The sequence below is a fragment of the Ursus arctos genome, chromosome X (genome assembly GCF_023065955.2).
Source record: "Ursus arctos isolate Adak ecotype North America chromosome X, UrsArc2.0, whole genome shotgun sequence".
Taxonomy (NCBI): domain Eukaryota; kingdom Metazoa; phylum Chordata; class Mammalia; order Carnivora; family Ursidae; genus Ursus; species Ursus arctos.
In genome coordinates this window covers 118,793,653-118,861,293 of record NC_079873.1, presented here as the reverse complement: position 1 = coordinate 118,861,293, position 67,641 = coordinate 118,793,653, and the positions used below count along the sequence as shown (strand labels likewise).

Genomic DNA, 67,641 nt, shown 5'->3' with positions numbered 1-67,641 from the left:
GGGTGTGGTTATATGAAATGTTAACGCTGGGGAAGGGTGTACACGCCTTGCTCCACTTACGGTGGGGTTATGCCCTGATAAACCCATTGTAAATTGAAAATACTGTAGATAAAAAATGCATTTACTACACCTAACCTATCAAATAGCTCCGCCTAGCCTACCTTACGCATGCTCAGAACACTCGCGTGAGCCTACGGTTGGGCAAAGTCATCTAACGCAAAGCCTATTTTATAATACAGTGTTGGATATCTCACGTAATGTATTCAATACTGTACCGAAAGTGAAAAACCAGAATGGTCGTATGGGTGCGGAATGGTCGTCAGGGTATGGGGTTGTTTACCCTCGGATCACGTGGCCGACTGGGAGCTCCAGCTTGCTGCCGCTGGCCAGCATCACGAGGGAGGACTGTACCGTATGCTACTAGCCTGGAAAAAGATCCAAGTCCAAAAATCCAAGTACACTTTCTACCGAATGCGTACTGCTTTCGCACCATCATAAAGTCAAAAAATTGTAAGTTGAACCACTGTAAGTCGGGAACCATCTGTACTGAGAAGGTGGAGAGAGAAAACCAGAGTCGGGAGGCAGGACAGTCAGGATGGTGTCCCAGAAGCCAAAGGAATAGAGTCAAAAGAACACAGTGACAAATAACATCAAATGCAATAGGGAGGACGGTTTTAGGCCAAAAATAGCGTCCATTGGATTTGGCAAGAGAACAGTCAACGGTGTTGTCCAAGCCAAGCTATTCTGGCACAACTGTGGGTACAGAAGACAGATCGCAGTGAGTGGGGAGGGTAACAGCAAGTGAGCAAGTCTGAACAACTCAAGAAGCTGGGGCTGTGACTGAAAAAGATTTTTTTTTTCTAAAAGATTGTACTTATTTGAGAGAGACAGCAGGGGGAGGAGAAGAGGGGGAAAGAATCTCAGCAGACTCTGTGCTGAGCGCGAAGCCTGATGCAGGGCTTGATCCCACGACCCTGAGATCATGACCTGAGCCAAAACCAAAAGAGTCTGATGCTTAACCCACTGAGCCACCCAGCACCCCCTGAAAGAGAATTTTTTTTTATTAAACAGTTTATTTTTAAAAATCCCAGGGAAGCAGAAAGCAACTTCTATAAGCCATGTGGGATTTAGAAAGTTCTAGAAATCGGTCTATATAAAAGATGATTTGCAGTAATACTAGAAGGCTGTAACAGATGTAAGACAAGGACAGTAGGCAGCTAGTAGAAAATTAAGCCCTGCAAATAATAGTTTAACGGCCATTAAGAAGGCCCTGATACAGACATGGAACATTAGCATTGAGATTTAATGAGGGAAACTGATTGGTGGCTGACAATGTTGAGATGAATAGATACAGAATTTTAAAAGAATTCAATAAGAATACATGGTCCTATAATAGTACCTGGCCTTACTTGTTAGAAACTCATTTCCTGGGGCGCCTGGGTGGCACAGTGGTTAAGCGTCTGCCTTTGGCTCAGGGCGTGATCTCAGTGTTCTGGGATCGAGCCCCACATCAGGCTCTTCCGCTATGAGCCTGCTTCTTCCTCTCCCACTCCCCCTGCTTGTGTTCCCTCTCTCGCTGGCTGTCTCTGTCTCTGTCGAATAAATAAATAAAATCTTTAAAAAAAAAAAAGAAACTCATTTCTTTGTTCCAACTAGTGACTTCATGACAGCAGTTAACTTGCTATAGACATTCCTGTCCTAAAATGTTTTACAAACTCAGATTTTTCTGAGAACCTCATGGAAATTTTTCTGAGAACATGAGGTATGACATCAAGAGAGGACTTTCTACATGCTCATTCATTCATTCACTCAATTATTCATTTACTTATTTATTTGTAGGATAAGAGAAACTTGAGTCTGTATAGGCCGAAGGGGGAAGATTCGAAGGAAGGACAAAAGCTGTGGGAGAATAAAAGTAGCTATTGGACAGAGGCGCTGGCTTGCAGGGCACAGGTGAATCTGCGGGTCAGAGGAGGGGCTCCTCACCTCTGGGCCTGGAGGAGAGAGAAGACACAATGTCGATGTGGGTGGACGGACTAACGTGCTTCATCCCTTGTTGCCCTCATTCTCTTCATGAGTTAATGGGTCGAGTCTACCCTTCTAGAGTAAGGACCATGAGGTTGAAGGGGGACAGATGTTCAGAACATTACTGAGAGGATCGCTTCTCGGCCTTTTGGCTAAGATCAAGTGTAGAACATTACTGAGAGGAAGAAGAGGGGGTGCTGACCAAGGACTTGTGAAGGATTGTGGAGGGGTGTTTAGGGCCCAGTAGAGACCTGAGCCCATGAATCCATGGAGGAACCGATCTCCACGGTTGTGGGATTTTTCTCCGGCGGCACTCTGCAGCCTAGTAGGGGGAGATAGGACGCCGTGGGGCTGAGCCACGGTGTGGCTTTGCCATCTTGGCAAAGAATAATTAAGAAGGGTACGAAGGACTTCCAGCAGTTGGCAAGAGAGTGGTTTAGGTGGGATCCAAACTGGAGAGGGAAGTAACAGAAGCCAGGGGCAGCGTGGTACCCAGGGAGCTGGAGGTCGCCCGTGAGTCTGAAGCACGATTCCGCTAGGCAGGGTGGCCAGGGACAGGTGGAGAGGAAGAAAACTGTGGTCAGAGATTGGACCACAGCAGTGAAGAGCTGCTGTCAACAGTATTGGAAGGCAACCCTAGCCAGGCCCTCTAGCACTGCAGGGGGACTCTACGTTCCGGTTTGCCCGGGACTGTCATCCCGGCAACCTGTCCAATTTAGCATTTGTCCCAGACTTCTCATTTTCCCACCAGGTGGAAGTATGAATCACTGAATCGACCTGAGTCAGGATGGGTCTGGGGGAGCACCACTTTCTAATTCCAGCTTCTGCCTTGGTCTCGTCTGCTAGCTTGCGTGGTGCATGTAGAGAAGCAAATTCTCCCGTTAACACAGAGTTAAACCTAGATGGCAACCACTGATAACCCTTCCCCCTTTTTCTAATCTTTTCCAAATGCAATGTAACCCTCTCAAGGACAGCGTGCTGGGTGTTCACAGGTAACAAAGCAAAAGCGCTCAGACGTTAGAGTTCCAGACAACCGACTCATTCTTGTCCCGGGCGGGGATGAGAGGAAGGATTCACCATTGTGCCCCTTGCTGGACACTTGGGTGTCCTGGTAGGGTACGCCGGCCAGTTGTGCCCATGCCAAAGCCAACGAGATAGCAGGAAGCTGCCCGGCCACGAGTGTGCAGGCCAGTGGATGTAGTAAATTACATCTTTACACGTACGTAAAATATATTTAGGGAATAGAGGCTGAGGGGTCCTGCCGTAGAACACCGTAAGTCATCTGAAGGCTCTTGGTACGATGGTCATATCATTCATTATATGGTGCAAAACTACGACCCGTTACTTTTTTAAAAAATTTGCAATCCACCCTTTGAGCATGGGAGTTCAAAAAATAAAGTGAAAAACTAATGAAAAATTAAACACCATATTTGTTACTCTAGAAAATTGATCCTGACTGTGTAACACAAACAGAACACCTGTCAACACTTGTCATCTGCGCACACGCGACACTAACACCACTGACCACATGAAAACCGGAAAACCCAAATCTGCAGAGACGGCGTCAGCACCCCCCTCAAAGGTAGTTGTTTTGAGAAGACTGTGCCCAAAGAAGATGATTTAAGGATTTTTTTTTTTAAAGAAATTGGCTCACGATTGTGGAGGCTTGACGAGTCCAGAATCTGATGGGAGAGGCCGGCAGGCTGGACGCTCAGGGAGGAGTTGTCCAAAGGCAGTCTGCGGGCAGAATTCCTTCTGGCTCAGGGGAGGTCAGCCTTTGCGCTATTCAGGCCTTCAGGTGATTGGATGAGGCCCACCCACATTGTGGAAGGTAATCTGCTTTAGTCAAAGTCCACTGATTTAAATGTTAATCTCATCCAAAAAAAAAAAAAAAAAAAACACCTTCACAGAAACATCCAGAATGATGTTTGTCCAAATTATCTGGGCACTGTGGCCCAGCCAAGGTGACACAGAAAATTAACCATCACATTAGTTAATTCCAATACTAGTTCAGTTTTCATCCAGTTCGTGGAGTCTCAAAGCAAAGTTTATAGACATTTATTCTGATGAAGATGGAAATAATCCAAGATTATTGGGAAAGCTACTCTAAATTCAATTTAAAAATTCAACATTTAGGATAAGTACTTTTGTGGTGATTTTTTTTTTTCACAGAAATACAAGTTTTGGTGGAGCATAGCACCATGATAAAAACCAGGTTCTTACTAAATGAAGAAACATGCGGAGCAGAAATATAGTCAAACTTGGTTGTGGTACATAAATAATTCCTCATTATGTCCAAGCAAGTAGACTACAAAATTGTTTCTGGAAAGGCAGGAGCGAGGAAGGGAATCTTGGGTTACACCCATGCTTTCCTTATCTCTTCCTGCATGCAAATATTCTAGTAAAAAAACAGTGGCATACCTAGCATATTTGACACCCAGAGCAGATAATTTTTTTATTTAAAGATTGCATTTACTCATTTGACAGAGATAGAGCACAAGCAAGGGAAACAGCAGAGGGAGAGGGAGAAGCAGGCTCCCCGCCGAGCAGGGAGCCCGATGCGGGGGTGGCGGGGGGGGGGGGGTGGGGGGAGTGGGGTGTGATCCCAGGACCCTGGGTTCATGACCTGAGCTGAAGGCAGACACTTAACTAGCTGAGGCATCCAGGCACCCCAGAGTAGATAATTCTTAATAAAAAAAAATGACAAAGTTGGGGTGCTTGGGTGGCTCAGTCGGTTAAGTGTCCTAGTCTTGATTCCGGCTCAGGTCATGATTTCAGGGTTGTGAGTTCAAGCCCCAAGTCGGGCTCTGTGCCAGGCGTGGAGCCTGCTTGAGATTCTCTCTCCCTCTCCCTCTGCCCCCCGCCCCTACTGGCATGTGTGCCTGCAGCCTTTCTCTCCCTCTCAAAAAAAAAATGGCAATTATTTTGTCTATATGAACATTTTATTTTCTGTAATAATGAGTAATAATTATTTTCTTGATTTCTTTTTTGGATTTAAGATGATTATAGCTTTAATTTTCCAATTTTTTTAAAGTAGGCTACACACCCAGTGTGAGGCTTGAACTTGCGACCCTGAGATCAAGAGTCACAGGCTTTACTGATTGAGCCAGCCAGATGCCCAACTGTTATAATTTTAAAATAACACATTTCAATTTTAAATATATTGTCCAAATTCAGGAAAGTATTGCATATGTGAACCAGATTTCCACTTGCCAAATACAAGTATTACATCTTGCAAGTTGCTGTTTTAAATTATAAACACAAACAAAAGGTCCAAGTTGTCATAGAATGACAGGATTAAAATAATAGTACTGTTTGTCTTACAATCACCAGGCTATCACTGTTTATTTCAAACCTCTGTGAGAATACAAGAGTATGTGCTACCACAGGGGTGGGAGAAAGATACCGCAAGTCACAGACAAACCCGGAAGGGCTCTGGAAGTATTGGATACCTAATTTAGAAACAAACACGGAGGGTGGGGGGCGCCTGGTGGCTCAGCTGGCCCGGCTCTTGATCTTGGCTCAGGTCTTGATCTCAGTGTCTTGAGTTCAAGCCACACGTTGGGCTCCGGCCGGGCTGGGCGTGGAGCTTACTTAACGATAAAAAAACAAAGAAACAAATGTAGCTGAGTCCACATGTGCTGGGGGCCCAATGTATACACTGGAAGTGCTCTGAATTAACTCCTGGTGGAACACAATGTTTGCTAAAAGGAGAAGTAATAAAAACGTGCTGATAATGAACCTCAACGTCTATATCCAAGAGAAATACATACATGTGTTTATGGACAAAATATGTATAAAATGTTCATAGCAGCACTATTTGCAATAAACCAAACCTAGAAACTGCCCAAATGTCCATCAACAGGAGATTGGGTAAGAGGTCTTAGATGCTAGAAGGATAAATAGAGTGAAGAATTGTTTAAGACAAAAATATGGAACACACTGCATTGATATTAACATTTTTTGAAGCAAGGACTATACTAGGCACTCTTGCATTGTTTTGTTTAATCCTCGCCATGCCCTATGATGGAGATATTATCTTCATTTGACATATAAGGAAACGGAGGCACACGGAGGTCAAGAATCCTGCTCAAGGTATAACCCTGGTTAGTGGTGAACTCGGGATTTAAACTTAGATCTTTGTCAATCCAAAGCCCGCATGTACCTTTTCCATTATAGTCTTATCGCTCCCCGATAGATAGGGGCAGAGAAACTCGGACACTATGGCGTTCACACACTCATACACGCTAAAATTGTAACTGCTACTATTTCTTGAGCACCTACCACAAGGCAAGTAGTATGCTAGGTGCTTTACATAAATGATTTTTACAATTCTCGTAATAACCCTTCACGGCAAGAATTATTCTCATTTTTTTGATGAAGGCTCAGAGGAGGTCAATAACTTGCCCAGTTTCATAATCTCTTACCATCGCATATCCCTCAGTGGCCCTAATAGAGAACACCTACAATGTGGGGGCACTGTGGTGGGGGCGGGAGCTGTAGGAACGTCAAGAATGGCACAACCGTTTATTGGCTTACCTGACCTTATGTGAGACTAGGGGAAGATCCCCCGCCCAGTTCCATGCAGGGAGTGGTGGAGGCAAAAATAAAGATCGGTAATAGCAAGTTCCCATTTACTGATTAGATACTGTGCCACCTCTATACGTATGCACACACAGACGCCACGTCTAATCCTCCCAACGATCCTGTTAATATCCTCCCTTTACTGAGACGAAAAGAGAGGCACAGTGAGTCTGATTCGCACAAGGTCACACAGCAGTTAGGTGTCCGCCGCCGGATTTGTACCCTGACCTGCTGACTCTAGGGCTCTAGGTCTCAACTCGCACACCCAGTTAAAGTGTTTTGGTAGAACTGGGCCACCAGTCGGGAAAACGGAATCCGCAATGCGGTCCAAGGTCTCAGGAAGGGGAGGCCGGGCGAGATAAGCGCGCGGTGACTGCAAAGGGAAGAGCCGGCGCCCAGTTTAGGGCCACCAGGAAGAAGCGAGGCGGCGGCAGGTTTGGGAAATCGGGGGCCCTCCGGCCGGGAGACGCAGGGAAAGCGGGACACAGGCTGCGCCGGAGAAGTCACGCTTCTTCCGGAGGAAAATTCCCACCTCTGGAGCGTGGCAACCCGCAGGCGCCGGCCCAGGCGTCCGGGCGGAGCCGGGCGGGACCGGGGCGGGGCCGGGGCGGGGCCTGTTCTGCCTCTGCTCCCGGGGCGGCCTAGAGTGCTACAGCGAGCACATCGCTCGGCTTTCCCGCGTGTGGCCACCTCCTGCGGAACCTCCGCCTCCCGAGCTGCGCCGCCGGCTTCCTCCTCTCCAGGCTGCCGTCAGCCCGCGCGCCCGCCGGCTCCGTCATGGCGACCCGCAGCTCCAGCGTGGTGGTGAGCAGCTTGGCCCGCCGGGCCGTGGCCGTGGTGGCGGCGGCGGGCGGCCCGCGAAGCGCGCGACCCGCAGTGCGGCCGCCGGCCGGGGTGGCTCGGGGAAGCCCGGAGGGGCGGGGGGCGGCCGCCGCGTCCCGGCTCGGGCTGTACGTCAGGCGGGGCGGCGTGGGGGACGGCTGGCGAGGTGCGGGCTGGGTGCCCCTGGACGGCCCTGGCAAGGAGGGCCGCGTGAGGGAGGAGAGGGTGGAAATGGCGTTTTGGTTGACTTGTGCCGCTGGGGAGCGTGCTGCGGGGAATGGGCCGCGCGGGCCAGTTCGGGAATGATCTGGCGCGCCGCGGGTCGGTGGCGGGGGGGCTGGAGGGCTTTCTCCGGAGAGGCCCTTCTCTAAACTGGGGGTATGCTGCCCGGGTCGTCAGGGTTCCGGTGTGGAGGGCCCAGGCACGGGAACGACCACATGGGAGGGCACGCGGGGACTGGCATTTGTACCTAGTTCCGCAAATACCATAATGACTGTGCGAATGCGCATTGCCTGATGGACTCCTCACTGCAGCCTTGGTAGCGGTAACCATGCCTGCAATTTTACACACGAGGAAAATAGTGAGACGATATTAGGTAATTTTCCCACGGCCCAGAGGTAGCCAGGCCTCGAATTCAGATATGCTTCCACCTGGATCCTATGCTCTTTGATCCTGCAGGGACAAAAAAAATGCGAATCTGGTCCTTACCTTCAAGGACATTCATACCATCATCAGCCTCCCGTATCCTGTCTCCAACCTCATTGGTGCTTTTTGTTTCTCGAACAAGCTAAGCTGCATTCCCCTCCCACCTTTCGGATCACGCTTGCTAAAATGGCCAACGCCCCTCCCAAACAGTTACATGCCTTAGTCTGCTGCATCATCGTCGTCGTCGTCATCGTATTTTCACAGTTACCGATTACCTGTTGATTGTCTCTCCCACTAAACGATAAACTTTATAAGGTGAGGCATCACCACCCTAACCCCAGCACATAAGACAGTGCCTGGCATGGAAGGAATTATCAGTAATGGTTTGTTGAATTAATTAATAATTAGCCACTTGAGCCCTAAAAAAGGAAGGATTCTGTTGATGTGAGGCACTATGGCTTAAGGTAAAGACCAATGTTCTTAATGGAGTCTGGCCTGGAATCCTGCTTGGTTGGGATGTTTACCAGCTGTGTGGCCTTGGGTAACTTACTTCACCTTTCTGGGCTTAAGTGTCCTTAATGTATTCTTGAGGTGCTATTGAAAAGATTGTAAGACTGTCCACAGTCTAACTGACTGAACAACCTTTCTGTGGTCCTTGACTGGGAATAGTAATAGCTATCATTGTGTTTACCTATATAGTCCTATTTAGTCCTCAAAACAACCCTGTAACAATAGCATGATTATTTTTTAAAAGATTTATTTATTTGAAAGAGAGAGAGAGAAAGAGAATCCTCAGGCAGACTCCTGCTGAGCACGGAGCCTGATGTGGGACTCCATCCGAGTACCCCGAGGTCAATTAGCATGATTATTACCATTTTACAGAGGAGGAATCTTTGAAGCCTCTGAGAGGTTACCTCTCACCATACCCATATGACACAGTTACTAAGAGGAACTCAAACTCAAACCTAGGTCTCTCTCCAGAGCCCGCTCTTAAAGCGGTACACTAATAGTAGGTACTCAAAAAATGGTGGGGGCTGTTGTTTTTATTCAGTTGCTGAGGAAGTTAGAGACTTTCAGCTTTGGGGTATGATGCCCCGCCCCAGCATGCAGTGAATTATTATTGCTAGAACTGGCTGTTAGTTTTGTTTGAACATTAAGATCTTCATTGTGTTTGCAATGTTTGCAAATTCCTGTTCCTTTTTTTATTTCCTTCCCAGAAATTGTCTGCATGTTAGTAATAACAAACACTCACATAGTGCTTACGATGTGCTGATTTCTTTTCTAAGAAAAGGACAAAAGGAGCAACCAGATCAGCAAAGAAGAGGGGTTTTGGAGTTTTCCTTTAGTTTTCTTGTAGTTCATGAGGTAGTAACTGGGCCTTGTCATGTGAGGAGAGGCTAAAGATGCACTCGTGTAGCCTTCTTTCTTTCTGTAGTTTTTTTTTTTTTAAGATTTTATTTATTTGACAGAGAGACAGCCAGCGAGAGAGGGAACACAAGCAGGGGGAGTGGGAGAGGAAGAAGCAGGCTCCCAGCGGAGGAGCCTGACGTGGGGCTCGATCCCAGAATGCCGGGATCACGCCCTGAGCCGAAGGCAGACGCTTAACGACCGAGCCACCCAGGCGCCCCTCTTTGTGTAGTTTTATCCTGTGTGGATTCAGTAAGATTCACATGCTGTGAGAGTGTCAACCACCTTTGTTAATATCAATAGTGAGATTCCATTGTTACTGTGCCACCAAATTACTAACATTTAGAATAATTTGCTACTGATAAGAATTCATACACACTTTAAATTGCTATGGACCTACTCTCTCTAACAGTGTGCTTCTGATAATTGATAGGTGTATATATTTGTGCACACTGCACACTAATGAAAGATCATAGTGTAGGGTAAATTCATGTACTTGCACATGTAGTAGTTTTGGGCCAACTTACCTGGGAGTAGCTACTAATTTACCCCTGGGTTGAATAGTCAAGAAAGCTGATTTTAGGGGTGCCTGGGTGGCTAAGTCAGTTGAGCGTCCAACTCTTGATTTCTGCTCAGGTCATGATCTCAGGGTCCTGGGATCAAGCCCGGCATCGGGCTCCCCACTCAGTGGGGGAGTCTGCGAATTGATTCTCTCTCCCCTTCTTTCCTCCCCTAAAATAAATTTAAAAATCTTAAAAAAAGAATCCTGATTTTAATTCTTATAATCCTTACATTCTTATAAACCTTTTAATTCTTTAACCCCAGAAGGGAGGGCAAGCAATTTATATATGTAATTTATCTGTAAGACTATATAAAGTTGGAAGATGAACATACTTACTGCTAGCTTAAATTATTTTCACATTAAGGATTATGTGCATCAATGACTCATAATTTTAGTTTTGTGATACCCTGGGTTATCACAAATTATCCCAAGGGGGTGGCACAGTCTCTGCTTTGGTGTTTTTTAAGAATTTTAATATTTTTTTCAAGTTTTTTAAGAGTTTTAAAGTGTCTGAATATAAAAGGTAGAAATATGCTACCCAGCAATTTCTGCCCATTTTAGAAGCTTGGAATTGTTGTTGATTGCTAGGAATAAAATAAAATGTATTTTATCTATTATTGTGCATCTTCTAATTCACATTTTAAGCTCATTTTAAGACTCACTTCCATTTGGTCTTGTCTGGACCCCTGAACATTGCTGTATTTTGACCACAAAGAGACTTAAGCAGTCATAGTCACAGATGATGAATTGATGTTGCTAGTGTTACCTTAGGTTGAGTTAATTTCCTTGCCTGCTGTAATTTTAGATAACACATTTTTGTAATTAGAAATTTTATGTGTAAGCCACAAAAATTTCCCTGTAAAAATCATTATCACAGATGAGGCACACATAATTATTAAGAATTTGTGATGCCAGTTTTACTGGGAAGTAAAGTTGTTTTGGTAATCTGTGATAGCAAAAGTATTGACTATGATTCTAGACAAATGGTAGATGCTAATGTTACATTTTCCAGTAACCTTACATAGTATTGAAAGTACCCGTGTAGAGTTTACCATTAACAAGTATATTACAGATAGGCTAGAATTTGAGAGCTGTGTTCTAAAGCTGAGGAGATGCAGTCAGATTTCTGAACTGTCTGAGTACATGGTAAGTGACTCAGAGCTGTGAGTGACCTGTTCTTTGATTTCCAGTTCAGCCAGTAATGGCCGTAGTGGGAACGGTGGATCCGGAGACAAACCATTTTCATCTGTTTACCGCTTCCTGCGCTCACTTCTGGCGGCACATATACCAGCACTGGTTACCACGACTTGCCCCTCCAAAGCGCTCCCCAAATATTTTTGGGTTGGGCTCTCCCCAGAGCCATCTAGAACCATCTTTGTGATCTTCCTTAGCCATTTTATGTCAGCTTCTTGTTATGGACTGAATAATAGCCACTCCTGCCCAAATTCATATGTTGAAACCCTAACTGCCAGTGTGTGGTATTTGGTGATGGGCCATTTGGGAGGTAATTAGGAGTAGATGAGGTCATGAGGTTGGGTCCCTGGTCTTTTAAGAAAAGACACCAAAGAGCACCCTCCCCACCCTCCACTGTGCACGTAGCTAGGCGAAAGCAGCTGCCTACAAGCCAAGAGGAGAGGCTGCAGAATGAAACCTGCTTTGCCGGCATCTTGATCTTGGACTTCCCAGCCTCCCAGCCTCCAGAACTGTAAGAAATAAATTACTGCTGTTGAAGGCCCCCAGGCAGTGGTGTTCCGGTGTGGCAGCTTCAGCAGACGAATACAGTTGTTTCAGAAGGTGTCGGTGATAACCGGGTGCTTAGACATGGAACACCACGTCACCAACAATAATAAAACAGACGTGGTTTACATTCCTACAGAAATGTTACACATTCGTAATCGGCTGTTGCCTAGTTGATGTAGAGGCTGTGCTAATTCAGTACCGGACATGTGCCAGTGGACTTGACTCAATTGGCAACAGAGTATAATGACTAAGCTCCATACTGCTTTAGGGGGAGTCATTGGTGCTGGCTTCTGGGTTTGCCTGTAGTGCGTATGTAACTGCTTTTGATAACCACAGGTTTGCGGGCTTGTCAAATTCGATTCAGGTACAAATGACAAGCTCTATTGTGCTGTAGAGTGTGTGTGTGTGTGTGTGTGTGTGTACGCGCGTGCATGTATGTATGTCTTTTCCACTAGATGATCAGCTCTTTGAGGGCCCTAAATTTAAAACCATCTTTCTATCACCCTACAAAATTGATTGCACGGTGCCTTAATCAATGTGGATGTTAAATGCATTTTTATGTAATTTAATATACTGCGATCCCTTCCTATCAAAGCAGCCACTGGATTGTAAAGTAATCCGTATCAGGTGAGGGTAATAGCAGATATTAACCAGTGTCAGATGGGGTACCTAAGGGCTAATAAGGTGAAAGGCCACCAGGTATATTTCTGTCTTGTGGAGGTTGAGGTTATTGGACCTGTTTAATGGGCAGCTTTGGTGTTGGGTTGATTAAAACCGAGTTCCTGGTCATTGAGTTGTATCTTATTTCTTACCAGTGATCCAGGTGCAGGCGAGGCTTCTGAGAATTTGAGTGCTCTTCTAAACTCCCACAGTACTTCACCTGTTTCTTTTTCATAGAACCTTACCACCGTCTTACGGTTATTCGTGTACATGTCATGTCTTCTATACTGTAAGCTCTTCGGGGGTAGCTGTGTCAGCTTTATCTAATCCTCTGGTACGTACAACACAGTAGGCTCTCACTAAGTATTTGAGTATTAGTAACAAGAATACAGGTTCTGGATAAGGTCATCACCATTTGAAAATTAGTATTCTAATATTTGGTCATTATACATGGGATTTAAAAGACTTGGACTTTTCATTAAATGTAAAATTGGGAAAAGTGATGTTGGTGCCTTGTCATCATTTAAATAAATTGCTCTGTATTTAACTGTATATTTGAAATATCTATAAGTAGACATAATAGCATAACAAACCCTCATATATCCATTGCCCAGTTCTGACAACAGACTGCCTGTGGCCAGTCATCTATTTCTTTAATTATGACCCCCATAAATATACCCCATTTATTTATAGTGAATTATAACAAACTTGTGAATTCATGCCTAAAGTACCTCACAGTGCAAGGTGTGTGTGTGTGTGTGTGTGTGTGTGTAAAGCGATTGAAGTTAAGTGAAGATACAGAAAAAACTCTCAGGAGAGGGGTCCCGAGAGGGTTGCCTACAAGCGCCTTTAGGGTTGGTCTTTTATAGAAAGCTAACTGGGGAACTTAAATCCTTTTAACATCTCTTTTGCTAACACCTTCTGTGGCTTACTTCCTTTTTAGGGGCTGGTTGGTCTTTGTTGGTCACAGGTGATTATCATAAAGACACCCGCCTCACACGACCCACCCCGCAGGCCTAGGGCAGGGTAGTCAGATTTGTCCCCTTATCTCTGGTTTTCCCACACCTCCACATTTTTGGGATGTCTGTGAGCCTGATCACTTAGCCCGCCATCTATCTCTCCCTGCCTAGCCCCCCCCCCCACCTGCCCCTTACTCATTACTCCCCCTGGATTAGTAATGCTAACCGCCGTTAGGGAATGGCACGATGACTGCTCTGGCTGCTTCCTGCTGAAACGGGGCAGTGGGCTGTATGGCAGTTGGACTCTATCCAGGGGTTGGTCCAGGGGCTTGTAGTATGGCTCCAGGGGGTCATGATGGACAGCAAACGGTACATGCATCAGCAGCTGGAAAAGGATGAACATGAAAGGGGATCCCTCCTACACTGTTGGTGGGAGTGCAAGCTGGTGCAGCCACTCTGGAAAACAGTATGGAGGTTCCTCACAAAGTTGAAAATAGAGCTACCCTACGACCCAGCAATTGCACTACTGGATATTTACCCCAAAGATACAAATGTAGTGATCCGAAGGGGCATCTGCACCCCAGTGTTCATAGCAGCAATGTCCGCAATAGCCAAACTATGGAAAGAGCCCAGATGTCCATCAACAGATGAATGGGTAAAGAAGATGTGGTACACACACACACACACACACACAGTGGAATATTATGCAGCCATCAAAAATGAAATCTTGAATTCTGCATCAACGTGGATGGGACTGGAGGGTATTATGCTAAGTGAAATAAGTCAGTGAGAAAAACAGCTATCATATGATCTCGCTGATATGTGGAATTTGAGAAACAAGGCAGAGGATCCTAGAGGAAGAGAGGAAAAAATGAAACAAGATGAAACCAGAGAGGGAGACAAACCATAAGAGACTCTTTTTTTTTTTAAAGATTTTATTTATTTATTTGACAGAGAGACAGCCAGGGAGGGAGGGAACACAAGCAGGGCGAGTGGGAGAGGAAGAAGCAGGCTCTCAGTGGAGGAGCCTGACATGGGGCTCGATCCCAGAACGCCGGGATCACGCCCTGAGCCAAAGGCAGACGCTTAACGACTGCGCCACCCAGGTGCCCCAAACCATAGGAGACTCTTAATCTCAGGAAGCAAACCGAGGGTTGCTGGAGGGGAGGGGGGTGGGGAATGGGGTGGCTGGGTGATGGACATTGGGGAGGGTATGTGTTGTGACTGCTGTGCATTGTGTAAGACTGATGACTCACAGACCTGTACCCCTGAAACAAATAATACATTATATGTTAATAATAAAAAAAAGAACTACAAAGGAAAGTTTCAATAAAGGTTCATTTGACAACCAAAAAAAAAGTATTAGGCCCCAAATTATGATCACATCCCTTAGATAAGATCTCCCATTACCAATTATGTCAAATAGATCAGTGGATATCTTGATCTTAATTGATCACAAATGTCCCCTATTAATTGAGACACCTTCAAGCAATGCAAGTTTTAAGAATTTTTCTTTTTGCCTTTTGGGAAGAGTTACATTAACCTGTTTTTTTATGCTTGAAAGAACAAATCAACCCTTTTTAAAAATGTTATTTAAACTTTTTAAATTTTAATTCCAGTATAGGGGCGCCTGGGTGGCTTAGTAGGTTAAGTGTCTGCCTTCAGCTCGGGTCATGTTCCCGGAGTCCTGGGACTGAGCCTGACATCCGGCTCCCTGGTTAGTGGGGAGCCTGCTTCTCCCTCTGCCCCTCCCCCCACTCATGCTCTCTCACTGGCGTGCTCTCTCTCAAATAAATAAAAATCTTAAAAAAAATTAATTCCAGTATAGTTAACATAGTGTTATAATTAGTTTCAGGTGTACAATATAGTGATTCAGCAATTCTGTACATGGGCCAGTGCTCATCACCGTAAGTGTACTCTCAGTCCCCATCACCTGTTTCACCCGTGCTCCCTCCCCCCTCCCTCCCCTCTGGTAACCAGTTTGTTCTCTATAGCAAACAGTCTGTTTCTTGGTTTGTCTCTCTTTTTTCCTTTGTTTTCTTAAATTCCACATATGAGTGAAATCATATGACATTTGTCTTTCTCTGACTTATTTCACTTAGTATATACTCTCTGGATCCATCCATGTTGTTGCACATGGCAAGATTTCATTCTTTTATTTTTTTTTAATTATGTTACGTTAGTCACCCTACAGGACATCCTTAGTTTTTGATGTACTGTTCCATGATTCATTACTTGCATATAACACCCAGTGCTCCATGCAATACGTGCCCTCCTTAATACCCATCACCGACCTATCCCAATCCCCCGCCCCCCTTCCCCTCTGAAGCCCTCAGTTTGTTTCCCAGAGTCCACAGTCTCTCATGGTTCATTCCCCCTTCTGTTTACCCCCCTTCATTCTTCCCTTCCTTCTCCTACCGATCTTCCTATTTCTTATGTTCCGTAAATGAGTGAAACAGATTTCATTCTTTTTTATGGCTGAATAATATTCCATTGTGTATATATACACATCTTCTTCATCCGTTCATCTGCTGCTTCCATAATTTGGCTATAAGTAATCCTGCTGTAAACATAGGGGTGCATGTATCCCTTTGAATTAGTGTTTTATATTTTTTGGATAAGTACCCAGGGGTATGATAATTAGATAATAGAGTAGTTCTATTTTTAACTTTTTGAGGACCCTCTGTACTGTTTTCCACAGTGGCTGCAGCAGTTTGCATTCCCACCAACAGTGCAAGAGGGATCCTTTTTTTCTACAACCTTGCCAATACTTGTTGTTTCTTGTATTGTTGATTTTAGCCATTCTGACAGGTGTGAGGTGGTATCTCGTTGTAATTTTGACTTGCATTTCCCTGATGATCAGCGATGGTGAGCATCTTTTCATGTGTCTTTTGGCCATTTCTATGTCTTCTTTGGAGAGATGTCTGTTCGTGTCTTCTGCCCATTTTTAAATTGGATTATTTGGTTTTTGGGTGTTGAGTTTGATAAGTTCTTTATATATTTTGGATACTGTCCTTTATTGGATATGTCATTTGCAAATATCTTCTCCTGTTGGGTAGGTTTTCTTTTAGTTTTGCTGATTGTTTCCTTTGCTGAGCAGAAGCTTTTTATTTTGATGTAGTCCCAATAGTTTATTTTTGCTTTTCCTTCCCTTGCCTCAGGACACATAACTAGAAAAATGTTGCTATGGCCGATGTTAATTATTGCCTGTGCTCTCTTCTAGGATTTTTATGGTTTCAGGTCTCACATTTAGGTCTTTAATCCATTTTGACTTTATTTTTGTGAATGGTGTAGGAAAGTGGTCCAGTTTCATTCTTTTGCATGTTGCTGTCTAGTTTTCCCAGCACCATTTGTTGAAGACGCTGTCTTTTTCCCATTGGATATCCTTTCCTGCTTTGTTGAAGATTAATTGACCTATAGTTGTGGGTTTGTTTCTGGGCTTTCTATCCCGTTCCGTTGATTTGTCTATTTTTGTGCCAGTACCATACTGTTTTGATTACTACAGCTTCATAGCATAATTTGAAATCTGGACTTGTGATACCTCCAGCGTTTTTTTTTTTTTTTTTTTCTTTTTTGAGGGGAGGGAGGGACAGAGGGAGAGAGAGATCTTAAGTAGGCTCCACACTCAGCATGGAGCCCCATGTGGGGCTCAGTCTCACAACCCTGAGATCATGACCTGAGCCAAAATCAAGAGACAGATGCTTAACTGACTGAGCCACCCAGGCGCCCCTGTTTTTCTTTTTCAAAATTATTTTGGCTCTTCGGGGTCTTCAGTGGTTCCATACAGATTTTAGGATTATTTGTTCTGGTTCTGTGAAAAATGCTGTTTGTATTTCGGTAGGGATTGCATTAAATCTGTAGGTTGCATTGGACATTTTAACAATATGTGTTCTTACAGTCCATGAGCATGGACTGTCTTTCCGTTTGTTTGTATTGTCTTCAGTTTCTTTTGTCAGTGTTTTATGGTTTTCCGAGTACAGACCTTTTCACCTCCTTGGCTAAGGTTATTCCTAGGTATTTTATTATTTTTGGTGCACTTTTAAATGGGATTGCTTTTTTGATTTCTCTTTCTGTTGCTTCATTATTAGTGTATAAAAATGCAGCGGATTTCTGTACATTGATTTTGTATCCTGCAACCTTACTAAAGGTAAGGTCAGTTCTAGTTGTTTTTTGGTGGAGTCTTTATTGTGTCATCTGCAGATAATGAAAGTTTTACTTCTTCCTTACCAATTTGGATCCTTTTATTCCTTTTTCTTGTCTGGTTGCTGTGGCTAAGACTCCAGTGGCAAGAGTGGACATCCTTGTCTTGTTCATGATCTTAAGGGGGAAAGTTCTCAGTTTTTCACCGTTGAGTGTGATGTTAGCTGTGGGTTTTTCATATGTGGCCTTTATTATGTTGATGTATGTTCCCTCTAAACCTATTTTGTTGAGGAATTTTATCATGAATGGATGTTGTACTTCGTCAAATGCTTTTTTTGCATCTGTTGAAATTATCATATGGTTTTTATCCTTTCTCTTGCTGATGTGATCTATTACATTGATTTGCAAATATTGAACCACTGTTGCATCCCAGGAATAATCTTGCCTGATCGTGGTGAATGATTTCTTTAATGTATTGTTGGATTTGGTTTGCTAATATTTTGTTGGGGCTTTTTGCATATATGTTCATTAGAGATACTGGCCCGTAGTTCTCTTTTTATGTAGTCTCTTTGTCTGGTTTTGGTATCAGGGTGATGCCGGCCTCATAGAATGAATGTGGGTTTTCCTTCCTCGTCTATTTTTTGGAATAGTTTGAGAAAAATAGGTATTAACTCTTCTTTTTTTTTATTTTTTAAAGATTTTATTTATTTATTCAACAGAGATAGAGACAGGCAGCGAGAGAGGGAACACAAGCAGGGGGAGTGGGAGAGGAAGAAGCAGGCTCATAGCGGAGGAGCCTGATGTGAGGCTCGATCCCAGAACGCCGGGATCATGCCCTGAGCCGAAGGCAGACGCTCAACCGCTGTGCCACCCAGGCGCCCCGGTATTAACTCTTCTTTAAATGTTTGGTAGAATTCACCTGTGAAGGCATTCGGGCCTAGACTTTGTTGGGAGTTTTTTGGTTACTGATTCAATTTCATTGCTGATCATCGGTCTGTTCAAATTTTCTATTACTTCCTGATGAGTTTTTGGAGGTTATAGGTATCTAGAAATTTATCCATTTCTTCTAGGTTGTCCAGTTTTTTGGCACAGAATGTTTCATAATACTCTCTTATAATCACAAGTCACCCTCCTCCCCCCTTTTTTTAAAGTAGGCTTCATGCTGGGTGGAGCTTGAACTCATGACCCTGAGATCAAGAGGGGCTTGAACTCACAACCTGAGCTGAGGTCAAGAGTTGGATACTTAGGGGCGCCTGAGTGGCTCAGTTGGTTAAGCGTCTGCCTTTGGCTCGGGTCATGATCTCAGGGTCCTGGGATTGAGCCCCACGTCGGGCTCCCTGCTCAGCAGGGAGTCTGCTTCTCCCTCTCCCTCTGCCTGCTGCTCCCCCTGCTTGTGCTCTCTCTCTCTCTTTCTCTCTGTGAATTAAATAAATAAAATCTTAACAAATAAGTAAATAGTTTAAAAAAAAGAGTTGACACTTAACCTTCTGAGTCACCCAGGCGCCCCACAAGTCAGCCCTTTGACATTAAATGTGATACATAAATCTAATAGTATTGATTGAAAATAAAAACTTTTGAATTAGAGATTAATTTGGTGTTTTAACAGAGGTGGAATTCCTGTGTTGGTGTCCGTCCCAGCTGTTCTGTGTATAGCAGACTGCACATCTGGGCAGAAGTCACATTGGCTTTGACCGAGACAATCCAGACTCTTGAAGTTCTTAGGCTGCCTGCAAAGCCCGTAACCAGGCTCTGAGCCACTTGCGCAGAAGCTGTAGTCTTTCCAAGTGTTACAGAATTTCGAAGAGTCCTGGGTGGGTCCTGGTTTATGCTTGTGCAGAAGCAGTGAGTAACTGGGAGGAAGTGGTGAGTAAGCTTCAGGAAAGCCATTTTGGTGCTCTGGGTGTTTTTAGTGCTGAAACACAGCGAAATGGTACATTTTCATTCTTGTCAGGTAATAGCAGATATATTCTGATGAGCCAGACTTGAAGGTTTATCCTCTTATCCTACAGGATCTAGCAAGGTCTGTCTTTTCCCAAAACTGGAACTAAATTTCAGTTTATAAAATTTATAAAAGAAATACTTGCTTGTTATAGAGTATTCTTGAAAAACTCCTGTGGGTGACACCAATGTCCCATTTCCATTCTTTTTGTAGTGACCGTGTTCTGAAACGTGCATGATGTGAATGTTTAGCAGACAGGTTAGCACTTCCTCTTCAAGGACCTGGCATAATCTTTTTTATTCCCCCCAAAATAGAATTTTTCTTGCGGTGTATGGAAGTAATGCATGTGGTTTAAAAACAAGTCAATAATGACTTCCACCCGCCCTCAGACCGGCTGCCGAGTGAGTGCCTTTGCCCTGCCCTGCCGCAGGGCCGTGCCCCTCCCTGGATCGCTGCCAGCTTCCCGGCGGCCCCTGCACAGGCGGAAGTGGGCCGAAGGTACTAGAAGCCGGACAAGACAATACCTATAATTCCACCTGCGCCTGGAGAGCTCAAAAGAGCTTTTGGGACTGAAAAAGTGACAGCGTGAAGCTCACATTTTTCAGAATATAATTATGAATTCTGTGAATAATATTGTAAATCTTAAATATGTACTTTTAAAATTCATTGAAAGCCAAGCCACCTATCCTTAAGCACCTAACACAGTGCTGACTAGAAGGTGCTCAGTAGATACTAGCTGATGCATCGAGACCTAATTATGGTTTGACCAATATTTCTTGAAAACTGCCAAAACACTCCTATCATCAGCTTCTTGAATGTGATTTGGAAGATAGGTTAGTCTTGAATATCATGTGAGGTAGAGTATTAAAATTCTGGTTTATTTCTTTGAATGGATTTTAAATATAATGGCAAGTGGGAATTATAAATCAACTATGATTTAGAAAAAAGGTGAAATTGACAGTGAACAAAAAGGCCAAGTCAGTATTAAAGCGCATGCGGTGCATGGGGCACCTGGCTGGCTCATTCGGTGAAGCGCCTGGCTTCAGCTCAGGTCATGATCCCAGGACCCTGGGATGGAGCCCGCATCAGGCTCCCTGCTCAACAGGGAGCCTGCTTCTCCCTCTGCCCCTCCCCCTGCTGGTACTCTCTCACTCTCTCTTTCTCAAATAAATAAAATCTTTAAAAAAAAAAGTGTGCAGTGCAGCAAGTATCCCCTTATAGTTGACCACTCTTTGGTATATTCTCCTCCATACCCACCCTTCCTTCCTCCTTTCACTCCTTCCTTTCCTCCTCCTTTTCCTTCCTTTTCCCTTCCCCTCCTCACTTCTTTAATTCTGTTGAATTACGCTTTTTGTTTGTAGATTTTAATACATCTATAAAAATTTCCCCATACTTTTATAACACACGTAATACCACAAATAATTTCTTTTTCTTTCTTTTTTCTTTTTTCTTTTTTGGAGACAGAGTGTGTGAGTGGGGGAGGGGCACAGAGAAATGGAGAGGGAATCTTTTTTTTTTTTTTTTAAAGATTTTGTTCATTTATTTGAGAGAGAGCGAGTGCGCGCAAGCGGCGGGGGGGGGGCAGCAAGCAGAGGGAGAGGGAGAAGCAGGCTCTCCACTGAGCACGGAGCCCCATGTGGGGCTCGATCCTAGGACCCCCGGGATCTTGACCTGAGCCGAAGGCAGACGCTTAACCAACTGAGCCACCCAGGAGCCCCCACAAATAATTTCTAAGAAAGACTACTGAATTTTTTAAAGAGCAATATATACTCAATGAAGAAAATTTGGAATATACAATATAAAGAAAGAAAATCATTGTAACTCTTCTCAAGCTAATACTATGATTTTATTATATTTTTTCTGTATGCTTAGGTATATAAAGGATTTATAAAACTAATCACAATACATCTTACCACCACGGGTGCCACATCATCAGTATTACTAAATATTTTGTACGCTGGGTACTTGATGTACAAAGACAACCAATACAGGGTTCAATTCGAATAACCTTGGAGTAGCTGCTATGAAGGCACGAGTTTGGGTTTTTAAGAAGTCGCGTAGCTTTTTGGGTGATTCCCCCCTACTGTGAGGTGCTTTGGGGTGGGGACGGCGGCTTTTGTTCAGGGTGACGTTTTAGCTTGTTAGACTACAGTGTGTTAACTTTTTTTTTCTACAGTGTATTAAAATCTTTTTTTACTAAAATTTCAAACACATTCAGAAGTGGAGAGAATAATATAATGAACCCCCATATGCTCATCACCCACGTTTAAAATGTTATCAGGATTTTGCCACATTTGTCTTAATTCTTCAAAGTGTTTTGTTTTGTCTTTGCTGAACTAAAGGACATTTCCTATGTCATTTTATGTCTACAGTCTTAACTATTCATCTCTAAGGCATACAGTTGATTTCTTACATAACTCTAATTCATAATCATACCTACAAAGTTACAGAAAGTTCTCGATGTGTCATACCTAACTTTCTCTCATAAGCTAAGGTTTTTTAACATCTAAAGTCAATCCTGTAATGCCGTCCCTGAAATAGTCATATTTCTTTTTCAGATTAGTGATGATGAACCAGGTTATGACCTAGATTTATTCTGTATACCTCATCATTATGCTGAGGATTTGGAAAAGGTGTTTATTCCTCACGGACTGATTATGGACAGGTTAGTAAGATCTTCAATCTTTTGTTTTTGTTTTTTTCTTATATTAATTTCAAGTGTCAGCAGCTGTTTTAAGTAGCTGATATCTAAACATAAACTAGGCCAGCTTGTGAAATAATAGATGTTTTCTATTTTAGAGCCCTCTTTACAAACAAGGTGCTGGGAGAGCTTACTAATTACCCAGCATAAGTCATGGTATACTGGGAATCTGTAGGGAGTAGAATAAAGTAAACATTGGAGGGAGACTGGAGGAATGAACTCTAGTCAGTCTTTGATTACTCAACCCTGAACAGGGTAATGGGCTGGGGCTAAATCACATGAAGGGAAGGTTATATTTTCATTAGTATGCGCATCTAGCCTGAAAATTTCCCCTTAACTGAATCGCGGTGAAATACCTAACTTGGTATTTAAATGCTTGCCTTGTGTGTCTGGCTGTTTTGTTTTTGATTTTCAGGTTATAGTACCAGTACATGTGTGTATTCTAAGGATTGAGGCTGTAAATGAGAAGAGTAGGGTTCTCTCCTCTCACCCTCCTGTGTACAGTCCTTCCCTACACACTGATTATGCACATACATTGTATGCAAATGTCCGTACAGTTTACTCTGGACTCTCCCCAGAACGTAACTACTAATAGACTACTGTTGACCAGAAGGCTCACCGATAACATAAACAGTCGATTAACACATACTTTGTATGTTATGTGTATTCTATACTGTGTTCTTACAATGCAGTAAGCTAGAGAAAAGAATGTTTTTCAGGGGCGCCTGGGTGGCACAGCGGTTAAGCGTCTGCCTTCGGCTCAGGGCGTGATCCCGGCGTTATGGGATCGAGCCCCACATCAGGCTCCTCCGCTATGAGCCTGCTTCTTCCTCTCCCACTCCCCCTGCTGTGTTCCCTCTCTCGCTGGCTGTCTCTATCTCTGTTGAATAAATAAATAAAATCTTTTTTTAAAAAAAAAGAATGTTTTTCAAAAAATCATAAGGAAGAGAAAATACATTTATAGTACTGTATTTTTTAAAAATCCCTTTATAAGGGGACTTGTGCAGTTCAAACCTGTGTTGTTCAAGTAGCTACTGTATTTTATTTTAACACATAGGTATGTAGTATCGTATAGGTCTGAAATTTATTGGACATTTTTTCATATTCGTTTATTTAGAGCTATCTCATGTATTTTGAAGCTTGCATAACATTCCATTTTCTGACTGTACCATAATTGATTTAAGCAGTCCTTTATTGATGGGCATGCAAGATACCTCCATTATTTTGCTTTTACAGACCGTACTAGAAGGAAACATCGCCTCATACATGTTTGGGCATTTGCTTCAACTTGATTCGTGGGGAAATTCTGGGTTAAGGGGAAGGTATTTATTGAATGTTTTGATACTGCCCGATTATCCCAAAAAGTTACTGTAATTTTTACTCCCAGTGGCATAAGAGAGTGTTCTTTTTTTTTTAACAATCTCTTACAATATTGTATATGATCAGGAAAATTTCATTTAATCAGAATTTGTCAATACAATAGGTAGAAATGAGATTTTTTACTTTGCATTTTTAAACATTTATGTTAGGTGTTACAGGGTACATGTTTTTTTGAAGATTTTTAAGTTTTTATTTTCACTTTCTGAAGCAAGGATATAATTCTTGGGGGGCAAAGGATATGTTTTGTAGAAGGTTAATGCCTCAGGGGGGACGTTTGTTATAAAGTTAAATATATTTCTATTGTATTGTATTAAATTCCTGATTGTGTGTCTGTAGGACCGAGCGGCTTGCGCGAGATGTGATGAAGGAGATGGGAGGCCATCACATCGTAGCGCTCTGTGTGCTCAAAGGAGGCTATAAGTTCTTTGCTGACCTGCTGGATTATATCAAAGCACTGAACAGAAACAGTGACGGGTCCATTCCCATGACCGTAGATTTCATCAGACTGAAGAGCTACTGCGTAAGTGTATCTACTCCTGAAAACCAGTATCTCACTGTACGGCAACTAAAATTTAAAACTTAAAAAAATGTATCTATATATGTTTAAAAACACCCATGGCAACTGTAGGTTTTCCTGTATGTTTTTGAAGCTCTGCAAACTATACTTATTTCATGTTCATTTCAGTTGGTTACAGTGTGATTTTCTAGTATCTTCTCTCCTACTTTATATCCAAGTGACTATTACCTTTTTCAGACTAGGCACCTTGGAGGCTGTACACGTATTTGGAAGGATTTTTGGTTTGTTTTTGTTTCTTGGATTTTTTTAAACCCCTTTTAGGAGTTGCCGTTGGGACATGGGGGATATTTTTTGACTATATTTAGCGTTGGCAGATACCCTCCATGGAGCTAGATTGGTTTGGCGGGGAGTGGTAAGACGTTTGCAGCCGAGTCTGATAAAGAGGGTGGGTCCGCAGTTGTTTCGCAGAAAGCCCACTTCTGATTCGGTTACTGTGCCCGTGTCACACCGTCTCAGATGCTTCACAATACTGACACAATAAGCAATATTGACACTGGAATGAGCCAGAATCAGGGGTCATCTGTACACATGGATTTCATCATCTGTAGTTTCCTTTGGTCATGTGAATGTTTGCTTTTTGTGAGTTCACGCTGTTGTTTGTGTCTGGTCGCATGTTACCATTGTAGTTCCTGGGAGTTACTATTTTCCTTAAAAGTGGGGCTTCTCATCAGGCAAATTCAAATCGAAACCACATTGAGATACCACCTTACGCCAGTTAGAATGGCAAAAATTGACAAGGCAGGAAACAAATGTTGGAGAGGATGTGGAGAAAGGGGATCCCTCTTACACTGTTGGTGGGAATGCAGGTTGGTACAGCCATTCTGGAAAACAGTGTGGAGGTCCCTTAAAAAGTTAAAAATTGAGCTACCCTGTGATCCAGCCATTGCACTACTGGGTATTTGCCCCAAAGATACAGACGTAGTGAAGAGAAGGGCCATATGCACCCCAATGTTCATAGCAGCATCGTCCACAATAGCTAAATCGTGGAAGGAGCCGAAATGCCCTTCAGCAGATGACTGGATTAAGAAGATGTGGTCCATATATAGAATGGAATATTACTCAGCCATTAAAAAGAACGATTACCCAACATTTGCTGCAACATGGACGGGACTGGAGGAAATTATGCTAAGTGAAATAAGTCAAGCAGAGAAAGACAATTATCATATGGTTTCACTCATTTATGGAACATAAGAAATAGCAGTCAGATCGGTAGGAGAAGAAAGGGAAGTAGAAAGGGGGGGTTAAACAGAAGGGAGAATGAACCATGAGAGACTGTGGACTCTGGGAAACAAACTGAGGGCTTCAGAGGGGAGAGGGCGGGGGATTGGGATAGGCCCGTGATGGGTAGTAAGGAGGGCACGTATTGCATGGTGCACTGGGTGTTATATGCAAGTAATGAATCATGGAACATTGCATCAAAAACTGGGGATGTACTGTATGGTGACTAATATAACAAAATAAAAAAACTATTATAAAAAAAGTGGGGCTTCTCTTAGCTTCTTCAAAGATCAGAATAAATGTCTGCTCTTTGCTGTTTCATGAATCTGCATCGTGCATCCCTGTAGAATCTGGCCTTATGTTTATATTTTCATTGAGAATAAGACCACTTATCTTACATTAACTTTCAGCCTCATTCTCCCAGTTAATCATCTATTTGACCCAAGTTTTTGACCTTTTCGGCATTTTCATCAGTCCTACGGGTGATTGGAGAACCATTTAAGACATTTTCCTAGCCCTTGAAAAGCCTTTGTGCTCATATACCATGGCATTGCTTCATACTCACAAGCTCCTTGTAACTTGTCAGAGTCTTACATGAATTAGGGAATTGTTTAAATACAGAGATTGGATTTTCACTCACCAGAAGTGAGTGAGTGAGCGAGTTAGCTGGTCTACACTAAGATTTAATTCTGGTCAGTATCACTGCTAGCAGTATAGCTACCCAGCCTTTCATGTCTTGGCTTAGAGTCAAAACATGTACTTACCGTCCATGGTATGGTTTCTTTTTTTGATCTTCTGAAGTGCCCCCCTCCACACACATATGCATAAAAAACAGTCTTGTTACTTTATGTCTTAGATTTCATTTCTTTTGGGATTTCCATACAATGTTCTTCCTTTGAAAGGAAAACTTGTAAAAAAAAATGAGGGGAGTTTAACTTTAATATTTTCTTCTTCAAAGTATTTTATAGTTATAAGAACAATTTGAAGCCATAGAAACAGTTTGACCCTTTAATGCCATTTTCTACTTCTAGCTTTTTTCCTGTCAGTTTTAGATCTTAGAGGATTATTAAGCTGAACTCCTCAAGTGATAAAAAGAGTGAAATCTTAAACGTAAGCAAAGCAAGTTTTTAGGTTAGTTTTTACATAGAGAAAAATATTATCTGTTCTGTTTTACGTGAAATTCTGTGGATTTACTACTAAACGATAGAAATTAATTCGTATGCTTACTGTTGATTTGAAGTAACATTTCTGCCCTATTTAATAATTCATCAGCTTGTCATGGAAGATATTCCCATGTACATATAAAAAACCAGACAGCTTAATTTGATAGAATCATAAGATGGAAATTTAAAATTGTTGCCGCATCAGTAACATTGATGTTAGTGTAGTTTCACATGCTGATTTTCCCCACTTTGAAATAGTGAATTAAACATTAACTGATCTGTACTAATCCTCAAGAAATGCTCCATGAACTATTAAATGTTTCTGGAATATATAAAGAGCCCTAACAATATCAATATGCCCCATCTAGTTTTCCTTCAAAATAAAAATTGCATTTTTTGATTAAAGAATACATGTTTATTATGAAAAGCATACAGCCACAGGGAGTAAAGAAATGAAGGAATGAAGTCACCCTAAATTCCACTACCACTTTTATTTCTAATATCTTAAAGAATTTTCTAAGCATACACACACACATATCGTAGTTTACATACTCTTTTTTTTTTTTTAAAGATTTTATTTATTTATTTATTTGACAGAGAGAGAGAGAGAAGGAACAGGGCAGAGTGGCTGAGGGAGAGGGAAAAGCAGGCTCTCCGCTGAGCAGGGAACCCGATGAGGGGCTCGATCCCAGGACCCTGAGATCATGACCTGAGCCGAAGGCAGACGCTTAACCAGCTGAGCCACCCAGGTGCCCCTCATAGTTTACATACTCTTAATCAGAGTAGCTGATTTTATTTGCTTCGTGCCTTGATGGGAAAGTGCTGGGGATTCCAACCACCATGTTTCGTTCCATCTAAGATATCACTGATGTTAAGACTTACCCTTGTTTTTTGTACTGCTAAGAAAGAAGACACTGTCGGTTATATTGTAAGTTGCTGTCAGCTGCAATATGTTGATTTCAGGGGTATTAAAATGTGAGTGCGTCTTAGAATAATGAAATGTAGTACTTTATATTCAAAGACCTTTTCTGTCTCTAAGGCTCTGTGATACTCAGAAAAATGAAATAATCGATAAATATGCAAATTATTTTCTTCTGAGTTCAGTTTTGTAGTAAATTTTTTCTTACTAATTTTTTAATTATAAAAAGATGAAGCCTCAGGAGGAAAAGTTATCAGACCAGTAAATGTTTTGTGGCAATATTTTTATGTGGGCCTTAAGCAAAGGGAAAATGAGCCTGCTTTACTGTGTGTCCAGACAGAGTGGCTTACATTAAAATGGAGTTGTTCTTAGGGTTTGAAATCTTGCAGAAAACTTTTGTTTTGAGTTCTGGATTATTATCTCCACATACATTTGAGAACAGGGAGGCACAGGGGGATGAAGTGACTTGCCTAAGATCGTACAGGTCTTCGATTTGAACCCACGCCTTTAACTGCAGAACTGGGTCTTATTTGGGAAAACTTTTAACTGACTTGAATCCTTTAATATGGGCTTCCTTTTATTTCTTCATTTTCTACTAGTCAGAAGTGGTTTTTTGTTTTTGTTTGTTTGTTTTTGAGAGGAAGGGTTGGGGTGGGGCAGAGTAGAGAGAGAGAGAGAATCTCAAGCAGGCTCCATGCCCAGCATGGAGCCCAAGGCAGGGCTCGATCTCACAACGGGAGATGGTGACCTGAGCCGAAACCAAGAGTCAGAGGCTTAACGAACTCTACCATCCAGGTGACCCTCCTAGTCAGAAGTTCTGTATGCAAACGACTCATCTTGCCAGTTGTGGGATGTTTTTTTTCCCCTCAGTTGCAGTCGGGGTCCATAAAGCTGTAACTGAGTCTTATGTTGCAAGCTGCTTGGTTAGTAGCTTGATTAAGCTGTTGAATATATCAGAGATGTCAATTGCCTAATAGTAATTTGTAAGAAGGTGGCTATTTGAGTGAACTTGTTAAAGAAAAATGCAGAAAATACTGGAGTGGTTTATTCAAGTGTCTTTTATAAGAAAAGGTTGGTAGCTTTCAGTCTGACCTCCTTTGTATGGATTTAGTCATTGCTTTAAGGTATGCTTTTTCCTCCAGAACGTTTGAAGTTAAATGTAAATGTGCCGCTTTGATATTGACACTAGATAGTCTAAAGCTTATCTTCTGTAAAGCTAATCTCTGTCCTTCTCTCTCTCCTATAGGGAGAGAGAGAGAGCAAGTAGAATGATTTATGTCTCTTTCCTGCTCAATGAATTAAGACCATAGACAGGTGTGGGGGAAATATTTGTTAGGTTTAAATCGGAGGGAACAGGGCTATGTACCATCTCTGGTATAAGGAAACTTTAACAGAACTGGTGTCAAAAGTATACTTTGTAGCCATTTCGTGCGGCCACATCGTTTTCACTTTGATGTAGGCTGAGGAATTATATAAACACCCTGTTTCTTAGAACCTAAAGGTAGTATTCAGGTTTGGTCTTGTGAACCACAAGTTTTGTATTAAAAAATTAAGGAAACTGATTAATTCACTCAGCAAACACATACTGATTATGTGTTGTACACCAGGCCATGCAAAGTGGTTCTGTTGAACGTGTTAATTTTTCAGATCCCAGTCCCAAACCAGTCCTGGAGCGAAGAGCATAAAGATCGGATGCAATAACTTCTGAAGCGGACCTCTAGATATTAAATATCAGCACTGATTCATTTTTTCTAGTATTACGTTGTGCTAGGTGGTGTCTTTGATTTGAACAGCACTGACCAATAGAACGTTCTGTGGTGATAGAAATGTTCTATGTCTGTGCAACAAAGGGCCTGAATTTTTTATTTTATTCCATTTTAAGAACAGTCAACCCTTGAACAATCCAGGGGTTAGGGGCACCAACCCCCTGCACAGTTGACAATTCTTGTATAACTCCTGACTCCCCCCAAACTTAACTGTTAATAGTCTACTGTTGACCAGAAGCCTGAGACTATAAGCAGTGAACACGTATTTTATATGTTTTATGTATTATATACTGTATTTTTACAAGAAAGTAAGCTTGAGAAAAGAAAATATTATTAAGGAAACCACAAGGAAGAGAAAATACATTGACCGTGCTGTTCTGTATTTATCCAAAAAAAAAAAAAATCCATGTATAAGTGGGCCTGCGCAGTTCAGACCCGTGACGTTGAAGGGTCACCTGTAATTGGCACATGCGCTTAATGGCTGCTGTAGTGGATGGTGCTTGGGAGAGATGATCTAAGGGCCCTGCCTCATTAGCATCATTTAAAAATTTTTTATTTTTATTTTTTTTATTGTTACGTTTAATTAGCCAATGTATAGTACATCATTAGTTTTTGATGTAGTGTTCACCAATTCGTTAGTTGCGAATAACACCCAGTGCTCATCAGCACACGTGCCCTGCTTAATACCCATCACCTGGTTACCCCATCCCCCCACCCCCTCCCTTCTGTAACCCTCAGTTTGGTTCCCAGAGTCCACAGTCTCTCATGGTTTGTCTCCCTCTCTGATTCCCCCCCCTTCATTCTTCCCTTCGTTCTTCTACCAATCTCCCTGCTATTCCTTATGTTCCATATATAAGTGAAACCATATGGTAATTGTCTTTCTCTGCTTGACTTATTTCACTCAGCATAATCCCCTCCAGTTCCATCCATGTTGATGCAAATGGTAGGTATTCATCCTTTCTGGCTGAGTAATATTCCATTGTATATATGGACCACATCTTCTTTATCCATTCATCTGTTGAAGGGCATCTCGGCTCCTTCCACAGTTTGGCTATTGTGGACAATGCTGCTGTGAACATTGGGGTGCATGTGCCCCTTCTTTTCACTACATCTGTATCTTTTGGGTATTAAGATACAGATGTACTTTTATTTTTTAAGCTCTAGGCCCAACGCGGGGCTTGAACTCACAACCCCAAGATCAAGAGTCACACATTCTCCCCACCGAGCCAACCAGGCACCCCTCACTATTACCATCATTTTTTTAACTGGTGATAATAGGTTTTTTTTTTTTTTAAGCAACATGTTCTTTTCAAAAAACTCATAAAATACAAGTAAATAAATTACTCCCTGGGTGTCTATCCTTCCAGACTTCATTTTTTCTGCATCCATTTTTAGAAAATGGGGTATCTGCCATTTTTCATCTGAGGTGCAGTCTACCTCTAAAAGCATATGATTGTAATATTCTCACTGCTGTTGATATTTGATCAGGGTACAGGAAAACAGCAACAGGACAGAGGACAGTCGCGATTAGGATGTGCAGAGAAAGCATGCTTGAGTGTGGCGGCCAGGGGCCTAGCTGGAGGGAGAAGGAATGACTTTCCCAGTAACTCCATTCTGGGGCTCTGAAAGAAGGGCCTCAAGTTCACTGCAACAAGCAAGCTGCGAGGGGCTAAGCCCAGACTTCCTACTCAGTATGACTCCTAGTCTTGCCCTCTTGCGAGCTCAGCTTTGGGGCTTGGACTGCACATCCCTTTCACACAGGACGAGGTCTGTCTGTCCCAAGCCCCCTCATGGTGTGTTTGCCCTGCAGCTTTCCTTCCCCTTTTCCAACACCACGCTGCAGTTCTCCTTGCTGCCTGGAGGGTCACAGAACCCCTCGGGATATACAGATAGGAATAAACAAAGTTCCTTCCTATTTCTCTTCTCATCTTTTCACCCACACTCAAGAAAGGTAATTGAGGGCACCTGGGTGGCTCAGTCAGTTGGCGTCTGACTTTGGCTCGGGTCATGATCTCGGGGTCCTGGGATGGAGCCCCGCGTTGTCTTGCTCTCCACCTGGCGGGAAGTCAGCTTCTCCCTCTCCTTATGCGCCTCCCCCCGCTTGTGCTCGCTCTGTCTCTCTCTCGGATAAATATAAATAAAATCTTTAAAAAATAAAAAAGAAAGGTATTGTACATATGGAACTAATATAACATTGTATGTTAATTTACTTGACTTAAAAAACCCAGAAATCATCACTGCCCATCTTAATACTTAAAAAGGTAGACAAAATGGAAACACAGATGCTAAGAGTAGAGTTGTAGACCCAGAGAGCTTCTTTGGGAATTTTATGTAGTTGACGATGGCATTCTGAGTTAAGGACAGATTGGGCTCTCTGGCTGGCTGGGAAGAATGAGGGAGATGGATGGTAGAGAAGAGAGAAGAACAATGGGGGGCGGGAACTCTGCCCTCTCCTGTGCCAGCCCCATCCTCTCCTTCAAGATGAGGCATACAAGAGTCACTCAGTAATGTAACGAAGCAGGAATACAGTGGGAAGCTTGTTCCACCCGGGAAAGGAGGGAGGGAAGGAAGTGCCTCTGGTGGGGTCATTGATCCATGGATGCCGTTTCTATGCGTTTGGGGCGCTTATAACCTGGATGCTAGCACAGTGCACTGTAGCAGTTTTCTCGAATGAGTCTTCTTTGTTAGCCTCCATTGCAAAGGTGGCTGTTCACGTGGAAGAAAAGCCTCAGAAGAGGGGCGCCTGGGTGGCTCAGTCAGTGAAGCGTCTGCCTTCGGCTCAGGTCATGATCTTGGGGTTCTGGGATCAAGCCCCACGTCGGGCTCCCTGCTCAGTGGGGAGCCTGCTTCTCCCTCCGCCTGCCGCTCCACCTACTTGTGCTCTCTCTCTCTCTCTGACAAATAAATAAAATCTTTTTAAAAAAATAAAAGCCTCAAAAAGAGATTCAGCTAAAAACCTCGGAGGAAAACAGGAATATGGAGATTTGGATGTTAGAAGAGCAACAGTGTCCTGTATGCTTGGAGTTCTCTTTTTTCTTCCCTGTCACCATAGTCTTTGGATCAAGGGTTTTTTTTCCCATGACTCCATACTTTTTAGTGCTGTCCTCTGTTAAAAAAAAAAAAAAAAAAAAAAAAAAGTCAATTGGAATTGGACTGTAATACCAAACTTCAACAGAAGGTGTCACTATCTACTTTGATACACAGTGTAAATGATTCCCTATGACTCACTCTGCTGGAAAGCTTCAGGTCTTGTGCAGCGGTTTTTGTGTGTGTGTTTTTGTTGTTGTTGTTGTTGTTGTTTTGTTTTGCTATTATTAATCACTTCTCTGTGTTTGAAACTGGGTTTTAAGTTAGTTGAAATGAAGGGTGTCTGTAATTTCCTTAAGATGAGAAGTCATATGCTAGATTTTTTTCATATCAGAAGACATACTTAGATCTGTTTAGTTTGCAGCACTGAGTAGTTTCGGCCCAATTGTGTTTTTCAAAAATGACACTCCACAAAAAATGAACATGTATATAGAAGCATATGTTGAGAATGGAAGTATATGTAAGTAAAAAGCCTTGTTATCCCCATTCTCACCGCTCATAGGTAATTGATGTTATAAATTTGTCTAAAATGCTGAACAAAAGTGGTTTCATAGGCAACGCCTCGCTCTACTACTTGGTGTTTTTAATTCCCATTGCTCATGTCCATGTGTATAGATTTTCAGATTCTTTTTAGTAGCTGCACGGTCTGACCTTGTGCAGTGCGGATGAACTTAATTTAAATAGGTCCCTGTTCATAGACTCGTTGGTTGTCTCCATTTTTTCTTTATTTTTTTTTAAAGATTTTATTTATTTATTTGACAGAGAGCTAGAGAGAGAGGGAGCGCGTGCACGTATAAGCAGGGGGAGCGGCAGGCAGGGGGAGAAGCAGGCTTCCCACTGAGCAACAAGCCATGCAAGGCTCCATGTGGGGCTTGATCCCAGGACTCTGGGATCACAACCTGAGCCGAAAGCAGACGTTTCACTGACTGAGCCACCCAGGCGCCCCTCCAGTTCTTCTTTTTTATAAATAGTTGGTACAGTGAACCTCCTTGTATGTACCTTCACATATTTGTGAGTGTTTTTATAGCATTGATTCCTGGAAGTGGGATTGCAGGGGTGAGTGGCACACATGCTCACAATTTTAATAGGTATTGCTGTACCATTTTCAAAAGAGGTTGTACCAGTTTATTCTCTCACCGAGAGTGCTTGTTTCCCCTCACTTTTGTCAACGTATGTCATCAGGCTTAAGTTTTGCCGGTGTGAATGGGTGAATGGTAGAATCACATGGTTTTAGTGTTTGTTTCTTAGATACCATTTCATGTGTTCTGGCCTTCTCTTCTGTGAATTGCCTATTTGTGTTTGTTCTTCATTTTCCTATTGGCTTCTTAGTCTTTGAACCCAACATATAATAGGAATATTTGTTACAATTCTTTTCTTTTGGTTTGGGTTCATGATATGCCGAGGTTTTTACCCTTTCTAAGAATGTGAAAATATTTCTTCTACATTTTCTTCCAGTCTGCTTATGGCTTTATTTTTTACATTTAGATTTTAATCCATCTGGAATTTATTTTTGTATATGCTGTGAGGTAGGGATCGTACTTTATTTTTTCCCCAAAATGAGTAACTACTTCGTTGAATAATTGATCTTTTCCTTACTGACTTAAAATACCATCTTTCTCGTATACTAAATCCTCATATATTTCTAAGTGTGTTTCTGGGCTCTATTCTGTTCCTTGGTCTCTGTCTGTTCCTGGGCTGGCACAACATTGTTGTAATTGTTGTAGCATTGGTATGGTATGCTCTCTGGTAGGGCAAGTCTCAGCTCTTTTGTTCACCTGCTCTTTGGCTCCAGTACAGCCAAGTAATGATCATTATCACCACCAGCTACAATAGATATGGAGGATTTCCCTTTGAAACTCCTGTAAGGGTTTCTGCTGGATTCTGTGATAACAGAAAACTGGGAGCCTAAGAGGTAGGCCTCAAAAGACTGCTCATCAGACCTGGTTTTCCAGACTGTGCCGAAGATGACATGGGCCTGGGCTAGACTTTTGAGGACAGTAGTTTTGGGGTTGAGTATGCTACAGACCAGAGCCTACAACTTGCTTGATTCATGGGAATGGTCCAGGGCCAGAACCGGGCATCTGTCATGCTAATAACTTCCTTCATGGTGAAATTACCGTGACCGAAGATGGGTAGCCGCTAGGATACTGCCCACTCGAAAATGTGTGTGCCCTACTTTTAGGACTTAAGTTTTAACTAATCTCTAGTTGGAAGTTACCTAGTTCATTTCTTGAAATATAATTCTTATAATTTGTATCATTTAGCATATCATAATGTGGCGACATTAGATAGCTAACTTCTTAAATCTTCTAGTTCCCATTCGATAATTTGAAATGTGCGTGTGTACACAAAAGAATAGACATAGGTATTTATATCTTTTTTTTTTTAAACTAGAATGACCAGTCAACAGGGGACATCAAAGTCATTGGTGGAGATGATCTCTCAACTTTGACTGGAAAGGTATGTGTCTTGAAGGGGAACAAGAGAGTTCTTTTGACTTCATGCCAAGAGTCAATTAGTAACACTGTGCTTTATCACTAAGAGGCAGTTTACACAGTTATTTATGCACTTAAACAAGGGCTGTTTAACCCTCGGAAGCAATCTAAGTTAGCTGTCTTTCCCTAGGTCACATAGCAAAGAGGCAGCAGAAGCCAACGTTAAACTTAAAGTCCATATTGCAAAATACTCTTGTCTTTCTCTGTGCTGATCTAATTTGGAGTTCTTCAAAAGTATATCTATTTTTTGGGGGAAAAGACAGTCTTCTTTTTAAAAATAGACTCACACAGCAGGACATGTAGGGTAGTATCACGTAGTAGCTATAAAGTGTGGGTTCTAGAGATGGGCGCTTTTTATTTTTCCCTTATGTAAATTCTACACCCAACATGGGGCTCAAACTCATGACCCCAAGATCAAGAATTGCATGCTCCACTGACTGAGCCGGCCAGGCACCCCAAGATGGGCAGCGTTGATTCAAAGCCTGGCTCAGTACTTCGTCTGTGTGACCTTGGGCAGATTGTTTCATCTCTTTCTCTCCTCTGTGTAAGGTGGGGACAGAGTTCAGAGCATTAAGTGAGATAATGCATGTAGACCTCTTACAACGGTTTTTCTGGTAGTTCGAATACTCCGTAAATTCCAACATACTACTATTTTAAGAGTTCTCAAAAAGAGTTTTCTGAATACATCAAGATTGTTCCAGTATAGACAGTTGGCAGAAATGATAGAGATATTAAGATATTTGAATATTATTCTTGTGATACATTGAAATGATTTTCGAGTCAACGATCGGTGCTAGATGGATTTTTTTTTCAGTTGCCAGTTAGTTTTTTATTTATAAACACTGCCAGATATAAAGGCATAATCTTATAAAAGTTTCACAGTAATCCCACGAGGTAGCTACTATTAGCCCTATTTTATGGATGAGGAAACTAAGACTCCGCAAACTTAAAGGACTTGTCCAGTCACGCTGCCAGTAAGTGGTAGAGCTTGAATTTAAATGCGGATCTTTCTGGCCTCAAGGCTCTTTTCCTCCTCTGGCTTTTAAATGTTTACAGCTTGACTGAGGACCTAGTAGGAAACTTCAGCATACAACACTTGGGTCAAAACCTCTTACCCATATCAGGGTCCTGCCAAACTAATCTTGTCCTCCTCAGCATCTTTTGAAAACTTCAAAAGAGAAATTATAATCTGTTGACTCTTTCCCCTTCCTGCCCATCCTGTATACCACGGCCAGGCCTGTTTTTCCCTTTCAGCGTGCTTTGCCCATATTTAGAAGTCATTTGAAGCCCTTACTCCTATAATCAGTTTTTAGTGCTGGAAGGGGCCTGGCCTGCACAGCCTCCTGGGATTCCATTTGACCTTGCCTTTCCCACCTAATGGCTATATCCTCCTACATACATGGCTTTGTGATCTTAAAAGGTCTCTTTCTAAAATAATTTTCTTTTCTTGATAGTCACAGTAGAGCACATTTATTGTGGCAAAAAAATCAAGACATCGAAGTTGGGTGAAGTTATTTCTTGGTGGTGAGATTGTGGGTTATTCAGACTTTCTACTTCAGTCTGTTTTGGGGGGACACTGCATGCAGATACATATGTATATAAATATTTCCCCCCTTTTTTCCATTTAGTGGTGGAGAATATGGGCTTTGGACCCTGAAAATACCTCTACCACTTGGCTAGTTTTATGACTTTAGGCAAATCGTTTGACCTCTGAGCCTCATTCTTTTCCTTTATGAAGTAAGAACGTAGCTGTTTGACATAAAATAAGCTCTCAATAACGGTAGAAATTCTCATTCTTACTTTTAAAATAGTATTGAGATCATAGTCTAGATTCTGCAGTTTCATCTTGGATAAATATTTCATCTCTCTGGATTGTGATTGATTTGTACAAACCGTCTGATATTACTAGAAGTCTGTGATTATGACATAATCACGATTGTGGGACTACTTAGCGTTAGAGTCAAGACTAGAATCCAGTTTCTCTGTCTCATAATTCAGTGCTCTTTTCAGACTGTAACTCCGTCCCATGGTGCACATTGCTGCAGCAGTGAGCCACAGGTAGGGTGGGAGAGTGTTATCCTTCCGACGTGCTAGCTAGGGTAAAGAAAATGTTGAGAAAGAATCATATAGTAAGTAGGTGGTGAAACGACTATTGGTCCATTAATTGATTATATTCAATTTTACTAAAGATTGAGATTGCAGTGTCTTGGAAAGAGACCGAGTAGTTGTCGGAGGAGGGAAGGGTAAATGATAATACAAACTGTGGTAGTAATATCATGTATATTACAATATACACGCAAAATTATACCTCACGCAGGATGAGGTTTAGAAAAGGTCCAATATTTCTTTCTTGCAACCCTGTGGATCTTGTGTGCCCTACCTTGGTAACCACTGACTTGGGAGAATATATAGAACATTAAAATTCGCATGCAATAGGTATGTGACCAAGAAGTGAGAACTAGAAATACACGATAGAGCATGAATCTTTCCTGTGACGGTGATCATAAGCAGTATACTGAATGCTGCCTTGTTCCTACAGCTTGAGAGCAGATAGGACTCTTCTCTGCCTCGGAGGTAGTTGGTAGATGGTTCCTCCTGTAAGGGCTCTTCCAGCTATACCATTCTGAGAGGCAGAAATTGGGGTGAGGGTTTGTGGTGGAAGGAAGCATTGGTACCTTTCTTCAGTTGAGTCCAAGAATATGAACACATCCAGAAAATACAGATCGGTTTCAGCCTAATGAGGGAGTGGGTTTTGAATTGGGTTCCGTATGATAAATCAAAGGCATGATTTTGGAGTTCTGGTACAAATTATAGTTCTTGACTATTGGAGTTGGAAGATATATACTAGTTCATGTCCCTTACTTTACACATAGTAAACTGAGGCCCAGAGAAATTTCATGATTTGCCCAAGATTAGACTTCTGTTTAAAGTAACGAGACTTTTAAAAAAATGAACATACAGGTCAAATTTTATTTTTAAAAATTTCACTGCAGTGAAAATTTCACATTAAAGAGTTCCAAATCCCAGCAGATGGCCCATTGTTTAAATCAGGGTTTGAGATAGGAAAGTATCTTAAAAACAAGAACTTGGATGGGTTTGTTACGATGTGATTTGAGTTATAATTGGGAACACTGTGTGATTCACTGTACTGATTTTCATTTCTTTTTCTTCTAGAATGTTTTGATTGTTGAGGTAAGTTCTACATACTTTCAATATAGTGTTTATGATTTTCTAACTCAGTGTGCACAATCCTAAAGGTAATGGGATTTCCAGGGGAAGAAATTCCTCGTCATCAATTTTAACAGTGCGCTTGTGTTACAAGGCAGTAAGGTTGGTTTTTTGTAAAAAATACTTCGTAATATGTTTTTATTGGATAATGGGAAAATGTTGGTATATTTCTTCCCCTCTCTTCTGGGCTTCAAGGTTTTTCCTTTGTTTTAAAGTTGATACACATCATTCCTATGCGTGTTTTTTTATGGTTCTATTGCATGTGTGTATCCATATGCAAAACATTTTGCGATTCTCTCTTATATCTTGTTATTTTCACTCATAATAAGTTCTGAGGTTATGCATGTTGAGACGTACAGTCAGTTGGCCTAAAATGCGAAATTGCAGTGTATGAATCCACCAATTTATTGCCCTATGAATAGGGGAGTCCCCCAGTTGTCGTGCTATAACAGGGCTGCTAGGAGCACCCCTTTGCGGTACTTGGCGTGCACTCGTGTAAGTTCCCTCTGGATGCAGACAGTGACTGGATCGTAGAGTTGATACATTTTCAGTTTTACTGTTATTGCCCAGTGACTCAACAGACTGGTTATATGCTTTATACCCTCACCAGTAGAATGAGTTTTCACTCTTTTATGTAAAATGTTCAAGGCTTAAGAGCACCAGGAACCCCCAATTCATTTTTGTTGTTATTAATAGAAACTTCAGCTTATGGATCAAAAACTAACCAGATGACACTGTTTTCAAAGGATTCGTGTACATGAATATCCCTGGGCACTGGTTGCTTGGTTTTTTTGTTTTGTTTGGTTTTTTTAAGTGGGCTTCACGCCCATCATGAGTCGGTCGCAGGACTCAAAACTCTCAACCCTGAGATCAAGACCTGAGCTGAGATCAAGAGTTGGACGCTTAACTGACTGAGCCACCCAGGTGGCCCTGGTTGCTTGTTTTTAAATGTAGATTGATCACTTCCACTTCAGATTGATTTTGTCTGGGGTAATGCCACCTAACAAATGACTACAAATTGAGCAGCTGAAAACAACACGTGTTCAGTGTCTCCGCTTTCATGGGTCAGGAGCCTGAGTACAGGGTAGCTGGGTCCTCTGCTCAGTCTCATCAGGCTGAAGCAAGGCTGGGGCTCCTGTCTCTCCCAGGGCTCCTCTTCCAAGTTCACGTAGGTTGTTAGCAGAATTTAGTTCTTGTGGTTGCGGGCCTGAGGCCCCGCTTTCTTGCTGGCTGCTGGCCAAGGGTCACTCACAGCTCCTAGAGGCCAACCTCATGTCCTTGCACGTAGCCCTCTCACGTGGCAGCTGACTTCTTCAAAACCAGCCGGAGGTCCTCTCTCCAGTGTGCTACAACCACCTGAGAGAACATAACTAATCACAGGAATGACCGTCCCAGAGTTTTCCTGGGTTGTGCCCACGCTAGGGGTGGGGGGTTACTTGGGTGTGTACACTAGGGGACAGGGGTCTTGGGGCCCTCCGAATTCAAGCCACCGCAGCCCGGAACTCGGCGTTTTTCACAAGTCTCCAGCCCTGATGTTCCCGATGACTCAGACCCCGCTTCGTGAAGCACCGCTTTATACCGTCCACGGGGCATTTTCACTGAAGAACATCGGGTTACGGTTCAAGAAGTATTTTCCCAATTAGAGATGGATTTGTTTTGAATAATGTCCTACTTTTGACTAAATAGCTAAGATTCACTTTCATATTAAGTCATTTGATGTAGTAAAACCGTATTACTTTGGATACTTTCAAGATGGCGTAAAGAAAGCGGTGTTTCTCAGAGTGTGGTCTGTTGACCACCTGCATCCCAGAGCTGGCTACTCGGAAAAACACAGCATTATTCTGTTTACACGTGGGGCTTTGGTATTTCATGTTCATATGACTCAGTTTTATTTGCTATTTAAATGTCTTGTCTTTTTTTTAAAGGATATAATTGACACTGGCAAAACAATGCAGACCTTGCTTTCCTTGGTCAAGGAGCATAATCCAAAGATGGTCAAGGTCGCAAGGTACGTAGATAACATTTTGACAGGATATTTTCTTCTTTTGAAACAGGATTAAGTAATTAATTGCTTCTTTGTAAGGGTAAACGTTCTCAACTTGTTTTGTCTTCAAAAAGTAATGTGATCTCAAAGAAGACTCAGTAAATATCCTTTGTAAATAATTGTGTCATGTGTCAACGAAGCCCTTCATTGCAGTCATCTTTTCCTTAATATTATTAACATTTGGCTTCTCAGCATGCTAATGATGATATCGACTTGCCCTGGGTAGCATGGTAGAAGATTTGGGACTTTCCTTGAAGAACTTAGACCAAGGATCCCACATCGGGTTTAGGAGGTGGTAGGAAGGGGGGCGGTGCTTCTGAGGATCCGGAGCTCCTGAAATTGAGTGATGTCACGGCGGCCTGTGCCAGCCTCACCCCCGGGCCCTACCTGTGCTGTTTGGCTTTTGCTTTATTAGTTCTACCTTTGTTTCTAGTTTAATTATATTTAATTATAATTACAGCTTACTCCCTAACAACTCCAAGGGAGCACTGCTACTCCTGCTTTACAGATAGGGATACCAAGCCCTGGGGACTTGTCCAGAGGCACAGTGCCTGGCACACTAGAGGGGTGAGATTTGAACCCAGGCAACCCGGCTCACAGTTCTTGCTTTATTTACCACCCTAAATTTTCTATAAGGTAACACCTGGGGTGGTTTTGGGGTGGTTTTGGTTTTTTTTTTAAACTTTTGCAATTGTATCTTTTATTTTTAAATCTTTTACCACTCTATAATTTTGGTGTAGGGGTCAGATAGTAATCTAATTTTTTTTCTGAAATGATTAACTGGTTTCGACAAACCCTTTTAAAGAACCCGAGTATCCCATATGGAGCGTCTTGAATCAGAGTAAGCCTTCTAACGAATCATCTCTCAGCGGTTTGTCCTTTGGGGCTTCTCTGATTGCTGGTGCCCGTGTGGCTCAGTCCCTTTCCGTGGATTTGGGACGGGTGTGACGAGAGGGTATCTATCCGCGATGCATTCTAGGGCACTAAGTAACTTCCTGTAAGCCAGTCCGTGCACTTGCTTATTTCTGTCCTGTGGCATGGGATGTTCTGGAGCCTTGGAATATTCTTTTGTCCCTCTTTCCTGGAGTATGCTGTGGAGTTGAGATAGACTGCCTCATGAAAGAGGGATTTCGTGTTGCTGCAGGTGTGGAGGGCTCAAAGAGTACGTACGTCTTTCATTTCTTGGTGACAGAGTTGGCCTAAGTTGGTGTTTCTTAACCTTCTTTTTCTTTTTTTTTTTATAAGGTAACCTTATTTTTTTAAGAGATTTTATTTATTTATTTGACAGAGAGAGAGAGAGACAGCCAGCAAGAGAGGGAACACAAACAGGGGGAGTGGGAGAGGAAGAAGCAGGCTTCCCGCTGAGCAAGGAGCCTGATGCAGGGCTCGATCCCAGGACCCTGGGATCACGCCCTGAGCCGAAGGCAGACGCTTAACGACTGAGCCACCCAGGCGCCCCTTAACCTTCTTTGTCTTAATTCCTCCCTCACCATAGGATTTTAGTATCACAGATATATATAGCTAAGCATTTTAACTTAAAGACTGTTAACTGATAGGAATGGCAGATAGCAAGCAGCTTGTCAGTTTTGTGAGAAATGAAACGTGTAGCTGCCGTACGACTCTAGCACTTGCATTTATCCCAGAGAAATGAAAACTTGGGTCCTCATAGAAATTCACCTGTGAAAGGTTATGGCCCCAAACCGGAAACAACCAAAATGCCCCCCCAGTGGGTGAATGGCTAAACAAACTGTGGAGTACCCTTCCATGGAACCCTCCTCAGCTCTGCGAGGGAACATGTTGTGGGTCCACACGACAGCCTAGGCGAGCCTCGAGGGAATGGTGCCGATAAAAGCCAATGTCGAGGGGCGTGGAGGGGGGGCTTAGTTGGTTAAGTGTCCGACTCCTGATGTCAGCTCAGGTCTTGATTGCGGGGTCATGGGTTCAAGCCCCAGGCTGGGCTCCTCGCTGGGTGTGGAGCCTACTTAAAAAAAAAAAAGCCAATCTCAAAAGGTTACCTACTATATGATTCCATTTATGCAACCTTCTTGAAGTGACAAAATGATAGAAATGGAGAGTAGATGAGTGATTGCCAGGGGTGAGGGAGGCGATGGCGGTGTGTGACTATAAATAGGCAGCAAGAGGGAGCCTTGTGTGATGGAAAGTTCTGTGTGTCGAGTGTGGTGGTGGTTAAACAAATCCACACATGTGATAAAATTGCTTAGAAGTACACACACACACACACGAATATGTGTGTGTAAGACTGGTGGAATCAGGATAAGGTCAGTTCCCCAAAGTCCATGTCTCAGTTGTGGTGATGTACTGGTGAGCTGTTTGTATTGGAGGAAACTGGGCAGAGGACACATGGGACCTCCCTGTGCATTTTCCTGACTTCCTGGGAGTTTATAATTATTTCAAAATGAAAAATTTGAGTAAGCTGTGAACATTGGACTTTATAACTATATCTGCTTACTAACTTTTAATATAGGCACAGCTCAGTTTGCTGTCCTTTGCTTTATTGCACTTTGCAGATACTGTGCTTTTTACAGATCGAAGGCTCGTGGCATCCCAGCATCGAGCAAGTCTGTAGGCGCCAGTTTTCCAACAGCATTTGCCCACTTCATGTCCCTGTCACACTTTTTTAAAAGATTATTTGTTTACTTATTTGAGAGAGTGAGAGAGAGCACAAGCAGGGGGAACAGCAGGCAGAGGGAGAAGCAGGCTCCCCGCTGAGCAAGGAGCCCCATGTGGGGCTCCATCCCAGGACCCTGGGATCATGGCCCAAGCCGAAGGCAGACGCCTAACTGACTGAGCCACCCAGGTGCCCCTCTCTGTCACATTTTGATAATTCTTAGAATATTTCAAACTTTCTCATTATTATTATATTTGCTGTGGTGATCTGTGAGCAGTGATTATGACTCCTGAAAGCTCAGATGATGGTTAGCCTTTTTTTAGCAATGAAATGTTAAGATATGTACGTTTTTTAGACGTGATGCTATTGCACTTACTAGACTGCAGTGTAGCATAAATGTAATTTTTGTGCACTAGGAGACCAGAACATTCACTTGACTCCCTTTACTGTGATATTTGCTTTATTGCAGTGGTCTGAAACCATACCCGCAAGATCTCTGAAGTATGCCTGTATAGTTTATTTACTTACACAAACTGTTTTTAAAAAAGAAAGAAAGAAAGAAAGACCTGTGTGTACCATCCCCAGCAGTTCTGATGTAATCGGTCAGGGGTGTGGCCCGGGTATCTGAGTTTTATTTTGTTAAAGTTCCCAGGTGAGTCTCATGTGTAGCTGAGGTTGAAAATCACTTTATGTCCTTCCCAGCTTTTTTTTTTTTAAGATTTTATTTATTTCTTTATTTGACAGAGAGAGAGAGACAGCCAGCGAGAGAGGGAACACAGGCAGGGGGAGTGGGAGAGGAAGAAGCAGGCTCCCAGCAGAGGAGCCTGATGCGGGGCTCGATCCCACAACTCCAGGATCACGCCCTGAGCCGAAGGCAGACGCTTAATGACTGAGCCACCCAGGCGCCCCCAGCTTTTTTTTTTTTAAGATTTTATTTAATTATTTGAGAGAGAGACCAGAGTGAGGAGTGAGCACGAGTGGGGGGAGGGAGAAGCAGGCTCCCTACTGAGCAGTTAGCCCAGTGATGTTCCAGGGGGCTCGATCCCAGGACCCCAGGATCACGACCTGAGCCGAAGACAGAGACTTAACCGACTGAGCCACCCAGGCGCCCCTGTCCTTTCCAGCTTTTTAAATATATTTAAGTGGGTATAAAATCATACATTTTATTGGGACTGCCCTTAACATATGTAAAGGCTATCAAAACACTGTCAGTAGCTTTTCTTAATAGCTGAAAGATTTCAGCAGGTAGTACACACTTGGGTTACGAAAGTAGCTTATGTTAGAAGTGGCTTATCCCAACTGCGGTTTTTGCTCTCAAAAATAAGTACTAAGTCCTCGAGCATGCTAGTTAGTTTTTAGCCTCACGATCTTCGTAAGCCACGTCGGAAGAGTCCCGAAGGGTGATGCTCACACCTCCCGCACCCCTTTGCAGCTTCAGGATCGGATTTCCAGGCATTCTGAAACTGCTCGCTGGTGCTCCCCATCCATTCATCCTTCTGATTCGCTGCCGTTTGGTGGCTGCAGCTCTTAGAACTGTCAGTCGTGTTCGGGGTGGGCATCAGGCGAGGGCCTCGTCTGCGGCGGGGACCTCCCTGCTGCCTCGCCCGGTCCCTGTGAGCTAGCTCCCCGTTTCATAGTCTTTCTACGTAGAAAGTGTTCTGGGTGCGGGGGAGACCATGTCTCAGAGCATGAATGTTCTCTTTTGTAATGCCCTGTCATGACTCCGTGCGTCACATGTTACGTGTTGTAATTAACAGCTTGCTGGTGAAGAGGACCCCTCGAAGCGTTGGCTATAAACCAGACTGTAAGTGAATTACTTTCTGTCAATCATGTAACCATCTTTAACCCGAACGAGTTTTATATTGAAATGGTTGAGAGTTACTTTAGAGGGTATTTGGGTTTTTTTTTTTTTTTACGATTTTAGTATTTGTAGAGAAGGCACATTCATAAGCATTTGATTTGAAAATGCTGTTTTCTGTATCTAAATGATGACTTACGATTCTTTTTAGTTGTTGGATTTGAAATTCCAGACAAGTTTGTTGTAGGATATGCCCTTGACTATAATGAATACTTCAGGGATTTGAATGTAAGTAATGCCTCTTTTTCTCACTCTCATTTTTCAGACCCCATATAAAAATTTACAAAAGAGAAGAATTGTTTTCTCTTTCCAGCACCTCATAATTTGAACAGACTGATGGTTCCCATTAGTCACATAAAGCTGTAGTCAAGTACAGCCGTCCTTAGAGCTGGGACTTGGCCAGGCTGGGGCGACACTTCTTGCTGGCTGCAACAGTTGAACAGCCTTAATAGACAATAACTGTCCCATTATGATTACAGATGATAGATGTGGTCATAAGTAAGAAATAAATGAACTGGCTTAAGTCTTTTCACTCGCTCTCCTTCAGACACCCCCTTCTGCTCTGTGGGCAGGAGGCCCGAGCGTGTGTTTTCGCACAGGGGTGAGGAAGATGAGGAAGACCCCGCCAACCTCTGTCTGTCCGGTGAAACCCCCACAGCACCGTTTGCCCGAGCCGTGCGAAATGCTCTTCTTGCCTTTCATTTCGGGATACGCTTTTCTAATGTGAATTTCTGGATTTTTATTTTGTAGCATGTTTGTGTCATTAGTGAAACTGGAAAAGCCAAATACAAAGCCTAAGACGAGAGTCGAAGTTGAGTTTGGAAGCATCTGGAGTCCCATTGAAATCATCGGTAGAATGTTCTAGTTCTGTGGCCAGCTGCTTAGTAGAGCTTTATTGCATGTATCCTCAGAATTTTATCCATTTTGTATTTTAGAACTGTCCGTTGCCGCGTTCCTGAAGTCTTATTTGCAATATGAGCCTGTACGCTATCCGTTCTCTTGGCGTGGAGTGTTGTTTGACTCGCAAATGAGAAAAATCTCTTAAACCACACCACTATTGAGTGAAAATACTGAAATTGTATCTGTAAGAAACATTTAAAGAGAAGATATATTAGTTTTTTAATTGGTATTTTAATTTTTATATATTCAGGAAAGAACAGAGGTGATCGAATATTGTTAATTATATACCACTGTGTGTTTAGAAGAGTAAGGAGCAGTCAGTTTTCGTATCAGTGACAGCATCGACAGGATTGTTTTGTTGGCTAAACCATACGTCTTGGAATTATTTTACTGTGTCGGTAGTAGTTAACTGTTTCCTCGAGCTTGTTCAGATGATTTCCGGTGAATCAGTGTCAGCAGTTCCTTTTAAATACAAATCAGATTCCAAAAAACTGTTACCACATTTTGAATTCTTCAGTGTAAAAATCCTCACAATAAAGGCTGTCTCTTTAAAAGAAACCATGCATACCTGTCATTTCTCTGCAAATTAACCTAGTGTCACCTTCCCTCGGTTACCTTTTCCTTGTCTGTGAAGCTTTAGCGGCTATTTGAATTGTGATCTTGACCGAGCCCAGCGAGCAGTGACGATCGGGTGGAATGCGCTGGTGAAGCTGATGGATTCCTACTGACGTGAAGTTTCAGACACACAGTACACTTCAGGACGTGTCACGGTGCTAAGCACCGGGGCTTTCTCTTGGGACCCTGGTTCGGCTCGCCGCCGGCTCGTGTAGGTAATACGTCACTGGGGAAAGAACGGCACCAACGAAACTTCTTGTTTTCTGGGAGCAGGAAGACAGGTGTTCAACCCAAACTCTCTGAAGGCCCTCTCGGCTCCAGGTGAGAGAGGAACCAGCGGCCGCGGGAGCCATCTAGCCACATCGATGCCCTAAAAACAAGTGGGCTGTCCTTCCCAGGAACAGCGTAGGGAACTTGAAGTAATACCGAGTAATGATGTGTTACGGTCCTGGAACTTCCTAGTTCCTTTCACTCTCGTTATCTCATTTGAGCTTCATAACCCGGGGACTTTGGGGTTGGTGCTGACACCCATGGGCGTAGCATGTGCCGTAACTCCCGATAACTGGCCTCACGGGGGGCTACCGGTTTGCTAGGCACACGGCCTCCCGCTGCCCATCCCATTCCCCTCCCCTTTGCAGGGGCACTTCCCACCTTCTGTGAGATGGCAGTTTCGAGTGGTGTGACCGAAACACGTGCTGTGTGGTTCACATTTGTATGTCTGGCTTGCTGTTTGTCTCCACTCTCCACGTCTTCTGGAATGCAAGCTCCATAAGGAAGACAAGAAGTTTTATCTGTCTTGTTCACTGATGCATACTGAGTGTCTCGAAAGTACTAGAAGCTCAGATGACCATTGTTGAATGAATGAGAAGCTAAGAGCTCTGGGTTAGACTGTCCTAACCTTATTAGCTCTGTGACATCGGGTACTGAACTTCGGGACCTGTTTTCTCAGCTGATAGTGGGGACAGTGGTGTCTCTTCACAGGCACGTGGTGAGGAGTAACGATACGACTGCAGGTGAAACAGGACCATGGCCTGGGACCCAGCCAGTGCTCCATAAGCTCTGGTTGATGCTGAAAGAAATGAATGTTTTGAGAAGAAGGGTGCACGGCTAGTAAGCGGCAGGGATTTCAGCACATCTGTCTGCTGCTTGCCTCCATAGCATGAGGAGACAGCTGTTTCTCCCGACCCGGCCGAGCTCTAGCTTCTGGTTAGGTCATGTTTTCACTGCTTGGCACACCCGTCAGCTAACAGCCGGGAGCGAAAGGCCTGGGAAGCACAGCCATTTATATCCTAAGAAGACGCCACAGACCTTACTTCACCTGCCATCGGGGCGCACGTTTCCAGTGATTTTATTTCCTCACCCCGACTTGCAGCAGATTCAACGTCCACATATAGGATGATGGAAGGGGCACGCTGACGGGAGCAGCAGTAATTTCTGGAATAACAGTCTGTCAAGGGAGAGGAAAAGTACTAAAAAAAAAAAAAAACAAAAGCCTCCTGGGGTCCTTGAGTCATTCAGCCTGGGAGCAGCTGGTCACAAATGTCACACGTCCCTAATCCTCGGGGCTGTGCTTTCATCACAGCCTCGCGTCCTAGGGAAGTTCATGAGGAAAGGAAAATGAAATTTCATTTGCTCGATTTTAAGAGAGAGGGAAACATGGAATCTTACCATCCAAGGCAATGTGGGTGCTTCAAGACCTGGAAAGTTCGAGTGTGCCAATCCCTCCACGTGTTCCCCTGTTGTGAATGCTTATATGTGACTGCTGTATGCATCGTGCCTACACACATAGGTAGGTCCCTATTTTAATTCCGGGTGTAAAGATGGCCTTGTGCTCTAATTCATTAGCTTGGAGGGTTAGTTAATGTCCTTCCCTGCATTTGAGATTCTAGAAACACACTGGGTGCCTTCTGGGTGCCAGGTACTGGGGAAGACAGGCAAGGTTCCTCGTCTTCTTGTGGGTGTGGGTGTGTGTGTGTTTGTGTGTGAGAGAGAGAGAGAGAGGGAGGGAGGGCGGAAAGAGCGGGGTGGGGCCTGAGACTGGGGAGGACGGCCCGGGCCAGACCCTGGGCGGTCTGCTGGGCTGGGGCGAGGAGCCGGGGTGTCCTGCACTCTGCAGGGGGTGGCCCCTGAGGGCTCTTACGTAGGGAGTCGTGATTACGATTTTATTTGCAGTTTTAAAGGCCTGAGAACCTCCAGGAGCAGTCCCGAAAGTAGGCGCAGGGGCTTCGGGAGTCAAACCAGCACGGTCTGGGTTACGGCTGACTCCTGGGTGTCCCACGTGGCGCCGAGTGCTTTATATACGGTTACTTTTACTTAACGGCACATGTCACAGGAGAGACCGTCTCGGAGGTTCCGTTGTCGGGTTAGCGGAGGGGAGGCTGCCAGGGACAGATTGGCTGCCGTTTCTCCCCCGGATGATTGCAGTCACGTCCCCAGTTCCCATCCTTGTCCCCCGTCCCCCCGTCCCCGCGCTGTAGGTGGGCCCCTCTTTTCTTACTCTTGGTGTCTGCTTGCTTTTTTTGGATGATAATCTTTTAAAAATAGAAATCAGGGGTGCCTGGGTGGCTCAGTCGGTGAAGCGTCTGCCTTCGGCTCAGGTCATGATCTCAGGGTCCTGGGATTGAGTCGCGTGTCGGGCTCCCTGAATTCACTCCCAGCCACCTCCGTCCTCTGTCCTTGCTCACTTCACTTCAGCCACACTGCTCTTCTTTTAGTTCCTCAGACCGGCCAGTCCACCCCCCCCCTTACCTCAGGGCCTCCGTCCCTGCTGTTCCTTCTGCCTGTCACTCAGTTCCCCAGGTCAGCCAGGCTGGCTCATGGATCACCCCAGTGAACCCTTCCCTGATCTCCTCCAACAGCCTCAAAGTCGCCCTCCGTGACGTGACCTGTTTCCGTTTCCTCGTCCAGCTTCTCGCACCCCCAGGCCCACGGGATGACAGCAAACCGGGGAGGACGGAGCACACTAGTGCAGTCGTCCTGTCACCCCCTACTCCAGCTAAATGACCGTAGGGCCTGCAGCTGTAGGCTAATCCGGGAGGTGAGGTCGAAGGTCCCACGGCTCAGCCCCAGCTGGGGAGGCGGCTGCGAACCTGCCTCGTGGCAGACCCCGTGAGACAAGGAGAGGGACGACAGACAGCCTTGCGACAGCTTCTCACACGGCTGCTCGCCTCTCCTTGTTCCTGGCAGGGTCACGGGGTATCTGAGACCTGGGTCAAATGGCAGTCGACTCCCCGTTTACGCGGCCTCTGCGGTGATGATATCCGTGGCAGAGCCGTTCCCTTATAAGCACCTGCCCAATGGATCCTTTGTTTCCCTGTTTCTTGCCTGGCTTCCCTCCTAGACCCCCAGCCCCGCGCCGGCAGGACCTGGCCCCTCTTCCCTGCTACGTCCCCACGCCTGGCCGAGGGCCTGGCAGACTACAGTGCGCAAGAAGGATTTGTTGGGTAAATGATGGGAAGTTAGAAAGCAAATAAAACATTTAAAATGACATCAGAATTACCTAGAATTAGAAGCAAAATGTTTTCTCAGGGTGAGCAAAACTAACAACAAAACACACCAACAGAATTTTATTTCTTGTAAATACCAGCTAACATTTATTGGATTATTACCATATGCACTGTTAAATCTTTGCGATACCCCTGGGAGGTAGATGATTTTTACTCATCCCGATTTTGCAAATAAAGAAATGCAGGCCCAGAGAGGTTGTGCAATGTGCCCGGGATCCCACAGCTAGACATGGCAGATGAGGACTTTGAACCCAGGCAGTCTTATTCCAGAACCTGCCCTCTGAGTCCATTACCACTTAACCTTCAGTGCCCAGCTCTTCTGTGCAAACTAATACACTGAGGGCACAGAGAAAAATATTAAGCTCGTTGAAGGGAATAATTCCAAATGACTTGTGCATTAAACAGCTTTTTGAGGTCACAGCTGATCTTTAAGAATGCACACTGCCTTCCTCCAGCACTGGGAACCATTTTCAGAGACAATTACGGGGTTCCTTCAATGTGATCTCTGAATTTTTCTGCTGGCTTATTTTACAATCCCGTGGGCAGCTTCAGACAAAACAACTCTCTGGCATGAAGGATTGTGCGTGTGCTCTTTGCCATTTTTAAATGTGAATTTTATAGATCCTTCAAACCACTTGAAAGAGTAATGATTTTTTAATGGTTTTTCATTATTATTTGTAACTTCAAGCATTACTGATAAAAACTGCCAAATTCTTTCAAGTTTTCTCTTTACACAGCATGGGTGTACTTCGCAATGAGCCTCCTCATTATGATTCATGACTGAAGCCACTTTCAAACTCAGTAGCTTTACAGTAGGACCTCCCTTCCTGACATGATTCCCCCTCTTGCCTTCGTCGGGAAAGCTCTGCGCATGAAGCAGGTCAGTTCTCCTGCCCATGGCTCCCTGTGCTGCACTCCTCCCGCATCTGCCCGCTGGCCCCCGTGTCCTCGTCTCAAGTGCTTCCCTATCTCCTGGCTCCCCAAGACCCGACGGCTTCACCCTGTCCTATCCCTGCCCTGGGCCCGAAGGAGCCGGCCCTTCCAGGAGCCCTGCTTTGTTTTGAGGACCGGTATTAGGAACCAGGATGCGGCAGCTGGCTGCCCTCATCACTGTCGGGGTGCCCTTGCTTCCAGGTGCTCCCGGTGGCCGGAGCCAGAAGAGGGAGCGCGTGCACCCGCGCGCGTGCACGCACGTCCGTGTCTATTTCCGCACCTGTATATGCAGGAAGAGAAAGCGTTCACGCTGGGGGCTGCTCTCACCCACTTTGAGAATCTGGCTCCATTCACTTCCTTGTTGAACCCTCGTACCATAAAGGACTTAGGGTGCCCGTGACAGGTCCGCCTAACTAGAGCCCAGTGTCTCTGGGCCGATCTTTTTGTCGTAAGCCTTACGGTAGCCCGTCGAAATACTGTTTTGCAGAATTACTTTCCTCTCCCTCCCCGTGGTATTCGCCGGTCGCGCCGTTGGATTTCCTTGTTAGTGTATTTTATTTAGGCTCTCGTATCCTAGTTGTAATTGATTATTATGGTGGAACATAATAGAGCAATACGAAAAGGTCTGCTTGGAGGTATCCTGTCCCCTCCCCCTCCCTGCTGTCCTGTTCCCATGACCCCCGCTTTCCACTCCTTCTCGCACCCACTCCACAATCATCCCCTTCCTGCTCGCTCGTGGCCACCTGTCTGTGCCGAGCCCAGACTACAGGTAGGCACTTGGCACGCATCGCCGCTTTCCTGTTCACGCCGGCCCCTCGAGGTAGGTACTAGTAGCCCCGCCTTTTTCTTCAGTGAGGGGATCGAGCCCCACAGATGTAAGGACGTTGTCCAAGGTGACATCCTGAGACATAACCAGTACTTCCAACTGGGGTCTGACTCCAGGACCAACATTGGTACCACCTTCTTCTTAAAATTGTCCGGTGCCTCCTCATTCTTAGTCTCCCTGACGCTCGGCAAGTCTGAAGTCACCTTCCTGAAAACGTTCTGTGACCTGTTGGAAGCCTTGTTCTGCTCAGGCCTGGTTAGACAAGGGCCACGAGGGGCCGCCTGGCCTTTGCTTGGGACCCGACGGAAGACGTTGCCCTCACTCGATTCCACCCTCCCCACTTTCAAAATGTGTTGACACGTCTTACTTGTAAATGTGGCAACAGCATTTTCTGTAAGAGGTCACTGAGGCTTCATAGAAAACGCTTGTCTGGGAGCACAGGTTCAAGGAGCAGCCACATTTGGCACGATGGGGCCTTCCTGTGTCTCGGGCTGTGTGCTAGGCATTTCAGGGATAGCGCGGAATGTGAACGGTCCATGTCCTCGAAGGGCTCAAGGTCTAGGAGAGGAGAGGGGGCAAGGCTCGGTTCAGTGCTGAAGGAGAGGGCACACCTAACGTAATGGGAATCCAAAGAAAACTCAGAATGAGGAGGGGGCGGCAGGGGGGCCTTCTGAAAGAAGCTTCAGGGAGAAGCAGCATTTAAAATATGACTTTGGAGGGGACGCCTGGGTGGCTCAGTCGGTGAAGCGTCTGCCTTCGGCTCAGGTCATGATCCCGGGGTCCTGGGATCGAGTCCCACATCGGGCTCCTTGCTCAGCGGGGAGTCTGCTTCTCCCTCTCCCTCTGCCCCTCCCCGCCTTGTGTGCACTCTCTCTCTCTCAAATAAATAAAATCTTAAAAAATTAAAAAAAATAAATAAAATACGACTTTGGAGAACGGGAAAGGTTTGGATAGGCAGACAGAGAGGAAGGAAGGCTGGGGAAAACGTTCTGCCTGGGCAGAGGCATGGGTTAAAAACAAATCACAGGGTAGTGTGGGAAATGGTGAGGAGTCTATTTCAGCCGTGGCAGAGGGGATGTCGAGGGGAGCGATAAGAGAGAAAGCGGAGTCGACTGGGGTCATTCGAAGGGCTTCCGTATCTGTTAGGATGATCTAGGCTTCCCGTCAGATGGCCCCGCTCACACCGGCTTATGCAGTAAAGGGCACTGGCTATAGCACTGGGGAGCCCAGGGGGAGCCCCAGCCCGCTGGGTGTGATCCCCCACTCCACGACGATGCCAGGCTCCCACGTGCCTGCCCTGGACCAGCTTCACGCTAAGGCCGCTCCTCCTGTGGTCCGGTGAGGGCCACCAGGAGTCGTCGGGGGGCAAGCTTCGCTGAGAACGGCCTTCTGTGTCAACTTGCTTCTAGAAGTGGTGAAAAATCCCTCCTGGTGTCTCCCTGGCCAAACGTCCATTTTGTAGCCAGTCACTGGCAATGGGGGGTGGCCTTGCCCTCTGCCTCATCAGGCCCACTTCTGGAGCTAAGATGAGAGTCCCTTTCCCTTGGGACACAGACCACAAACACGGAACTTGGTGAAGAGGATGGAGCCGGGACTTGATGCTAGGGGAGCAACCAGCAACCTCTCTGCTCTCAGGTGCCAAGAAAGTGGGGTCTTGAGCTTGGTAAGTGAAAAATGGGGAACGTGGAAAAAATGTGAAGTTGGATAAACCAAAAATATTCCTGGTTTTCATTGAGTCTAAGATGCTATCAACTGTTTATCTATCGGGCAAACAACCTGGTTTCTTCAACAAATAAATTGCAAGGAGGAACAGGAAGGAAGAAACCGATAGAGGAAGAGAGACCGAAAGAAATCTCAACCAGGAGCAATGTACGGACTTCCTTTCGATCCCAGTCCAAGTCAACTTTAAAATATACGTTTATGACATGAAACAGTTGGAAATGTGAACCCTGATTCGAATATACATTGGTACCGAGGAATTATTGTGGTTTTTAAAATGTGGAATTATATATTGTGGTTACGCTTTTAAAAAAAAGAGTTCTATCTTTTAGAAAATGCAGACTAAATTATTTACAGATGAAAACGACTTGATGTCTGGGATTTGTTTCAAAAAAATACAGGAGTCAGGGGAAATAGGTCATGGGCTGGTGATCACTGAAGCTGGGAGATGGTGTATGCAGAGTTCGGGTACTATTCTGCCCTTTTATATATGTTTGAAATTTTCCAGGATAAGTTGTTTTTAAGAAAATGGGGTGCCTGGGACGCCTGGGTGGCTCAGTCGTTAAGCGTCTGCCTTCAGCTCAGGGTCATGAGCCCAGGGTCCTGGGACGGAGTCCCGGGTGGGGCTCCCTGCTCAGCGGGGAGTCTGCTTCTCCCTCTGCCTCTGCCTGCTGCTCCCCCTGCTCGTGCTCTCTCTGTCTCTCAAATAAATTTAAAAAAAGAAAGAAAGAAAGAAAACGGGGTGCCTGGCTGGCTCAGTCAGCGAGGCATATGATCTCGGGGTGGTGAGTTTGAGCCCCACGTTGGGTGTAGCGATCACTTACAAATAAAATCTTTAAAAAAAAAAAGGAAGAAAAACAGGTTACCGGGATAAGCCTAATTGAGAAGGTGACATTTGCTGTGGAATGCTCAGCATGTACAGGGCCCCTGCCACCATCTGGCATTACGAGTACTAAAAAATATATTATCCAGGGGCTGTGAAAGATTAGAGATGGCCAAAAATTCTTTTCTAATCTTCCCATTACGAGGTCCCCTCCCCTGGAATCCTGGCTGGCCTTTAAGGGTTGCTTGACAATTGACCGCAGTGGAAGTAACGTTTTAGTTTAGGCTAAGTCGCAAGAGGCCTTCTAGCCTTGTTTGGCTCTCTTGGGACACTCTGGAAGTCCCGAGCTACCATATGAGAAATTCGACTACTCGGAGTTGGTCGTTCTAGAAGCTCCCAATAAACAGCCCCAGCTGAACTCAGTCTTCTACCCAGCCCCACCAAGCCTCCAGACTTGAGTGGAGCCTGCACGGAACCTTCCAGACCAGCCCATCTGCTATGAGAAATAAAAGAATCACCCCCCTGAACCCTGCCTGAATTCCTGACCCATAAAATCATGAGATGTAATTAAATGGTTGATGCTTTAAGTCATTAAGTTTAGAGGTAGTTTCTTAGGCAGCAAAAGGTGGCCAGAATAGAGCTATATATCTAAGTGACAAGTTCTTTAAACGAGGGAATAATAAACCCAGAAGTCAGGATCGTGTTTCTTGGGGGAGGGAGGTGCAGGTAGGAAGAGGTGGGATGAGAGGGGGAGGAACACAGATAGATTCAAAGGTACCCTTAAGGGCCTAATGCTGAGGTTGGGTGTCGTGGGTTCTCAAGTATGCATTTTTTAAAATTTTTTATTTTTATTTTATTTTTTGATGTAAAGTTCAATGATTCATTAGTTGCGTATAATACCCAGTGCACCATGCAATACGTGCCCTCCTTACTACCCGTCACCGGTCTATCAAGTACGCTTTTTTATTTTACGGGCACATTCCCTATATAATATTGTAGGTCCTAAATATCACCTCATCAAAAAGACTTTTATGAAAGATCGCAAGCAAGCGTGGGAAATGTTAAAATTTGTCAAGGCTGAGTGGTGGGTACACAGGTGGGAACACCTGATTCTCTACACCTTATATTTGAAATATTCTCTAGACACTTGAAATCTAATAAACCTATCCTAAAATCAGTAGGACTTCTACAAGGACGAAAATGAAAACAACAACAACAACACGTGATATGTGTGTATGTAAGCGTAGAAAAAGAGGCATGAAAAGTTGAGTTCCCCAAATGTTAATGATTATCATCTCCGGGTGGGGGGGATGGTCTTGTGCTTCTGGTGTGCTAACATATACATAACATAACGTTTACCATTTTAAACATTTTTAAGTATACAATTCAGTGGATTTAAGCACATTCGCATTGCTGTGCAACAACCACCATGATCTGTCTCTAGAATTTTGCCATCTTCCAAAATCGACGCTTAGTCGATTCCAAGTAATCATTCTCCAGTCCTCTTCCCCGTCCTCAGCCCCTGGCAACCACCACTCTACTTTCTGTCTCTACACATGTGACTACTCTAGGAACTTAAATGGAAGTGGAATCATACAATGTTTGTCCCCTTGTGACCGACATTTCACTTCACGTAATGTCTGCAAGATTCACCCGTGTTGTCACGTGTGTCAGAATTTCATGTGTCTATGACATTTCCTTTTATCCATTCATCCATCGATGAACACTTGGTGCTAGGGACTGAATTGTGCCCCCCCGCAATTCATGTTGAAGCTCAAACCGCCAATGTGACTGTAGTTGAGATAGGACTTTGAAGAGGTAATTAAGGTTAAGTGAGGCCATAAGGGTGGGGCCCTAGCCCAATAGGACTGGTGTCCTTATAAGAAAAGGAAGCAACACCAAGGATGTGTGAAAAGGCCATGTGAGGACACAATAAGAAGGCAGCCATCTTTGAGCCACCGAGAGAAGTCTCAGGAGAAATCAACCCTGCTGACGCCTTGGTCTTGGACTTCCAGCCTCCACAACTGTAAGGAAATAAATTTCTCTTGTTTAAGCCACCCAATCCGTAGTCTTGTTATGGCAGCCCTAGCAAATTAATACACTTGGGTCACTTCCACATTTTGGCTACTGTGAATCAGGCTGCTGTGAACAAGGTCATATGAATATCTATTTGAGTCTGCTTTCAATTATCTTGGGTATCTATTCAGAAGTGAAATTGCTGGATCATATGATAATTCAACATTTAATTTTTTTGAAGAACTGCCATGCTGTTTTCCACAGTGACTACACCATTTTTCATGCCCACCAGCAAAGCACAAGGGTTCCATTCTCTCCACATCCTCACCAACACTTGCTATTGTCTGTTTTCTTTGTTTTTTAAGATTTTAATTTTTTTTAAAGTAAACTCTATCACCAGCATGGGGCTCAAACTCACAACCCTGAGATCAACAGTCGCGGGCTCTATGGACTGCGCCAGCCAGGTGCCCCCTGTTTTCTTGTTAATGGCCATCCGGATGGGTATGAAATGGTCTCTCGTCGTGGTTTTGATTTGCATTTCTCTAATGATTAGTGATGCTGGGCCTCTTTTCCTGTGCTTATTGGCTATTTAAATGTATATCTTCTTTGAAGACTTGTCTATTCAACTCCTTTGCCCGTTTTTTAATCAGGTTGTTTGGTTCTTGAACTTTTATGTGTATATCTAAATGTATATCATCAGAAAAAATGAAACTAGTTTTTTTGCAGCTGAAACAGAGAAAGGGAGTAATTTTAAAAAGGAAGCTTATGCTCTCTCATTTCCCCCCCTCTTTTCAATCATTCTTTTTCAATCATTCTGATTATATCAAGAAGAAAGGCTCGATGTGTGCTCTTATAGTTTTTAATGCTGATTTTTTAAAATGTGGGAAATACAGAAAACTAGGAAGTAAATCATCCGAATGCGATCAGAAGTGCGGTGTTTTTTATCCTAATTGTAATCACATTTTATATGACCATGAGTTTTTGTTTTGTTTTGTTTTTTGCTTAGCTTTGTGTGTCATACACATTTCCAGGCTACTGCATGAGAAGACCAACATGTGTCTACTGACAGATTTAGCTTCCTATGCTCACCCTCACTTCCTCTCAGCCTCTCTGAACCTCACTTTCCACTGAGGGTCCACTTCCAATAACACGGGGTAGGTAGTCAGTAAATGGCGATTCTTTAAAAAAAAAAAGATTCATTTATTTTATTTTAGGCAGAGAGAGAGAGAGATGGGGGTGGGGAGGAGGGCCAGAGAGAGAGGGAGCGAGAAAATCTCAAGCAGACTCCCTGCTAAGCGCAGAGCCCAACGAAGGGCCCCATCTCACCACCCCGAGATCGTGACCACGAAGACCAAGATCCACCCAAAACGATCCTTCGCAAATGAGTGACAGGATTTCAGATAAACCAAAGGGGAGAAAATGTGTCACCAGCAGACCTTCATTACCAGAAACCATTAAAGGGGGGCGCCTGGGTGGCTCAGTCGGTTAGGTGTCTGCCTTTGGCTCAGGTCATGATCCCAAGGTCCTGGGATCAAGTCCCGCATCAGGCTCCTTGCTCAGTGGGGAGTCTGCTTCTCCCTCTGCCTGCTGCTCCCCCTGTTTGTGTGGTCTCTCTCTCTCTCTCTGACAAATAAATACATACATAAATAAAAATCTTTAAAAAAGAAACCATTAAGAGCAATGGCTCTGGAAGGAAACCCAGACGTACGAGAAGGAATGAACACTGGGAATAGCAAGTCAGTGAGTAAACAGAAGACACTCTGCTTTCTTACTGTAGCTGACTTAAGAGGCAAACCGCTCTCTAACGGAAAGAACAAAACTCTACACTGGGGTTTACAACGGTTGTGGAAGTGCAAGATACGACAGAGTGGCACCAGGAATGGGAGGGCGGGCACATGGAAGTAACTCGTGTTGGAAGGTTAGCAGATCCGTGAAGCGCCACACGTAAACGGGGAAGGGAAAGTTGGCAGTTTGATGTTTCAGGCGCGAAGTCTGACTCTAAAGACACTAAGTGAAGATGCGTCTTGTTAACCTAGAGCGGCCATGGAAAATAGCGACAAGAGGTACAGCTAAGAAGACATAGCGTGTATCACAAAGACATATTTTATGAACCCCAAAGAGGGCAGGAAATGCTCCAATTTTAGTAAATCAGCACACTTCTAAATAATCCACAGGCCAAAAAAGAGATTATGTGAGAAATTAGATTTATGAGCAAATAAAATCCCGGGCTGCTGCTCTTTCCTGATTTGACAACTTTAAGTATTTTCTATGGACTGCCCCCCCACCTCGGCCCCTCTCTCTCTCTCTCTCTCTCTCTCTGTCTCATTTCTTCAAATCCTTGGCTAAGTGCTCTCATAATATCCAATCACTTTGTAAAACAGCTTTCAGCCCAGTTGATAACCCGTCAGTTTCACTTTTTTTCCTCTTGGAAAACAACCTTCTGGAGGCCTGCCGTGCCCTGCTCGCATCTGAATTTGGAGCTCTCAAGGTTTCACGCTCGGCTGTCGCGCTGGCACCCTCCTCCCGTCACCTCGGGGATTCCCTTTGTACCTCTGTGCTGTGGCCACTGTTTGATGGACCCCCTATCTCTGTCTGAACTGGTTTAGTCTCATGCTTTGGTTTCTTTCATTTTTAATCTACGTCTCATTTTACAGTTTTCAGATTCCCGCCACATTCGGAAAGCTTGGCATTTTCTTCTTGAACAAAACATGCATCGTTGTTTTACGATCATGCCCGCAAATTCTGGTACTTGAAACTCTTCTGCATTTATTTCTATTCGCTGTGATTTTCCACTGGCTCTCGCTTGTAGTGTCTTAAATTTTTATGTGTTTTTGTGTTGGACATTCGATTTTAGGTTAAAGAAATCATCTGAAGCCAAAGATATTGTTGTTCCTCCAAAGAAGCCTTTGATTTGTTTTCTGTAGGTGCCTGGGGCTCCTGGCTATTTGAAGTAAACTCAACCTGGTTTTGGGGTGTGAGATTTTTCTGGGTTACACCGATGGATGGAAGACAGGTTGCAAGGCGTGTGAGATACGATTTGCCTCCCATTCCTTCTTACTGCTAGGGTACAGCTTTTCAGGATATCAGTCCAAGGTTACTTGGGCCTGACCCTGGACTCTGACTTGTGTTCGCTGTCCCTGGGAGGCCACCAGAAGCACTTGATCTCTCAGCTGCTTCTTCCTGATTGGAAAAGTCTCTCTGAGCCAAAGTGACCCGAAGAGCTGTTCTCATCTCCCTGGGTTCTTGCCCTCTCCCGGATCTCGGCTCACTACTCTCTCACTAAAATTATTTTGTCTACCTTCTCTGATGTCTCCAGCGGGAGTGTTGGTCCACATTACCGAGTCTGCCGTTTACAGAAGCTGAAGTCTCTCTTCTTTGTCTTGGTGGTATACATTTAATTATTTTTTTGAGGGGGCGCCTGGGTGGCCCAGTCGGTTAAGTGTCAGACTCTTGGTTTCGGCTCAGGTCATGATCTCAGGATCCTGAGATCGAGCCTGGTGTTGGGCTCTTTGCTCAGTGCGAAGTCTGCTTGTCCCTCTCCCTCTGCTCCTACCCCCCTTTTTTTCTAAAGTAAATACATTAAATCTTTAAAAAAAGAATTAATTTTTCGAGGCCTTGCATGTTTGAAACTTCTATTCTCATAATTGTTGGTTTGGCTGGACTTGGAATTCTAGTTGGATAATAATTTTCATATTGAAGGCATTGCTTTCTTGTCTTCTAGCTGCTGGTATTTCTCTTGAAGAATCCAAAGCCATTCTAATTTCTGATCCTTTTTAGCTAACCTATTTTTTTTTCTTGGAAGGTTTTAAATCTTCTCTTTATCCTTGTGTTTGAAATTTTCATGATGAAGTGCCTTGATTTGGGCTCTTTTCACTCAACTATGCTGGGCACACCGTATTCTTCCAAACCGGAAACTCCTGTCCTTCAGCTCTGTGTATTTTCATGTATTATTTCTTCAATAATCTCCTCTCCACCTTCCCCCCACCCCTGCTCTCTTTCTCGAATGTCTACAATTTGTCTCCTGGAACAACTCTCTAATGTCCTTTTTCTTTTCGGTCCTATTTCCCCCCTCTTTGCCTTTTTGTTTTACTCTCTGAGAGCTGTCCTAAACTTTTAATTTGCAAGAGCTCTTTCCTGTTCTCTACATGCTCCTTCTTGATGAATTACGTCTCCGAGGACATTATGGATTTTTAAAAGTTGTTTTCTGCTGTGTCCATGATGTCCTTTTTATTTGAGTTTCTTTTTCCTATTTGTCTGCTTTAATCTTAGAGGCTTTTTACTAGTGTCTTGGCCACAGCCAGGTCCTGGTGAGACAAACAGGACACCGAGGGTGCAAACTTTAGGGAGGCACTCCCTTCTCAGGCTCGTGCAAATGCAGGGTCAGCACATGAGCAAGAGCTCCTCCTTAAATTGGGCGCTCTGGGCATCTATTCTAGTCCCGGCTCTGGACCCTGATCCATATTTAGGGATGAGATATGAACATGTTGACCAGAAGCTCTGCCGCACGGATCAGGCCTGTCCACTGGCTTCATTCTAGAATGCCTGGACCAGGACACAGACATTTCATTATGGCATCTCCAAATGGAGAGCATCTTAATTTGGGTTTTCGGAAAAGTGGAGGCTGAGAAAAGGATTTGAGAGCAGACAATTTATTTAGGAGTTGGTCTCAGGAGTTTGGAGTGAAGGAGCTGAGAGAGTGACACAGGGAAAGAGAGAAAGCCAATATAAACGTGCACGCCTGAGGTCACCCCTGTGGGAAACATGGGTCTCATTCCCCCCAGCACCTCCTTAGAAGCCCTCAGAGGCCTCCCGGAATTGACCACGGAGAACAGGAAGCTACAGCATTTAAACACCGGCTCCCATCTCCTCATCGGCGGAGAGTTAATCCTGGGGTGATAATTGACCACACTTCAAGTGAGCCAGGGGCGCCTGGGTGGCTCAGTCGGTGAAGCGTCTGCCTTCAGCTCAGGTTGTGATCTCAGGGTCCTGGGACGGAGCCCTGCATCGGGCTCCCTGCTTGGCTGGGAGTCTGCTTCTCCCTCTCCCTCTCCCTCTGTGCTCTCTCTCTCTCTGGCTATCTCTCCCTCAAATGCATAAATAAAAATTTAAAAAAATTTTTTTTAAGTGAGCCAGGTAGGCACCTTCAATGTCTTAGTCCATCGGGGCTGCTGTAACAAAATCCCACACATGGAGTGGTGTGTTCACACAGACGTTTCTTTCTCACAGTCCTGGAGGCTGGGAAGTCCAGGGTCATGGCACCAGCAGTCTGGTGTCTGGTGAGGACTGGCTTCCTGTTCATGGACAGCCATCTTTTTGATGCGTCCTCCCATGGTAGAGGAGGCAAGAGAACTTTCTGGAGCCTCTTTCGTAAGGGCACTACTCCCATTCATGAGGGCTCCACCCTCAGGACCTAATCACCTCCCAAAGGCGCCACCTGATCTTGTACAAAACGGTGCATGGATGTGGCTGAAATCAGACGTGGCCCACAGGCAGGGACAAGACGTGCTAGAAGAGTCCACCACATGGAGTAAAATCCAGTCTCCAGACTGGCGGACGTATGCCAGGTGGCCAGCATACTGGGCACTCCGGGGAAAGGACGCTAGGGGTGAGGGGGCTGGACTTACTCATTTAGACTTTTCTTTTTTTTTTTTTAATTTTTAAAGATTTTATTTATTTATTTGACAGAGAGAGACAGCCAGCGAGAGAAGGAACACGAGGGGGAGTGGAAGAGGAAGAAGCAGGCTCCCAGCAGAGGAGCCTGATGTGGGACTCGATCCCGGAGCGCCGGGATCACGCCCTGAGCCGAAGGCAGACGCTTAAGGACTGCGCTACCCAGGCGCCCCTACTCATTTAGACTTTTCATGAATTGTTCTGCTTTTGCCTTAGTCAATAACTCCCATCCTCAGCTGTGTTAAGTGTTACCAAGAACAGATCTTCTATAATTCACACCCCCGTACCGATGCCTTCCTGAATTCACTTGGGCCAAGACACCCCATGCCAGGCCCCCGTCCACATGTGCACGTCATCACTGGTCTGAGGCACTGAGGTTTGTGTCCCGCGGGTTGGTCACAGGCAGAGTCGACATTGGGGTGGTGGGGGCAGTGATGGGGGTGGGAGTGGGGGGTCAGAATGAGCTGGAGCAGTCGGGAGGCCTGGATCTTCTCCAACAGACTCCACCCACCCACCAGGCCTGTGAAATATGGCAGGTGGTCCCTGGGAGGGGGCTCCCGGGGGTCATGGGCCCTGCACACCTGCTCGCTGCATGCTTGGGGAGGCAGGAACCCTGGGCGCCCGTGGCGGGTCCCAGCTCACCAGTGTGGGGCGCTGCTGTGCTCATGGAGGCGCGGTCACTCACCTAAGCGGAATCCTACGGTATTTTCTGCATGCATTCATCCGTCCGTGGACACCGGGCTTGTTTCTACGTTGTGGCTACCGCGAACGATGCTGCTGTGAACACCGGTGCACAAACACCCGTTTGAATCTGCTTCCCGTGTTTTTGTGTAGAGACTCAGAAGTGGGAGCGCTGGATCCGACACTCCTTCTGTGTTTAATTTTTGAGGACCTGCCACGCTATGATCCACAGCAGCTGCACCATTTAAGAAAAGCACAAGGGTTCCAATTTCTCCATCTCCTGGCCAATACTTGTTCTTTTCTGTTTTTTTTTTCCTTAGTAGCCATCTTCATGAGTGTGACATAAATTTATTTTTAAGTATAATTTCATTTCGCTATGGTAAACAAAACCCATTTTCACTTGCCATAAATAGAAAGTAAAAAAATAAACACAGAGCGCTAGAGATGTCTGAAAGTTGTCGCCTTCCCTGTCTAACCTACCGCTCCTGGTGGTCGTGCTCTCTGACCTCGGAGCACCGCAGTTCCGGATTCTCTGTTCCCTCCACCTGCTCTGTCCTTCCCCTGCTTCCCTCTGCGTCGCAGAGCTTAACTAGCACAGCGGGCTGATGTTATGCGAAGTCATAAACCGGCACTGGCAACGGGGCCAGTCCTGCTTATCAACCGCTGTGTAACAAACCACCCCAAAACTTCGGCCCTTCAAACAACCACAATCATTTCTTTGGCTCAGGAATCTGTGGGTGGGCCGGGACGTCTCGTGAAATCCGAGGACTCAGCAGGGATGACCTGATCGCGGGGGGTTTGGCATCGTAAGGGGCTGCCCGGGCCTCTCTTTCCCCCCTTCGTGAAGTCTCGGGGGCTTTTCCGTGGCATCTCTCCACGTGGCTTCTCCAGCACAAGGTCCTCAGCGTGGCTGGACTTCCGCGCGAAAGCTCAGGGCTCTGAGAGGCCCAGCCACAAGCTGCGAGGCCACGTCTGCCGCACTGGGCAGTAGGTCACTGAGGCCAGCCCAGACTGGAGGGGAGGGGACACAGACCCCACATCCCAGGGGGAGGAGTGTCGGGGAATCTGCAGCCGGCGTTCACCCGCCGGGGGGGGGGGGGGGGGGGCTTCTGGAGACGGGCGCTCTGCTCCGCAGACCATGAGCGTCCTGGGCACCGGGAGCTTGCCAGCGCAGCGGCTGGCTGCGGCCGGGACTCTGGGGACACAGGTAGCCCATCTGTTGGGCTTCCGACTCACTCACAACTGCCTTTGAATTCCTTCTGCTCCTGCACCAGCCCGCGTGCCTCTCCAGTCTCTGTGGGCGTCACGGTGCCGTTTTCCACGCCTGGGGCATGACGGCAGTGGGGGCAACACCGGGATCCTGCGACCGGCTGCGCTGGGGCTTTCACGCTTCGTGTGCCCGGCGGTGCGTGGGAGCCGGGGCAGGACCCGGGCGGGCGGGACCTTCCAGAGCTCCGCAAGGAGCATGCTCAGTTCCAAGTGACAGAGCACGGAATTGCCATAGGATGCTGTTTGGACTTGATAAATATTTTGTCCTATATCGGGAGCCACTCCACCTTGGTTGTGAGGAGAAGACAGTCCCTCTGGGACTCCCCCAATAAGCAGGTGACAGTCTACTTTATCATAAGGCACTTCTGAGAGTGAAAGAGGATTCTACTAACGATTATGACAATAAAACTGGCCTAAACCAGGACTGTCCCAGGAAAAGGACTTCAGATCACCATTTATCCCTGAGCTGTCTCCCCAACTGGTCCCTCCTGCAGCCTGAGTTGAGCACCCGCCCTGCCGGGTCAGGCCCAGGGTGAGGCTCCACGGGGGAGGCGGTGAAAGGGGGCCCCGGTTCTTGCCCTCAGGCGGCTTCCTACTGAATTGCAGGAGACACGCCTGCAAAAATCCACAGCTACTATGAGCAAATGCTTGGACATGGGTGTGGCTGGAGTTCGAAGGAGGTTCACCCTGGGGAGGGGGGGCAGTCAAGGAAGCCCTCTGGAGAAGGAAGCGCTTGCAATAGCCCTTAGAGGTGCAGTGGGTCCGGGCAGGGAGAGGGCGGCCTGGATGGGAGTTCCCATGGGCCTTCCCTTGAGCTGACCTGGTCTGGTCAGTGGCGTGCGCACTGCACATGCAGGTGGACGTCCGGGCAGCACATGGACAAAGGGCCGGAAAAGTCTGAAGTGAATGACCCCGCCCGACAAAGGTGACAGTGGGAGCTGGGCCTGGAGCACTTCCTGGGAGCACTTTCTTTTCCTCCGAAGTTGAGTTTCATCCCGGGAGCCTTGATTCGAGTATGACATCCTCTTCAGGAAGGTATTTTAAAAATGGAACAAATCCAAGCCCTGGCCACTCCAGCCTTTGCAAAAGTCACTGCTTCCAACCCGGTCTGCCTCAAATCCGGAGGGCTGGGACAGAGCACGTGATTCCTCTGCTCCAGAAATTTCAGACTTTCCCTTGTTTATAGTATAGACTCTCTCTCTCTGATCCTTATCCTAGCTTGTAAATTCTTCCTTGATCTGGCAGCAGCATTGTTTTCAGTTGCAAATGACAGAAGCACAACTCAACCTACAATGTTAAGTCCATGGGAGCAGGGTCTTTGTCTCCTGTTTACTGCTCTAGTTCCAGACCCTAGAATAGTGCCCGGTACCAAGGTGGCACTCAGGAAGTACTTGTTGAATGAATAAATGAAACCAGCTTTTTTTTTTTTAAGGGACAATATGTGCTCCAGACCTGGGTCCAGGGACTCAAGCAATGTCCTTTCTCTCTCTTTCTCTCTGTCTCTCCTGTGTTTCTGTGTGCATGTCTTTCTCATTCTCTTCCACTGAAGGTGGGTTTCCTCCCAGTGATGAACATGGTAAAGCAGAGCAAGTGGGGGCATAGCCACATAGAGCTCCAGGCTTCTAGGCTTCCAGGCTTAGAAACTGCAGAAGAGACTCTCTCCATTTCAGGAGAAAAAAAAAATCCCAGGGAAGTACTCTCATTGGTTAGGCTGGGGTCACATAAGCTTTCTCTCGCGAGGTCAGCGTGGAAAGGGGCATGAGACTCTGGGATTGGCCTGACTTGGCTCACGTGCTGGGCAGGAGGCTGGGGAGGAGCCCTTCACCCAAGGAAAGAGCAGAACTGCTCTTACCAGAAGTGGAGGATCCTGGTACTGGCAAGAAAGACAAAAAGCCAAAATATCTAGAGACCAGTACACAGATGCTCCCTTGGAATGGGACTGGGGGAGCTGCCACACTGCAATGAACTTGAAACGCTTCTCAGGCCTCAGTGTTATCTTTTGGGATCTGTGCTGGTTTTAACAGGAAGACAGCGCTTTAAATGACTCACTGTTGAATCCAGCGTGTGCTCTAGGAAGTTGTGCCATATGTATTCTGTGGCTTTTTGCCCCCCTTGGGACACTGGCTTATCTCCTCAATGGTCTGAGGAGCTCACTTCGAGAAGCCAGACTTGACCTTAACAATTTCCTCCAGACCTATTTCCTGAGTGCCCTGGTGCCACGCCATCGTCCGTCCCTGCCTGCACCCGTGCAGGGGGGCGCGGGGGAGGCTGCTCCCCCGCGGGCACGCCCTCCCCTTCCCTGCCTGCCTCTCCTGGCCCTGCCCACCTTCAGAGGCACTCACGGAGCCCCACAGCCTTCAGAGTGCTTTCTGGGTGGCTCCGTCTGGCCTTCACACAGCGTGAAGAGCCCTGTGGCCAGAGCCCTGACGAGCAAGGTTCCAGTCCTAACGTGGCCACCGGGTCTCGGCACGACCCCTCCACCACGTATTTCCTCTCGGCAACTCGGTTTCCTCTTCCGTAAAATGAGGGATTGCACTGACCCTGTTAGCAAAGGGCAGCTCCCAGCTCCTTCGGCGCCTGCTCCTGCCCCCGGCCCAGCCCTTCTTGGCGGACTCCCAACTAGGAGTGCTCTCTGCACTGGCCAGATCCTAGGACCGTTTATTGGTTCAGAAATTCAGGGGCTAGAGCTTTTCTCACTGGTAAATGAGAAGAGTTAAGGTCAGTGTTTATATTAAGGATCTCTCTCTCTCTCTCTCTCTCTCTCTCTCTCTCTCTCTCGGCTGGGCAGGAGACCTTCCATTTAGGAAGGGGGCCCTCCCACACTCTTCCCGTATTTTACACTCTGTTCTAGTAGGGACTAGAATGGAGCCCAGGGGAAAGGAGGACACTGGAGAATTTGGCTGAGCCAAGCAGATTCTCTGTGTGGTCCGACCTCCTCAGAAGAAGGTCAAAGCCCCAGCTGATCCCAGTTCTATACCCAGTGGCAGATGCAGGAAAGGATTTATGTGTTCCTGGCCACTCTGGCTTAGGATCCCCTTACCCCCTTTTCCCTCCCTCTCCCCACAAGGCAGTAGCACAGAGCTAAGCCCCCAGAAAATGTACGCAGATTGATGGAATGAGGCGGAGAAAAATGCTTATGAAAGACCAACAGAGGAGCACACGGATTGTTGCAAAAGGACCCCTTTGGTCGTATGTCTCTTTGTTCTCAAGCAGAATGAGGGCGCGACACCAGGAAATGGGAAGAATGTTCTCCAAGTATGTTTTTGCCTCACAACTGCAGCTTCTGCTTTAAGGAATATGAAAGACATGTTTTGAAAGTAATCTGGTCTTGCTCCAGAGTGCGAATGATTCTCTGGGGGAGACAGTTTCCCCAGAGAGTTTCTACAAGGTTGGGAGAGGCTGTACAACCTCTTCGAAGTCTTGCGGTGGCTCTGTTCATGTAAGTGCAGCCTAGGAGCGCTCAAGCCCTTGGTAGGTTCTGAGGTCACGGGCCTGGTGGGTTTCCAAATGGTTGTGTCTCTCTTAAAGGAACAAAGAAAGCCTGAATTCGGGTGTCACCTGTGCTATCCAATGCCAGGGCTGTTCTGGAGCTCGGCAGAAGTGGTGGGGAAGTGCAGGGGGCTTTATCAGCATTTGCAAGAAGTTGGCTAAATGGAATTAGGCTTTCTGTGGGGTGTTTTCCTGACTCGGGCATGTCCCAAACTGGCCAGTGTGTCTCGGGGCCCCGGGCAAGCATCCAAGTCTCGCCATCCTGCATTGCTCCTAGAGGAAAAGGAGCCTGTTTCAACTTTCTATACTTCTTAAAGTGTTACTTTGATCAGACAGGAGATAGCAGTCTCTTTAGCAATATTACTGTTATGACTCTGTCATGGTTATATTTTTAAATTATGCTTTCTTTTCCCTTTGCCGAGAGCAAACGATAGCCCACATTTGCACTGCAAAACCAGCCCAAGCTGGGGAGGGTTGGGCCAGACAGATGTATTCTAGGCCCCTCGCTACCCAAAGAGGAAGTCCTTCCCCATTCCCAGGTCAGGGGACTATGCTGGTTGTTTTTTTCATTTTTGTTTTTGTTTTTTAAAATAAATACAAACTCTTTTTTAAAAATTAAATAAGTTTTATTATCGCTATAAAAGTA

General features: G+C 44.9%; 1 protein-coding gene across 1 annotated transcript; it reads left to right on the top strand.

The window, feature by feature from the left end:
- Window positions 1–7,222: 7,222 nt before the first annotated feature.
- On the top strand, window positions 7,223–46,006 carry HPRT1 (hypoxanthine phosphoribosyltransferase 1). Its single transcript, XM_026520625.4, has 9 exons — window positions 7,223–7,413; window positions 22,042–22,148; window positions 23,901–24,084; window positions 34,689–34,754; window positions 37,964–37,981; window positions 39,943–40,025; window positions 44,448–44,494; window positions 44,700–44,776; window positions 45,299–46,006. The coding sequence occupies exons 1-9, from the start codon at window positions 7,387–7,389 to the stop codon at window positions 45,344–45,346; spliced, it is 657 nt and encodes a 218-aa protein (XP_026376410.1). The 5' UTR covers window positions 7,223–7,386; the 3' UTR covers window positions 45,347–46,006.
- The last annotated feature ends 21,635 nt before the right edge of the window (window positions 46,007–67,641 follow it).

Bases quoted from the DNA above. Each gene is read 5' to 3' on its own strand.
- HPRT1 (XM_026520625.4), top strand. From the start codon at position 7,387: ATGGCGACCCGCAGCTCCAGCGTGGTG. The intron at 24,085-34,688 runs GTAAGTGTATCT...TTTTTAAACTAG, and splicing joins TCAGACTGAAGAGCTACTGC to AATGACCAGTCAACAGGGGA. The intron at 40,026-44,447 runs GTACGTAGATAA...TGTAATTAACAG, and splicing joins AAGATGGTCAAGGTCGCAAG to CTTGCTGGTGAAGAGGACCC.